The sequence below is a fragment of the Coptis chinensis genome, chromosome 9 (genome assembly GCF_015680905.1).
Source record: "Coptis chinensis isolate HL-2020 chromosome 9, ASM1568090v1, whole genome shotgun sequence".
NCBI classification, from domain to species: domain Eukaryota; kingdom Viridiplantae; phylum Streptophyta; class Magnoliopsida; order Ranunculales; family Ranunculaceae; genus Coptis; species Coptis chinensis.
Genome location: NC_141464.1, coordinates 51,568,168 through 51,640,256, shown reverse-complemented (window position 1 = coordinate 51,640,256; position 72,089 = coordinate 51,568,168). Strand labels below are relative to the sequence as shown.

Below are 72,089 nucleotides of genomic sequence, written 5' to 3'. Positions count from 1 at the left end.
ATATTGCTTAAAAGACCAAAAATAACACTAAAATGAAGGTATAAATACACTAGCTGGGAGATGGGCTTTTATGGTTGTACTTGAGGGCTTTATTTTATGGGCCTATCGGTGAGACTAATAAATTATTTCAAGCTGTTGGCAAAAATGCCAGAAACCGAAATTTAAAACCGAACCGAACTGAAATTTTGGTTTTATTTTCAATCGGTTTTAGAGAGCTGACGGTTCGGTTTCGGTTCCTATTTTATAGAACCGAGTACTTTGATTCGGGCCAAGTTTTTCCCTTAAACCGGACCGAACCGAACCGTGGACAGCCCTAACAATATCTGAACGCCATTAAGAGAAAAAAGAAATGGATGCTGAGCTTAATGGTGATAGAACATGTGTTATCTCTTCACTACCATTCTATAGAATCTTTGTAGCATCTTCTATATCTCCTATGAATAGATTCTCACGCACTAAGTACATACTTTGGAGAGAAAATTGAGCTACCACCTCAAAGATTGGTTTTTTTTTTTTTTTCTCTTTGGTTTTTCAGTTTATCGTTCTGTTTTGCGAGTTATAAAGAGAGGAAAGAGTCACGTGCGAAACACGTGGAGGGAGTTGAAGGTGGACGATGTGTTATTGGGTAGGAAAAGGAAGAAATAGGGATCAGGTTTTTGAGTATGGGTATAATAGTGATAGTGAAGTGTGATTTTGGTGTGGTGCATACAAATAAAGATAGGTCGATGATGGATTGATATATGATGGTATTTGGTTGGATAATCCGATAATGTTATGTTAGTGATTCCTTTGCTTTGGTGACAAGGAATCTTTTTATCAAATAACCTGTTCTATCCAGAAAAAAAAAATCAATTATACATATATATTTAAATAATTAATTAATTAAATAAATAAATAAAACCGCCTAGCGCCTAGCCCGTCTAGGCGCCGCCTAGAAGGCCTAGGCGCTAGGCCCTCCTCTACCGTCCGACTACCGCCTAGCATTTTTTAGAACATTGGTTGCAATATTCATGCTTGCATATGGATTCCTGTTTTTTGGTGTTTGCAATTCGTGTCCACGATAATTTTCTAAAGGTAGTCAATATAAATAAATTTGTTGTAATGTCTTGTCATTTAATACTCTTTATACTTTAGAGTATCAATACTTATTAATTACTAGGTATAATCTGTGCCTATGGCACGGTTGGTTATGAAGTGCTTATTATATTGAATGGAGTTGATTATTATGTTATAATTAAAGACATATATATACACCTTGTGATCCAATGTGCAAAGGAAGCTTTTAGCTAATTAAGTGTGTGAGAAATTAGTCACAAAGCAAAATACCGCATTATTGAAGGTGCATGTCTCTCAATTTAGAACATATTCAATCAAATAAGTGTAGGAAAAATAAGAGATAAGTTGAACCAAAAAATTAAATTTCATTTAAGTGACCTACCTAGGTAGTCAAGATAATATGAAGTGACTACCAGGACATCCTTAATAAAGCTCTCATTGGAAAAAACATAAGCCTCAAATTAATAAAGCGTCCCGCTTCAGATAAGATAATGGGTTAAAAATCTAAGCTTCTAGTACGAATAATAGAACCTATAATTATTTGACATCTAAGTTTCCTTTGAGTTGTCGTACTGGAATAATCACTGACAACCAGAATTTATTTACTAAAAGCTCTCAATGGAAATAAGCTATTCCAAAAAGCAAAAAAAAAAAAAAAAAGGTCCAAATATGATAATGGATTGAACAGAATGTAATATTCTACTATGAATAATAGAACCTATATTTCTTTGAACGTCTGTGTAAGAAATTATTTTTTGATGCCCGACTTTAAATCCTCAATTTTTTTCTGCAAACTGATAACTTCTTCCTGGACAATTTTGAAACATAGATTCATTGGACTGATGTTTCGTTTTGCAATTCTAAGCTTTTGTCTTTTTTCTACTAGTTCTTCATAGTTGTACATAATCTTCTACTTCAAACATATACACATGACGCAAGAAGTCAATTGCTCCTCTAGCAGCTGAGTTTTCCAATGTTTCTTGGATTGTCAATGGTGTCCCTTCAAATTTGTATATCGGTGGTTTGTATTCCAAATTTTCCACGTCTATTATCGGAAGGTTTAGAATAACAATTGTTGTATGTGTATTTCCTATCTTCCAGTATATTGGCATATATTGCGGGGTCTTCAATTTCGAACTTCTTGATAAAGGATTGTAGCACCTCTTTGAATGAGACTGGTATTATATCATCATATACAAATGACTGCAAAAAGTCATAATCTAAATGTTGTCAATTAAACAAAGAAATTGGTTGAAAAAGAAATAATAACTCAAAATTAAAAGTTTTACCTCTCTATAGGCCTGATTCTCACATTCGTCGTCAACGTTGTTGACCTAAAATTAAAAAATGAAATTGTCAATCAACTGCAGTAATTTTAAAATAATAATAAGTAATCTTAAAAAGGTCAAACTATTACCTCATTCTTAGAGCTATGAATATGTATCTCTAGTTCATCTGTTGTCTTCCCCATATGATTGCAACTTTTTTTCGTGTATTCATTTCCGCCTTCAGCAACAGACCTGCAATCCTAAAAGAATTTTTTTGTTATTACAAATCAAATGAAATTCGAGTAGATAATACATTTTTTTTTCGAAGAAAAAACATTATTAATTCTTGCCTTCGTTTGTTGTTCGTGGAGTTGAATGTTTTTTTTTTCTAGTATATCAATTCTTTCCTTTTGAATTTTGACTAATTCCTGCTTTTCCTTCAGCTCGGAGCAGTTGAAATCAATCACTTCAAAGGCATTACTATGATGAATGAAATTGATAGCTAGCTATGCGTGTTGTGGAGTTTTCCGAGTGCTCAAGGATTGGTGATGGACACCCTCTAAATACTATTGTTTCAGTCTTGCCTTCAATAGCGGTTACACCCAATTCTTCATCACTTATTCGAGATAGTAGCTTTGTAGACTCTATTTTCAAACGTGTTGTTGTATAAAGGTGGTTAATACATCGCAACTTTTTTCATTAGGAATTTAAGAATGGGCTTTAGTGGGGACTTCAATTCCTCTAGGATACACCATTTTCTTGCGAATGTTGATAGTGTACGTTATTGAAATATTACATTGTACTTGAAATTTGACACATTAATTGAATATGCAAATTCTACAGTACGCATGTTGTACCGGTTCTCTCTCATCTGGGCCCTCCATCAGGCAGGGGATTTGTGTGTATTGCATGGCAGAGTCTTTATTCAAGGCTCTAGATGCCAGCGCAGCCATACAACAGGCACACTCTAGAACTGCTAAATTGAATATATGGTTACAGTTAGGATTAACAATTTTTTGTAAAACAATATTTGTACCAAAATTATGGAAAAATTGAAGTGGAAGTGGAGCATAGTAGGAAAATTATAGCCTAGATCTAGTAGAACTAAAACAGAAGCTACATGCATGTTTAGCCAAAAAAAGAGGAGACATACAAAAAAATCTAGAGCTATTTATGGGGAACAACATTTACTACTAATGGTTTATCGGGATCAAATTGTTTTTCGATAAACAATGTTTTTTTCCATGGTGATTATTTTTAACCAATCCTAAGATAAATCAAATCAAGAAATACAATGGCAAAGATAAAAGCAAATTGTATATTGGTTAAAGAGTTATAAATAACTTAAAAGAGATAAGTAACTTACAATTGAGGATGTTAGTGGTAAGTTGGAAGAGATAAAACTAACCTATATTGTTGATGGAGAAGATAATGGCAGGAACGAATATATATAACGACATAAGATAATTGTAACGCATTTTGAAGTTCAAAAGTGGTATGTGAATTTGAATTGGGGGTATTTAGAGAAAGGTATGGGTTTGTAACCGTTTATGTATCTGTATTAATTAATTGTAATGCCTTAGAATTTGCTACTGTTAGCTGATTCAACGAATCTGTATTCAAGTCTTTTCAAAAAGAGATTTATTTGGAGATTAGAATATGCACGTCCAAAAATGCATTGTATGTGCATTTAGTTGGAATGCCTTAGTTTTTGCTAACGTTGGCTGATTACATGGATTTGTGTTTAAGTCATCCAAGCTTAAAAGATAAGATGGTAGCTTACCGTACTCTATTATGACACTACTTTGTCAAGTACAAAGCCACACAACACGTCTTCTACCATATAGGAGTAACGTCTTCTACTTCTACGTATTTAGAAGAAATGTGTCAGATGATAGATATGTGTTTTTGGAACTGGTTAGCTGGAACGGCCAATGTTTGTGATGATGATAGCACAACATTTATTTGCCGTGCCAAACTGATTTATATTTCGCATTTCAAATATGCCTAGGTTTTTAATATTGAAGCAAATTGTAATTCATAATGTGTTATCTTTTTTCGCGGTCTTCCCAATTGTCATCATCTTTATTAAAAGTTTGTAATTGAAATTACAACAAATTGATAAAGTATACTACTTAGTTCTCCAAAGATGTTAAAAAAATGTCAAGAATTGCGGTTGACGTCCTCATCTTCCGATGAGTCATATTGACTATCATATTCCTCATCACTTTTAGCATTCTTGGTCTTTTCAGTTGTAAGACGCTCTTTTAGAACTCTATTTTCTTCAATGAGCTTCTGATAACTTGCCTGAATAGCTTCATGTTCTTCAAGTAGTTTGTCAAAGGCGTATTCTATTCGTCGGTAGCACACATAGTATTTTTTTTTGTCCTCGTAGTTGAAGTCTTCTATTTGGCATCCATAGTACGTCTTCTAGTAAAAAAGTAACTGCTTTCTTTGCAACATCCTGTTCCGACGCTTTTTTGTCTTGTGAACATCTTCCTAAGAATATCTTTTTCTTTTTTATTTTGGAACAATCATGTTCTTCTTTGCAAAATCCAGAGATTGATCACAAATCATGCTAGAAAATATTTTTGCGACAAATAATTGTTTAAGGCTAGGTTTGATTATGTATAAATCCTTTCAACTATTTTAAACATGTTCACCAATAAGTCATATACATTTTTTAACCACACGTTCATCCTATAAGGAACCAATCTAAATTAGAACAAACAAACAGAGAACATGAATTGTGAAATGAACAGTTAGAAAAGATGGATCATGATTTCAACAAATAGATATTAATAATTCCATACGATGGAAAAATAATTGAAGGGAAAACTAATTTAATTAGAAAAGATGGATCATGATTTCAACAAATAGATATTAATAATTCCATACGATGGAAAAATAATTGAAGGGAAAACTAATTTAATCATGTAAAAACACCTTTTTGAATACTTGCGATAAGATTTCGGAAAGTGTCACTGCACACCCCGAATTTCGATAAATTAGATAACATAATTAATATCTAACTCCTCGATATCTGAGGTGTGACAACAACCTCAAAATCTCAACCTATCGCATACACCATAATGTAGCACAACACCAAAGTATATAATAATAATAATTAATACTCAAAACATATCTATCATCATTATGAAAACTCGCAAATAAGGTTAAGTTACAAACTCCCTCACTTAACAATTCTGAAATAAATAAAAACATCTGTCATTCCCTTACATCTCAAAGGAAAAATGGCATCTTATTAAAACAACTAACATAAATCACGAGCAACAAGCTACCTTCTCAAACGTCAACTAACCCTGACTAAGTTGATCGACTATGTTAACACACCTGATTAGCAAATATGTAAATCAGGTCAGCATTATAAACAATGTTGGTATGAGTAATCTTAGTTATAAAATAACTTAAATATGCATACAATAATAAGGCAGTTAGTTTCTCCACAGAGGCGCCTTAGCGTAAGGTAGTTAGTTTCTCTATGGAGGCACCTTATTAGCTTCTATCTAATAACAAAATAAAACTTATGCTACACTTACCTCTATGCACGCTCTATCATAGAGTGGGTCATCTCTCCAAAAACAATTAGTTTAACCCACTCTCCTGCAAAACAACCTTTAGTTGTAATTAATATCATAAAATAAAACGTAATGTGTGTGTAAGTCTTAAAATAATAACTATGCAAGAAGAAATGATAATTTCAAGAACGTTTAACAAGTGTCCCTAGCAGCGCGTCGTTTCTATGTCTTAGTCCTATCTACCACAATCGCTCCCCTCAATCGAGCCGAACATGCACATCTGCATGCCTCTTTCACAACCACTCCGTGCGTAGTTATCCTAAGCGGGATGTCGCATACCAGATAACCCCCACATGGACGCCAAAATTATGTGAGTAAGCCTTTACTAGGCATAACATATCGCACGTCTTGTTCTGAATTGGTGACGAGATAATCAAAGCCATCATTTGGCTATAAGGACTCCAAGTTCCTTTAAATTTGTGTTATCTTAAAAAGACAACTTTCATATTTATCACAAGAGTTGTGGTAGCTAGGGGCTAGGATTTTGTGTTCTAAAATTTCTATGTGGCATTTTAACTTGTCAACGGAAAGTCCAACTAAGTATATATCCACATTTAAACATGTCTCAAATTTATCCAAAGACATTACCATATTTTTTCATAACAACACAATCATAAATATAACGCCAACCTTAATTACATAACCATTCCACAAAAATGTTGCATAGAGGACACACCTTAAAATCACAATAATATTATATCATTAATAAAGGGGGTCCGAATGGCTAGGAGAATGCAATATAACACAACATGACATTGGTAATTAATCAATATAGCATCCTTTAAATGTACTAAATAATCATAAAAAGTGTTGCAGATCACTATATAACATCTATTACAACAACTTTAATATTTACAGAAATACCATCAAGGTTTAGTAGAGCTACAATACTCTCATTAATGATTACATGCTACAGTACGCACTACAGTACAACACAATACACATTATTAAGAATTACTAGTGCTATAGTAACAGTACACATTCTTAAATATGACTAGTGCTACAATACGCGCTATAGTGCATATTCATAGCATTTAGAAAAGTGAAAAATAGCTACAAGACAAATTCATGACATTTTCATAAAAACAATAATGATTAGAACACATACATACCGATTCATATACCACATTTATTAAAAAGAACAACATGATTGACTTAAAAGCAAAAACAGTTGTATTTCATCTAACAAGCTAGCAGTGCCGGCCCTGACATTTCGTGGCCCAAAGCGATGCACTAAAATGTGGCCCTATATGCAGTAAAAAAAAACAAGACAAAACAAAATACTTATACTAGATAATTGCTAAGCAGTGGGGGAGTAGGCGGAGGGTGGAGAAGAGAGAGGGAGAGATGGGTTTGTGGGTGGGGAGAGAGAGAGAGTTATGGTTTGGTTGAGAGGGAGAAGGAGAGGGAAGGAAGAAGGGAGAGGGATAGGTGAGGACAAACAGATAGAAACCTACCAAACTATGTCCCATGTACCCCCCATTCCTCCCAAAAACATTCGCTCCGCTCACTTAATTATTCAACTTTCATCTGCCAATATAATCCGGGAGGGGGGCAAAAAAAAAAAACCTATAACTTAAAAATCATTATTCTCGCATTTTTAGATGCGAATTCACTAATTACACTTGAATAGTCAGCCTTTTCAACAACAACTTTTTCAATAGATAACATCGCTAATCCATTCAATCTTTCTTATGACATGGTTGAGTGAAGATAAGACTTGATCAACTTTAACTTGGAAAAACTTCTTTCACAGGAAGCAACTGTAACAGGGAATAATATCATATAAGCAGCCCAAGCATTCGGAAAACAATGATCTCTTAATCTCAAATAATTCACCACATCAATCGCCTTCTTTGTCTCCTTTGGCAAAATTTCTCATAAGATTCTTAATTCTGAAAATAAATCTTCTCCATCAATATCAGAAACATCTTCGTACTTTAGAAACACTTCAAGGTGCTTACAAGAAACCTTCAAATTGTTAGCATATACAAAGTTTAACTTTTCCACATTAAATAAAAACCCAAATAATCCTTCATATACTTGGAATTGTTCAAACCTGCTTCTTAATAAGGAAAGAACTTGGTCCAAAATAAATACGAAATACTAGACTCTAAATGATTCCTCAGCTGATAGTGGCGCCTCCTCGACATCATTTTCATCAAACTGCCTCTTTCTAGGAATAATACGCTTCTCACGGAAAATAGGTTCAATTTGCATAGAAGTTGCAACATCTTTAGCTTCAGCCTTGGCCTCCTCAAATCCAGCTTCTCTATACTTTTCAAATGCAGAAATAAGTTCCTTCAGTTGATCTATGGCAACATCAATGTGCATATCTTCAGCTTGCATTGTTTTACTAACAGAGTTCACAACAAATAACAAATGATGCCAGATAACCATACCAACCAAGAACTCAAAATTTTCCATCTCTTGTGTTACTAGGGACTCAGCTTCACTCTTTGTTTTAGGGTCATCATTAGCATCTGCCAAGAAAATTAAAGCATCCCTTATCTTTGGCGCTTGATATCTTATTGCTTTAACACTTGCCACACGACTTTCCCAACGAGTTTAAAACAATGACTTAACATTTAGACCTTTCTTACCTTTATTTTCTTTGTATTGTACATGATCTTTGAAGACCTTCCACCGCTTTGTAGAAGAAGAAAACAACGAATATATGCGTTGTACCACTCCAAAAAAAGAGACAACTTTAGAACAAGAGTTAGCCATATCACATAGAGCAAGGTTGAGACTGTGGCAACCACAAGGCGTGTACATTGCTCTTGGATTTATTTCAAGCAACCTCTTTTGCACACCTTTATGTTTCCCTTTCATGTTAGATCCATTATCATATCCTTGTCCTCTTATATCACCGATTTCTAGCTGAAGAGAGTTCAGTGCATCTTTGAGTGTGTTAAAAAGTCTCAATCCCAAAGTGTCGTCCACCTGACCCTAAAAAGAATTCTTTTACCTTTACCAGACTTGTAGAAACATCAACACACCGTATAACAATTGACATTTGTCTTCATGGCTTATATCTGGGGTGCAATCAAGTATCACAGAAAAATATTTTGCTTCTTGGATCTTCTTTACAATATTGATACTTTTGGTCTCCTCTACTAACAAATGTATTAACTCATTCTGTATCTTGTGACTAAGATAATGGTAATGAATTTCTTTTCTTTGAATACGCCGAATATGTTCTTGCCTTACAGGATCAAATTCGGCAATCATCTGAATTATGCCTAAGAAAATACCATTGTTCTCTTGATAAATATTCTCTTTTGTCCCATGAAATGATAAATTATTTCTAGCAAGAGCTTTCACAATAGAGAATATCCTTAGTAATATGTGACCCCAACGTTCTTTCTCTTTATTGATCTGTTCTTGCACACATTTATCAATCGTTTCATTCTTTTTCAATCTTATCTCTAATTCAATCCAACTGCTCATGCAACTGATGTGCCTACTACTTTTTTCATGACTTTTAAGCTTTTGTAAAAGATTTCTCCAATTTTTAAATCCATTATTCGCCATTTGAATATTATTTCCGTCGTACTTAAACAACGTGCAACAAAAGCAAAATACCCTATCCAAAGCATTAGAATATACAAGCCATCTTCTATCTTTCTTCTCTCCATTTGATAAGTGTCGAACATAATGAGTAGAAGAAAAATGCCTACCAAGATCATCTTTAGGAAAATCGACAGTGTTATCTCTTTTAGGGCCTCCTTTCCACTAATAAATCTCTGTAATTTTGATCCATCTTATCCCAATTTTGCGGGTCATCAATGTTTACCAGCCCAAATAAGTCAACCACATTTGTTTGTTGATTAAGTTCTTCATCAACCAAATCCTCATCATCTTCATCCACCAAATCTTCATTGTTTGCAGCCACCAAATTTTCATTGTCTTCAGCTACCAAGTCTTCATGTGTGTCATTCATCATATGATCTTCATTGTCATTGGCAATTATATGTTCCTCATCTACCAAATCTTCATGTGGTGCATCCACCAAATTTTCATGTTCTTTATTCACTAAATCTTCATCAAAACTATTTTTTTCTTTGCTGCTAGAAAAATACTTATGAATAGCTCCTGTTTGAGATTGAATAAGTTGTTATGTTTTTTGCTTCTAAATATTTAATATCAAAAACCAGGTAGAGTGAGTGAAGTTTTGTACCTTTACGTCTTTACTTCTTGAATAGGCGAACATCGACTGAGTTTATCTTCTTCTTTTTTCTTTTTCTTTTTCTTTTTTAATTTTTTTAATTTTTGGAATTTTGGTTTTGGAACAGGCGAACAGCGACTGAGTTTTTCTTTTATGTTTTTGTAGGTGGCTTTTTGACTTTTGATTGAAAACGTAATAAACTTCCCTTTTGTGGGCTTTTGTGGGTGAGTATAATGTGGCCCTTAAATTTGATACTGACTTGGTGGCCCAAAGCGACGGCTTGGCTCGCTTTGCATCAGGGTCAACACTGCAAGCTAGCACCATATGTTACACCAAAATAAATCAAATCGATTTCTTAATCAGTAATGAAAGTCTCTCCATATCCTTAAATTATAATTAATACCTAATTAAGCTGACAAAAGTCAAATGGTTTTGCATACGAAAATAGCATATATATTAAATTAAAATGTCACCCAAATACAATAGCATATGTTAAATAGAAAAACCAATCCTATAATCATGTTCTCATCCATGCACAACAACAAACAAATAATTTCTTCTATAATATCAAGTTAATATATAATACCACACAAATATAATGGTTACTCACCTCTTGTATCCATAAAAAGAATATGTATAATAGAAATCACGTTACACCATGCAAAAATCCGATCCAAAGCTAGCTAAAGATGCACAAATCCGCTCCTTCTTCTTTCTTTTAGTTAACTTATTTAGTTCTAAGCAAAAACCTTATTTTCTTAAAACCCTAAATTTATGAGAAATCATTCCATTCCAAAGAATTCTTTACCATATTTTATGCTTAACTTTAAGAAAGTTTCCTTTTTACCAAATATCTTTATTCATAAATATATAATATTATTCTCTATTAAAAGTACTCTATTTATTATATACCTTATATTAATATATCTTTTGAAAACTTTCCAAATATTAAAAATCTCTACACAAAATTTAAAATTCAAAACACTAAATTCCTTTAATACAAATTTCAAAAAATATTCTCTTGTTTTCCCTCCTTTCTCCTTCTCTATTAAAAGTCAAACCAAATTTTCTAGCACATTGACCATGCATTACATACACTACTAAAAAAAGGGCTTTTTATGACAGCTTTTAGCTATCATGAAATACATATCATGACACTTTCTGATTGAAAAACTAGTCGTCATTACTGGGGGTGTCATAAAAAGTCAACCAAAACTGTCATTAAAGTTATGACGATTCATAGAAAGGCATCTTAAAAGTCCCTCCCATTATGACATATATTTGTTTTTAAAACGTCATAGTAGGTAAATTTTATTATGACACCTCATATGTAACCGTCATACATTATAATTAGAACCGTCAAGAATACTCATTGACTACTATGAAACCATCATTTTATGGAAGAAAAATACATCAACAAATAGTTTACACTATGGCAGTTCTTCTAAAACCGTCATCTACTTTTATTTTTATTTAAAATATATATATATATATATTATTTATATTTTTATTATATTTTTTTCCTGCCAAAAATACTGCATAATAACCTGTAATTCAATTCCTAACCTGGAAACTTATTTCACCAATAAAACAATTATAAAATTATCAAAAATAAAACTATAACATCCACAATAACTTCAACCCTATGTATTTTCAAACTATTCGAAAATATTTATTCCTTACATCAATTTATCCAACATCATTGAAAAATGCTAGATACATTTATTTGATAGTACATTCAACCAAACTAAAAATCATTTTAATCAACTCCATCATCAACAAATTAAGTATTATCCATCGATCGATCGACGTTGTCAAACCTAAGAAACAAAGTAAAGAAACATTATTAGTAAATTTGTTACCAAAAGCTCAAGCCACTTACCAAAAGTAGGCTATTTTATATATGGCATGAGAGGAACAATGCGATGGAACCTAGTTCTCACAACGGAAGGAAAAATAAATGAAAATACCTACAATGCAAATAGACTATGGTTAAAGATATACACTACTACATTTATATATAGTACATGGTTAAAGATAAGCCTTTCCTCACTTCCATTTACACCAAAAAAATATCGAAGCGTCTAATGTCATCTGTCAAGTGTAGAAACAATGAACAACAGTGTATTTTAAGGACGATGAGCAGCCTAACCAAAAGATTTTCCTGCCAAAGGATCATGACCCAACTCCAATTAAAGTCAACCGTTAAGAACACAAAAACATAAATAAACAAATTAGGCTAAATATGTCAAAGGAGAACACGTACATTAGTAGAAAACTTCATTTGAAAATGAACCACTCACAATATTGTTTTCAGGTCTCTTCCAGTAGAATCCATGCATGTAAGAAGAGAGGTAGTAGATTGCAGGCGGCAAAGATATAAATCATCAATGCATGCTTTCCCATCAACTCTAGAACAATAGTTGGCTGTCTATATCCCCACACATCAACCTATAAGAAGAACACAAAACAAGATTTTAGCTCTAGAGTGTTACAGTTTCAATATACGATACAACTGTCAACTAGTTATTGTACGTCTGTAAGTATATCAAACTATGAAACGAAATGCTAAACAGGATTTATGCAATGCATAACTAAGACACATAAGTTTGCAACGTGGAATTCAAATATCTAACCAGCACATGAATTCCAAGTAAAGAAAAAGTCCAAATTGCAAGACCGGCTGTAACACATGTGTAACTTGACTGTAAAGGGCCTTGTTCATGCATGCATTCTGTCACATTAAGCAGATTGGTTAGTTGAAGACTAGATTTATAGTTGTTCTTGTCGGACCAACAAATTCGAAGTTTTTATTTTTGCATGCAGCACTTCTCTCCACCGATCCACAACCTCCATTCGATTTGAAGATTCTTTTTGGAAACAGTATAATAGTTTACGGTGGATAGGCATTAGTTGACACTGACCTCAGAAAATTCAAATAAAATAGAAATGAAAACAGAATGAGCTTACCAGAAAAGTCTAAAATAAATCCCATGACTACAAGACAGGAGGCGGGGATTATCTAGTGCAATATTTTGTCTTTGTGTTCCTGCATGCAGTGCAGATTTAGATAAGACATCAAACTACAATTCTTTGTCAATGAAGAAATATTTAGTTGCACTAAGATGAATTACCTTGAAATGTACAATAACATGGCCATAATATAATGAAATCATGCAAGTAACAACTGCCATCATCGAAAACGCACAACATGGTAAATCAAATTTACTACACATACAACATAGTGAGAAGGATTCATCACATTTACTTTTTATGCAAACCGTGTTGGCATGAAAATGAAATTAATCCTGAAAATGCAAGAAAACCATAACAAACCTTAAGATTCCTCCGGGTTCAAAAGCGGTGACAACAAGAAGGAGCACCTTGTGGAAGTGGACCATAATCTGGTGACTTGATGCTACATTCTTTGAAAAAGGACAAAAATGGAGGTATAACATCCGACCAAGGAAAAATAGCACGAGTAATCAAATTCTTCCATTCTTTGCAATCGTAACCTTTGTCCTAGAATATATAGCCTTTTTATATAGATGTTGAACTCCTAATAATGTAATACGATCTATCATTCCAACAAATTTGCAAGCGTGTCCAGTGTCTCCCCTTACTCCATATTTCACCTTCGGATGGAAATAAAAATATATACAACTCATTAGCTACTGATTTCGCAGACGAAGGACCGAAGTTATGGAAATCAAGTTTAATATTAATACTAAGAGTGTTGAACCTATAGTGAAGGTCCTTGTTGCAATAGAAGTGCCTTCACTTGGAAGTTTTTTTTTTAGGATAAGTAGATAACTATGAATCCATTTCGTATTTACAAATAAAATTTGAACCTATAAAGACAACATTCAATCGGCATATGACCTTATTACAACTATTGCCTACAATAACGTTCAAGTATTCAATCAAAAGGACACAAGGTAAAAAGCTAGGATATTCATAGCATAATATGTTTCGATTCCACCTCCTATCAAGATCGAAATATTGTCTCAGTTCTTGTGTTGCATTCTCCCACTTTCTCGCACCAAAGATAAGGATCAATGGTGACATTTATTACAATTTGGTTTCCGCAGAAAATGATTATGCAAGTGCAGACTTGAGCTCTTTCGGAGTTCCAACAAGATAACCTTTGCCTCCAAAAGCTTCCATTACAAGATGATATGCCGCACTGTGTACAAAAGAAGTAGGGGCATGATCATCTTTGTAAAGGCGATAATTTCTTCGTGGTTCCTCCGGTCACCTCCATACACACCACCATTGTTAAAAACAATCACGACCACGCATTAACCGATATCGCACTAATGTCTCGACTTCCATGGCGCTTAAATCCAAATCCGAATCGCCTTCAACAAAGAACAACAAGGCGATCGGTGATGCAACTTCAAAGAGCGATGCAATAACCCGGACCAACCCCCATGGTCCCCAAGTTCCGTGATCTAACCTTGTCCTTGGCTCGTTCGCGAACGAGAATAGCTCGCCAACATCCATCGTGGTTTGCACCTTCAAACCAAAATAGGGGCAGGGCTTCACTTGAAAGTTAGTATTCCCAATCGGGGACAAACAAACCATACAATAGAGCCATGTGCACAACAAGAAGCACAAGGACCACCAACCCGAGAAAGAAAAGAGATGAGAAGGAACAAAATGACAAGTGATCGGGACCACAGGCTGAACCATTCAAAGTAACAATAATGAACGGTTTTCTACACATTGCTGCAATAATAAGAAAATAGAAGAAGAGGACTGCAAGATTCTGTCATACACAAATCTAGTATCTAAGACAAGAATCTATGAAATTCAAATCCTAATCTTAAAATGTAAAAATAATGTTTCGTTCAATCCGTATAAACATATGCAATCCCATTTTGAACTGAGACCCCTCGTTGCTGCCCACTCGATTTCGAGAAGAAAGAGCTCGAGAAGAAAGGGCTTTGATCCATTTTGATTCGGTTCCTTAGTGTGGTGAGATCTAATCCACTGAAGAGTACAAAGATCGAGATTTGGGAAGAAGATAGGAAGAGAACTGATCAAAGGTTTTCAAGAAGAAGACGGCGGATTAAGGCTTTCTCTATTTTTTGTTTGGTTTGGTTTTTTACTGATTAAACCAATGGTTTTCTTCAGCTAGGTATGTTTGACGTTTCAATTCGATTAAACACACCAAACATACCCGTATGTCGCCTTGACCACTTTTGACCCTTGACTATAAAATAGAAGACTCCGATTCCTCTATAACTAGGTACAGAGATTGATCTCTGTACCACACACACACATCTCAGAGCACACACACACATCTCAGAGCACACACACAGGTATCAAGGCACACACACATATCTCAGATTCGGATCAACGGTGAGATAACACGGTTACAGAGATGATCTTTGTACCCAATTGTAGAGATCTCGAGTCCAAAATAGAAACACTAATTTTTTAAGGGTCATTGAATAAAATGTTAACCGACAAATTGTATTGACTCGGAACTATGGGAGTTATCGCTTGTGCTAGACTCGTCAAATTAATCCTTGATGCCTTTCTTACTCTCATAAAAAAATATAGAACTATATTAGCTGATGGTTTTTTAGTAGTGACAATTAATTAAACACCGGTTTTGCTAGAAGGAAAAAGTTAAACAATTTTTGACTTAACGTTTGTGAGAAAGAACACATAAATTTGACACCAAACTTGATACATTGGTAAAAAAATGGCATAGATATTTATGATGGCTAGCCTATAACAGTCAACATTAACATCAAGCGTCATAAAGTGAACAGTAAGTATACAACTGCTAGTCACAAACTTGACACATTGATAAAAATCGTCAAAAATATTTATGATTGCTAGCCTATAACCGTCAACATTTGACATCAAGCGTCATAAAAGTAATGGTGAGATAGAAATAATGACGGCTTATACGGAAGCCGTCAAGGTAGAAAAAAAATCGTCATAAAAAGCCCTTTTTTTAGTAGTGATATCTAATCCAAAAATACTAAATATTGTTACATAATAATGTAAAAATAATAATAGGGGTCTTACAGGAAGCTGACACCGGAAATTTGGAGCGAGAGTTTAGCGAGTTGAGAGAGAGAGAGCGATCCAGGTTTTATACTGAGAGTTGAGTGTTGTAGAAGATTGTTAGAGGAGCAACGTAAGGAAAAACTCATGGATGCTTTAATGTTTGCTCTAATGGTAGTTAAAGTTGATTATTTTGGAAGGCCAAATGAAGAGAGGAGTTACGGTATTGAAGAGGTTGTGAAAGTACTCGTTGAGGTTAGTCATTTTATGTTTTGATATTAACTCCTTCCGTTTCTTTTATAGCTTGGAAGTTGGGAATGAAGGAGGAGAGAGGTGAGCAGAGACAGGGCAATTTCGTGTAGAAATTTTGGGTGTTTTGCAGCCCATACCATGTCCATAAATCTGTATTAAATTGGTATATTTGGTATGGAATCCAATATAACATCCAATGTATAAATATGTATTAATATGGCATCCAATGTATAGTTTAAATGTGTCACAATTTAATCCAATTGGCAAATATGGAAGACGACATAAATGTGTATTAAATCAATGATTAAAGCTCAAAAGAGATCAACGCAAATCCCTACGCACATCTAACTCAAACCCCCGGCCACCACCCTTTGTCTATCCATTTTGTTTTGTTATAATAGATTAGTGAGTTGAACAAATGGGTACAAATCATGAGATTTAGCATATGATCACAACTTGTAGGATAAGTGATTTTTTTTTTTATTACTATTACATTTGTTTGTTCTGAACATATTCAAAACTCGGATGCCATTGCATCTGGTGTTGTTCAGGGGCTATTAAGAAACTGTATTGGGTTGATAACCAAGCACAGCAACAAATAGTGGTTAATGATGGTTGGATTAAACTAGTACCTCAAAGGATAATACTTTCTCGATTAGGTTTATTTGGGTGGATTTTTGTTGGCATGTCACTCAGTTTATTTGGCTCAGTATTAAACGAGTCTATTTTGTACAATCTAGGAAGGGTAACATTTTTCATGTAAAATAAGATGATATATCACGAGATTTTGAAAATATCAACTTATAGAGATATTATCACGATAATTTATGAGATATCCACGATATTTATAATTGGAAGTATCAAATATATATCCTTGATATTTTCATGTTGTTTGCTTCAAGCTCTATACATACATGATATAATGCGTCATTTTGTACTATGCTTGGAACTAAGTGCAATCTTTGGCTATATCTCGCATTACAAGCGTTGCAATAAAACAATAAAGTAGAAAAATAACTAATAACAACATGACTTGTTTTTTTTTAATTGTTCGAAATTGATTTTTTATTTTATTTTAATTTCAATTGATATTGCAATTTAAAGAATAAAACTTTTACTAGCATCTCTCTCTCTCAAATGTGGAATATCAAAACCTAGCTAGAGATATTTGTTATTAACGGTGGAAGAAAATATATATTTGAAACGTGTTTAATAAAGTAGAAGAGATGCATGGAGGCTTTAGATAAAAGAAAAAAGCATTTTTATAGTGTGGTCAAGATATTTACAGTTGGTGTATTTTTTCAGTAATAACTGTAAAGCCTTGGAAATGGGTTGGAGATATATATGAGTGGAATGTGATTCCTCCTCGGGGGTTAAAGCTTTCCAGAATAATATTGTGCATTGGAGATTCAAGCATCTGTGGCAAAGGATGAAGGATGCAGCTTCATGGATCAACGTCACTCCAATATGAAGAGAGACTAACTTGGGAGCGGATAGCTGTGCGCGACATGGAGAAAGTATGTGGTGGGACTCCAGACCTTCTTTCATGAAGAATTTAGAGAACCACTATTCTACCTATTTCAGATTTGTCAACTAGAGTCTGGTACTAGGAAAGATACACATTTGTTGTTGTTATCCTTCCTTAGCTACTCTTTGCCAACTGTATTTCCTTTTTATGTAACTCTTATTCTTTTATTCTTAATCAATTACCTTTTAGCAAAAAAAAAAAAATGTAAAAGCCTGAACTCCCTATCACCTCTCTATATTAAAGCGGAGTACATCTGATGTTGACAATCTCTATCCTAGGTAGAACTCTCCCAGAAGAGAGTGAAGCCACGTTGATCTCTTTTTATATATGGTGTTCGAAGGTTTCCTATACAAAACAAACTCGTCTCTGTTGGTGTTATCCCTCACATGAGGAGAGAAACAGAGCTGGAGAGAAACAGAGCTGATTCGGCGTTGGAGATGTCGAGGCGGCGCCAAGGCTCGAGGAGGCGACCCACGCTTCGTGCCTTTGGATCAGCCCAGATTTCAGAGCGACCAGCTCAAATGAAGCGCACCAGCTCATAGCTCCGGTGTTTGGTAGCGACTGCGCTCGATCTCCGATGTTTTGGCGACCAGCAAAGCGCACCAGCCCATGTCTAATTTTTGTGGGCCATTCACAAGATGGCAAGTGAAATTTGGTTTTTTGGAGATAAAAACCAAAATCAAGGTTTTGGAAAACCTAACCAACCAAGTCAGAAAGATTGGAATCCAGACTAAAACAAAGAGAGAGAAACCCAATCTTTAAAGCTATCAAGATTGAGAGATAACCTTCTGAGAGATACAACCTCAGAAAGAGATAAGAGTGATATAGTAAGGTGAGAGACTGAAAGGAGAGATTGTAATCTTCCTTCCCACTTTATAAAGAACTGGCTCTTGTGGAAGTAGGCATCATTGGCCGAACCACGGTAAATCTTTGTGTTGTGGTTTGCCTTTACTGCTTTACATTATTATTTGTTGTTGATAGTTGTTTAGCGAGTTGGGCATGTTAATATAGGCTGTAGTTGATATTTAGATTATGTCCGGAGTTGAATTGTGTTCAAATACAAGTTATCTGTGTAGTGGGGGAATCGATTGGTATTGGTATAATCCCTAACAAGTGGTATCAGAGCCTTGGTTAGAATAGCCTAGGGTGTTATCCGAATCTTGGTCAGAAGGTGTTTGACGAAATTCCTGAGAGAAGATTTGAGGTTAAATAACTTGTAGAGATGGACCATTCCGTGACCACTAGCATGATGAGTCTGAATAGGAAGAACTACACCATCTGGAAAGCCAAGATGGAAGACTTGCTATACTACAAGGACTTGGCACTTCCCATTGAGAATGAGGGAGTAAAACCAGAAAAGACTGATGAGGCTGAGTGGAAAAAGCTTGACAGAAAAGCGATTGGATACATTCGACAGTGAATTGACGACAGTGTCTTTCACCATGTGTCCCAAGAGACTACAACCTTCAGTCTGTGGAAGAAACTCAAAGACCTGTATGAGAGGAAGTCGGGTGGAAACAAAGTGCTAGTCGTTAAGAAGTTTGCAGACACGAAGTACCAAGAAGGTTCTTAAATGTCTGAGCATCTTAATGAAGTACAGAATATCATCAATCAGATGCATTTGATGAAGATCAATTTGGGAGACGAAGTTGAGGCTTTATTCCTATTAGGCTCTCTACTCGAAAGTTGGGAGACATTAGCAGTTTCTCTACATGGAGCAGCCAAGGATGGAATTGTTACCATGGAGATGGCTACCATGTCTTTGTTGAATGAGGAGACTAGAAGGAGTGGAAGAAGCAGCTCCTCTCACTCAGAGATCCTTTTCACAGAGAAACGGGGGAGAGGTCGAAACAGAAAACCATCTTGTTCTAGAGGTGATGACAGAAGTAAATCTAGGGGTGAAGCTAGAACTCCTAAGGCAGAGAGGCAATGTTACTATTGTGCCACCAAAGGCCACTTCAGATATGAGTGCAGAACACTGAAGAGGGATGAGAAGAATAACTGTGTACATGAAGACATGAATAACTCTGATACCATACTTGTTGGGGATTATACCAATACCAATCGATTCCCACACTACACAAATAACTTGTATGAACACACTTCAACTCCGGACAAAATCTAAATATTCACTACAACCTATACTAACATGCCCAACTCGCTAAACAACTATTAACAACAGATAATAATGTAAAGCAGTAAAAGCAAACCACAAAACAAAGATTTACCGTGGTTCGGCCAATGGTGCCTACTTCCACAAGAGCTAGTTCTTTATAAAGTGGGAAGGAAGATTACAATCCCTCCTTTCAGTTTCTCACCTTACTAGATCACTCTTATCTCTTTACAGGGTTGTATCTCTGTAAAGGTTATCTCTCAATCTTGATAGCTTTCAAGATTGGGTTTCTCTCTCTTTGTTTCAGTCTGGATTCCAATCCTTCTGACTTGGTTAGTTAGGTTTTCCAAAACCTTGATTTTCGTTTTTATCTCCAAAAAACCAAATTTTGCGGTTACTGTAGCGAAGCCCACGAAAATTAGACTTTGGCTGGAAGTGCCCCTTTCGAGCGCTGGTCACGCCAAAACTTTGGAGATCGAGAAGGTCGCTCATATCGATGCGGGTCGCGCCCAAACACTGGAGCTATGGATGGGGTGCGCCTATCCGGCTGGTCGGCTCTGAAATCTGGGCTGATCCAAAGGCACGAGCGCAGGTGCGCCTCCTCAGAGCGCAGGCGCGCTCTGACATCTCCAACGCCGAATCAGCTTCGTTTCTCTCCAGCTCTGTTTCTCTCCTCATGTGAGGGATAACACCAACAATCTCCCCCTCCCGAACAGTGAGGGGAATACCTCTATGCAATTTCCAAATCAACAGGAGGAGTCTGCTACCATTCCGGCGGTAGCACAACAAATATCAAACTTACCTTTCGGTAAGACTTTGGTCATCATATCCGACCCGTTCTTGTCGGTATGGATCTTCTCGATACACAAATGCTTGTCTTCGAGTACTTCTCTAATCCAATGATAACGCGACGCGTGTATGTGCTTGGATCTAGAATGAAAACTTGGGATTCTTGCTCAAGTGGATGGCGCCTGACTGTTCACATAGAACTACAAACTATTTCTGCTTTAGCCCTAGTTCGTCGAAGAACCTCTTCATCCATAGCATCTCTTTGCAACACTCAGTGGCTGCAATATACTCGGCTTCTGTAGTGGAGAGGGCAACACACTTTTGCAACTTAGATTGCCAAGAGACTGCTCCCCCTGCAAAAGTAACCAGATAACCGGAGGTGGACTTCATCGAGTCCACATCACTTGCCATGTCTGCATCAGTGTAGCCTTCAAGTAAGGGCTTACTTCCACCAAAGCACAAACATGATTTGGAAGTGCCCTTGAGATATCTCAATATCCACTTAACACCTTCCCAATGTTCTTTACCCAGATTTGACAGAAATCTGCTTACAACCCCAACGGCGAAAGCAATATCCGGTCTAGTACACACCATGGCATACATCAAACTGCCCACTGCGGATGCATAAGGAATCTTTTCCATCTGACTCTGCTCATGTTCACCCTTAGGACACATCTCTTTGGTCATGCGGAACTGGCCACCAAGCGGACAACTGACTGGCTTCGCTTGATCCATGTTGAATCTCTTCAACACCTTCTCAATGTAGCTTTCTTGAGAAAGCCACAACTTCCCACTCTTTCTATCACGAGTGATCTGCATCCTAAGTATCTGCTTTGCTTGCCCCAAATCCTTCATCTCAAAGGACTTACTCAAGTCTTTCTTCAGCTTGGATATCTTGTTGATGTTTGGGCCAACTATCAACATATCATCCACATACAGCAATAGCACTATGAAATCCCCATCTGGAAATCTCTGAACAAACGCACAATGATCGGAAGCAGACTTCTTGTATCCTTGCTTCGCCATAAAAGAGTCAAACTTTATGTACCACTGTCTCGGTGCTTGCTTCAACCCATACAAGCTCTTTATCAGCTTGCATACTAGGTGCTCCTTGCCTTTGACCTCAAACCCCTCTGGCTGGTCCATGTAGACATCTTCTTCAAGGTCTCCATGAAGAAAAGCTGTCTTAACATCTAGCTGCTCAACCTCTAGGTTCATACTTGCGGCCATACCCAATACCACCCGGATAGAAGTCATCTTCACTACAGGAGAGAAAATCTCATCAAAGTCAATCCCTTTTCTTTGATCGAATCCCTTCACAACAAGGTGAGCTTTGTGCCTTGGGTGAGGATTGTTCTCCTCATGCTTGACTTTGTATATCCACTTATTCTTGAGAACTTTTCTCCCTATGGGTTTCTCAACTAACTCATAAGTGTGATTCTTATGCAAAGAATCCATCTCGTCATGCATGGCCTTCAACCACTTTTCTTTGTCTGTACCTTCAAGTGCCTCTTGATAGTACATAGGTTCTCCACCATCTGATAGTAGCACGTACGTATGTGGTGGATACCTGGTTGAAGCTAGTCTCCCTCTGTCAGACCTCCTTGCCCCATCTGCTGGTGTCTCAGGAGGTTGCACTTCTGCTTGCTCTGGTGGTGGTTCATGCATCTCATCTGCATCCTCTATACCAATAGGTTCTATCCCATCATGAGCAATAGGATTCTCATCATGAGCTTCAAACTCATGGTTCTCTGCATTCTCAATGCCTTCTGCACATTCCATAGTAGGAACTTCTGGTTCTGAATCAACAAGATCATTGGTGAAAGCCTGTAGCTTCTCACCCTCCTCAAAGTTTGCTATGGTTTGGTCTTCTAAGAACACAACATCTCGACTTCGGATTACCTTCTTGTTAATCGGATCATAGAGTTTGTAACCAAACTTTTCATCTCCATAACCCAGAAAAATGCACTGCTTGGCTTTGTCATCAAGCTTGGATCTCTCATCCTTCGAATATGCACAAATGCCCGCACCCAAATACCCTCAAGTATCCATAATCAACATCTCTGCCGACCATACTCTCTGCGGATAATCACTATTCGGAGGCTTTCTTCGGGCGACAAGGTTGATCACATGCACTAATACGCAGACGCATTGCTTCTACCCAAGTAGCTTCTAGGTAGCTTAGAGTGAGATAGCATGCATCTCATCCTCTCTACAATGGTGCGGTTCATTCTCTCGCTATTCCATTCATTTGCGGTGTCTTGGGAACGGTGCGCTCATGGCCGAATCCCATGACTCGGCAATACTCTTCAAATGGCCCAATGTACTTACCCCCATTATCCGGCGAATACACTTCAACAACTTCGGTCTCTCTTTTCCACCATGTGGAATTTCTCAAACACGCCAAGTACTTCATCCTTGGTCTTCGGACTATAGGCCCATATCTTTCTTGACGATCATCAATGAATGTCAAGAGTCACGAAGCTCCCGGTGGGACTTCACTCTCATAGGACCACATAAGTCCGTGTGCACTAGTTCAAGGGCGATTGTCCTTTCGTGAGACGGAATTTTTGGAAAGACACCCGTGTTGCTTTCCTACCAAACGGTGAGTACATGTATCTAAATGTGTACCTTTAATGTCCGGCATGGCCTTTTGCTTAGCAAGAACTTCCATCCCTTTTATGCCCATGTGACACGATCTCTTGTGCCACGATCGAGGATGAAGCTTCTTCTCTCGCGATTCGCTTCTACGCTTTACACAAACTAGCCCGTGTTTTGTAAAGAGAGCAAGTTTTCTTTCCCCGGCTACTACAATGGAACCTCCGCTTTCCGTTTCCATACCCGTTACTAAACGAAGTTTACAAAGCCATCGTCATCTAATTTCCCAGCCGAAATTAGGCTTAGCCGTATGTCAGGGACATGTCTTACATCCTTGAGTGTCAAGGTGTAGCCGACATTGGTTTCTACATGAACATCTCCAATGCCTATAATCTTCGAGACTCCACTGTTACCCATCCTTACTTCACCATATTCACCACATCTGTAGGTAGTGAAGAATCCCCTGTGCGGTGTGACGTGATAGGATGCTCCCCAGATCTATCACCCACTCAGATATCGACATGAGGTACTAAGACAAAGACACACCACAATCGACACAATTCCCACTAGGTCGCCGACTAGTGCGGTAGTATCTCGCTGCTGTGTTTCCGTTCCTCTGCACCATGTCTTCATGTACACAGTTATTCTTCTCATCCCTCTTCAGTGTCCTGCAACTCATATCTGAAGTGGCCTTTGGTGGCACAATAGTAACATTGCCTCTCGCCTTAGGAGTTCTAGCTTCACCCTTATATTTACTTCGTCCATCACCTCTAGAAGCGAGATGGTTTTCGTTTCGACCTCTCCCGTTTTTCTCGTGAAAGGATCTACGAGTGAGAGGAGCTGTTTCTTCCACTCCTTCTAGTCTCCTCATTCAACAAAGACATGGTAGCCATCTCCATGGTAACAATTCCATCCTTGGCTGCTCCATGTAGAGAAATTGCTAATGTCTCCCAACTTTCGGGTAGAGAGCCTAATAGAAACAAAGCCTCAACTTCGTCTCCCAAATTGATCTTCATCAAATGCATCTGATTGATGACATTCTGTACTTCATTAAGATGCTCAGACATTGAAGAACCTTCTTAGTACTTCGTGTCTGCAAAATTCTTAACGACTATCACTTTGTTTCCACCCGACTTCCTCTCATACAGGTCTTTGAGTTTCTTCCACAGATTGAAGGCTGTAGTCTCTTGGGACACATGGTGAAAGGCACTGTCGTCAATCCACTGTCGAATGTATCCAATCGCTTACGTCAAGCTTTTTCCACTCAGCCTCATCAGTCTTTTCTGGTTTTACTCCCTCATTCTCAATGGGAAGTGCCAAGTCCTTGCAGTATAGCAAGTCTTCCATCTTGGCTTTCCAGATGGTGTAGTTCTTCCTATTCAGACTCATCATGCGAGTGTTCACGGAATGGTCCATCTCTACAAGTTATTTAACCTCAAATATTCTCTCAGGAATTTTGTCAAACACCTTTTGACCAAGATTCGGATAACACCCTAGGCTATTCCAACCAAGGCTCTGATACCACTTGTTGGGGATTATACCAATACCAATCGATTCCCCCACTACACAGATAACTTGTATTTGAACACAATTCAACTCCGAACATAATCTAAATATCAACTACAGCCTATACTAACATGCCCAACTCGCTAAACAACTATCAACAACAAATAATAATGTAAAGCAGTAAAGGCAAACCACAACACAAAGATTTACCGTGGTTCGGCCAATGATGCCTATTTCCACAAGAGCCAGTTCTTTATAAAGTGGGAAGGAAGATTACAATCTATCCTTTCAGTCTCTCACCTTACTAGATCACTCTTATCTCTTTACAGGGTTGTATCTCTGTAAAGGTTATCTCTCAATCTTGATAGCTTTCAAGATTGGGTTTCTCTCTCTTTGTTTTAGTCTGGATTCCAATCCTTCTGACTTGGTTGGTTAGGTTTTCCAAAACCTTGACTTTGGGTTTTATCTCCAAAAACCAAATTTCGCGGTTACTGTAGCGAAGCCCACGAAATTATACACATGGGTGCCGCCCCTTGAGCTGGTCGCCAAAACACTGGAGACTAAGTGCGGGTCGCGCCCAAACACTGGAGCTATGAGCGCGGGTGCGCCCCATCTGAGAGCGGGTATTAAACGAGTCTATTTTGTACAATCTAGGAAGGGTAACATTTTTCAAGTAAAATAAGATGGTATATCACGAGATTTTGAAAATATCAACTTATAGAGATATTATCACGATAATTTATGAGATATCCACGATATTTATAATTGGAAGTATCAAATATATATCCTTGATATTTTCATGATGTTTGCTTCAAGCTCTATACATACATGATATAATGCGTCATTTTGTACTATGCTTGGAACTAAGTGCAATCTTTGGCTATATCTCGCATTACAAGCGTTGCAATAAAACAATAAAGTAGAAAAATAACTAATAACAACATGACTTGTTTTTTTTTAATTGTTCGAAATTGATTTTTTATTTTATTTTAATTTCAATTGATATTGCAATTTAAAGAATAAAACTTTTACTAGCATCTCTCTCTCTCAAATGTGGAATATCAAAACCTAGCTAGAGATATTTGTTATTAACGGTGGAAGAAAATATATATTTGAAACGTGTTTAATAAAGTAGAAGAGATGCACGGAGGCTTTAGATAAAAGAAAAAAGCATTTTTATAGTGTGGTCAAGATATTTACAGTTGGTGTATTTTTTCAGTAATAACTGTAAAGCCTTGGAAATGGGTTGGAGATATATATGAGTGGAATGTGATTCCTCCTCGGGGGTTAAAGCTTTCCAGAATAATATTGTGCATTGGAGATTCAAGCATCTGTGGCAAAGGATGAAGGATGCAGCTGCATGGATCAACGTCACTCCAATATGAAGAGAGACTAACTTGGGAGCGGATAGCTGTGCGCGACATGGAGAAAGTATGTGGTGGGACTCCAGACCTTCTTTCATGAAGAATTTAGAGAACCACTATTCTACCTATTTCAGATTTGTCAACTAGAGTCTGGTACTAGGAAAGATACACATTTGTTGTTGTTATCCTTCCTTAGCTACTCTTTGCCAACTGTATTTCCTTTTTATGTAACTCTTATTCTTTTATTCTTAATCAATTACCTTTTAGCAAAAAAAAAAAAAATGTAAAAGCCTGAACTCCCTATCACCTCTCTATATTAAAGCGGAGTACATCTGATGTTGACAATCTCTATCCTAGGTAGAACTCTCCCAGAAGAGAGTGAAGCCACGTTGATCTCTTTTTATATATGGTGTTCGAAGGTTTCCTATACAAAACAAACTTGTCTCCTTATCAGTCGAGTCCTTTTTGAATTAAACGTCCGTACGTACTACTTCTATTCTAAAGAGAGTATATCTGAGGTGGACTTGGAAATTCCTATACATGTGGCAATTTCTCAATACTTAGTTCTGCCACGTGTATCACTCACGTTTTTTAGAGAGTTGCACAACTAATAGGGTGGATCACTCACGAACATTTTTGAGAGAGTTGCAGTGTTGCACAACTAATAGGAAACAACTACGTATAATAATCGAATATGTTTTTATTCTCAAAATAGAGCCCAATTGTTTCGAACTACTAATAGGAAACTACTTAGAAGTTAGAACGTATCTTCTATATTAACGACAATTTTTCGTTTGTTTATAAAAGAGATCAAAAGCCCAATTTATCTTCCCGTCCAACTTCCTTTGTCCAGTTAATATTAAAGATCTCAGAAGGGGTATTTTTCGAGATCTCTTAAAATTCCACATCATCACACTACAACAAAAAAGTCTTTATGTCACTGTTAAAAATAGTAACAAAAAGTCTTTTGTGACCATTTTGTTTTCCAAAACGGTGACCAGAATTCCTCTCATATTGAAAAGATAAATTCTAGCATTTCTAATTAAAACAGAAATCCTTCTCCTATGAGAATTCCTTCCCTATTGAAAAAAAAAAATCTAACACTTCTAATTAAAACGGGAATCCCTTTCCTATTAAAAATGGGAATCACACTTCTAAATTAAAACGAGATCCTCCACCAATTAAAAAACGGGTTTTTAAAACTTAATTAAAACAATTTGTTAAGAAATTAAAATGGGTTTTTAAGACTTGATTAAAACAATTTGTTAGGAAATTAAAACGGGTTAGCGACGAAAATCCATCATTAACATTGAGTAAGCTCCCAAAACATCAATCTCAAGATGCTTTTCCATCAAATCTAAGAATGCCTACCATAAAATTTGCATTCAAAAACATCTCTTTCTCAATCCCATCTCACTCCCTGAGAACATCGTACCTCTGTATGCTACTTCCAACCCATCATCTTCCCCTTCCACAGAAACTACCACCACCATGTTGAGTGATTGAGTTGGAGATGGAGAGAATGTCAGCCTCCCCTGAGAATGGAGAAGACGCCTCCTTTTATAAGCTTAGATCCCCCTTTTGCATTGTTTTGATGATTGCTTTTACTCATTTCGTTACGAAGTAATAATTTGTCATTAATGATGCTGTTGACTAGCTTGTAGCGGTTATGTTTTTTAGGTCGTTTGGACGATCTGACCTTAGGTCGTAAGCACGACCTGCTTGTAGTCCGGATACGTGGTCTGCCACAAGTGGTTGAGAGTGGAGGGTACTGACAGTGCCCGAGACCCAATTTATAGCGATTAGCTTCTCATAGTGAGACCAGATCCTGGTTCTCCTTTTTGAATAAGTATAGTATGTTGCTACTAGTAGTGGTGGCTGAGTACATATAACAGTAATTAATCTCGCCCTTGTTACTTTTTTCTTAAAGATTGAATTGTTTCCATGATTTACGATTGAGGTTGATTCTTTTTGGAAAATGGGGTACTGTAAGGTTTAATTTCAATGGATGTTTAGTGCAATCAGAGATAGTGTTGGTTTGTCGTAGTATGTCTAGTTGTTGGTGTTTCTTTGTTGTCGTTGGTTTTTTTAACTTTCCATAGACTCCAACTGTTTTCTGTAATAATGAGGTGTTGTTTAATTTGCATCATATCTCCAGAGAATCTTTTGTTTGAATTGTGATGTAAAACTTGCATATTATGTCTAAAAACCGGTATCTATTTGTTTTTCATATATATGACTTGCTATTACCATCACCATATATAAGCATTCGCTTTTGCATAATGGAATTCTATCATTCTATGAGAAACCTTTAAAATTGAGAGTTGCAATTGTAAGCTGGACATGGTTCTTTTGAAATAGGCCTTCATTTATTTAATTATCTAGATAGCTTGCTTGAAACAAAAGAAAAGAAGGGTGATTTGAAATGATTGTTCATTCCAAGTTTCACTTGGTGTTTAAATGGGGGTGGTGTTATGTTTTTAAGTCAATGACAAACTTGTAATAATTTTTTTTTGGGTCCGCCCAACACAAAATGGAAGATGCCTATAGCGAGTTTGCATAGTAAAGAATTGAAGTTTATTTTCTCATCGAAAAGAGCTGTAAATAATGCGCTCCTTAGTGCATATACTAGAAGGGTTGGTATACTAAAGAAGTACGAATTCAGTGATCAAATTGTTACTTAATTTGTCCTAAACGATATTCAACATTAATATGTACGAATGTCATTATAACACCCCGTGTTTTTATTCTTTTATTTTTCCTAATAATAATAATAATAGATAATAGATAATAGATAAAATAAAATAGGATAAGTGTTAGTGGAAATAGGAGACATGGGTTTATGGGATAAACCCTCTTTCCTATTTCGAGAGTTTGTTTTTAAACAAAAAGGAAACAGAATAGGGTTGGTAAAAAAAAAACACAGCGAGAGTTTTATAGAGAGAGAGAGAAAAAAAGGGGGTGTTTTTACTGACAGTAGAAAAGGAAGATTTTTTTGGTAGCTGGTTGATAGTCGGAGCGCGCTAAAGGTGAGTAGATACTTTCAACGATATAAAATGTTACACTTTGATAAAATTCTAAAACACTGATTTACTGCGGAATCATCGTTTTTGTTGACTGTAAAGGTCGAAAATGTGGTTGTATACGCGTGTGATTGTTAGAACTAAATGGTATAAAACCAAGAAATCCATAAGATTGTTAACGCAAGAACAGATAAACTGTAACCTCGCAAGATTGTTTTTTTTGTTTAACCAGGAATGAAATCGAGTTTCCATTTAATGATATAGTTAATTGTTCTTGCATGGACTCAAAACTTATTGATTGCCGCGAGTGTAAACTGTTTTGATGAAGTGATATCTTTGTTTTCTTTTGCTGTCGATTGAATTGAAGGGTGGTATTTTCCTGGGTTGTTGGTTGTTGTTTGGTGAAGAATAGATGAGTTGTTGTCGTCGGGGAATGATTGGTAGTGGTGGAATCATGGTATGAGTGTTGTGAAGCTCTGAGCAGCCATTAATGGCGTCGATCCCGTTTTTTTTAGTATAAGGAAATCGTGTTTTGAGGGTATCGGTGGATTGGGTTTTTTGTGAGGAGTCAAACCGCGGGTTTTATATTGGAGATAGATGGCCGGTGGTGGCTGCTGTAGTGGTGGAGGCGCCGTGAGGAAGAGGAAGAATAAGAACGTCCTGTTCATTCTTTTTTTGGCTGTTGGGCTTGGATGTTTAATTTTTAGAATTTCATATTTGGATTTTTGTTTTAGACTTTGGGCCTTAGACTTTGGGCTTTTGGGGTTAGAAGAGTTTAGGACTGGTTGACTGCTGTTGACCCTTGGCAGGTCGACTTTGACTTTGATCAGGGTTGACTTTGACTAGGGTTGACTTTGACCAGTTGACCCAATTTGACCTTTTAACTCGGATTATGATTTGGGCTATTAGGATAGGTCTAGGGCTTTTAGCATGCTTGGCTTTAGGCTAAAACCTTTATCTATACGTGTGTACGTGTATTAACTACTATGTGATAATTCCATTTTTTTTATGATATGCAACGCTATGACACTTAGACATCCATATAATTAATAACGCGTAAACCAAAAATACATGAAACAAGGTACTCCTACATTCTCTGAAATGATTTATGCAATAAAGTTCAATAATGTGTAAACAAATTTACCGCACTCTTTTAGAACTCTCCATGCCTCAAGTTTTGGATTTGAGTTTTATGATTGATGATGTCATATGGTAGGTGGGCATTTATTGAATGTGTCATAAATGGCCCGTTAGCGTTATATATGGGTATTCATTGAATGTGCTATGAATGACCCGAGTATTCATTGAATGTGCCATGAATGACCAGATTGTTTGGACTGTGCCCTAGAGAGGAACTAAGGTATTCGCCTTGCTGGTTAGTTGTATTCCTTAAGTGTACGGGAATGTAGAGTTAGGTATTCCTTGAATGTGGCGGGAATGACCTAAGGCACATAGGTTGTGAAATGGGTGTATAAGAAAAGTAATTGATTATTTGATAAGAGATATTGATTTGATTATGCGAGTGTGTTTGGGCTTACTTTTGAATACCTATAGGATATCTACATATGTTATATACAAGTTCTAACTTTCTTTTGCAGGAGGGTAGGACTTAATAATATTTTGTGCAAGGACGCGGTCCTACCCTTATATATAGCAGTGGATATCGGTAAGTTTTAATTCAATTACTTAGTTATTGAAACCAGTTATTATAACGAGTTAATAAGATGGGAGTCTTGCTTGGGAAGAAACTATGCCGATTGAAATGACGGAACTACCTGTCTTCCAAGTTGAGAATGATTATATTATGATCTTTAAAGTGTTAGTTATGATAAGTAAAGACTGGAAATGGTTATATATGGTTAATCTACTCATACTAGCAAATTCCATTTTGCTGACCCATGTTTGCTTTGTTTTGGCAACGTGGGTGTGTCCTTGGGAACATAGGTGGAATGCAGTGGAACCGCGGCGTTTGATTTGGACTTGATCTGGAGCAGTCCGGGAGTTTATTTTTAATAGGCCTGATCTTTTTGGAAGTATGTAATAACGTAGTTTCCTATTCATATAACATGAGAATACGATGTTGAGGACCTATTGTTCTTAGAGTTTTATATGATGATTTTTGAACGGATGATAGTCTTTTAATAAAGTGATGGTTGAGAAATTTTGGAGATATTTTGTTATTAAGTTGATTCTTTATGATGTGGGTTTTAGGGTTTGACATGTGTTGTATCCACCCCGTCATAGCCTGGGTTTTTAGACAATTGAACCGAGTGATGTTTGAGATATTTATATTTCAAATATTCACTTTGTAATTGTTTAGAAATTCAGGCTGTGACAGTCATTATTATATTTTCATGCTTAGTAAGTCTAACAAACATGGGAAGTGAATGGGGAATAGGGCTAGCTACCGGATACTTTTTAAATTTTGGTGAACTTTTTGACTCTTTTGTTTTGGTATACGTCTTGCCTCCACTTCATGTCTTACACCTGTCTAACTCACTATGAGTTGGTTGCGCAAGATGGTGGTTTTTGCTTGAAGTGGATGGTAAATTTTTGCTAGAAAGGATCTTTCCATTAAGATAATGTTCTATATATATATATATATATAGCCCCGCTCTTAGACGGACGTCGTTTACGGACTTAAAATAAATATTGAAATCTCGCGATATATACTCTCAACAAATTTTAGTTCCCGGTCCTAAAAACCCAAAATCTCTCCCTCTCGATCTGTCTCTCTCTATTCTCTCTCCCATTTCTTTCTTCAGAACGCTCCACTCTCCCTCCCAGCACTCAATCCTTCAATCCCAAAATAAATCTCTCACTCGATCTCTCTCTCCCATATCTTTCGTAAGAACACTCCTTCATGGGATTTCTCTTTTGAGCTATTTTTTCTAATTAAAATTCTTGCTACTCAATATTTTGTAGATAGAATTTGGAATATGATTCTTCAATTCTTTCACTTGTATGACTGCCAATATTTATGAAACAAGGCTGCAAATTCGCGTGAAGAAAGAGGAGTCAATCAATTAGGGTATTTGCTTATGGTGCTGCTCGTGAGATCTGTACAGCTCGAAATGGGTTCATTCGGCGTAGCAACAGTTATTGTTGGTTGAAACATGATCAAAGTGTATACTTTTTCTTAAAGGAAGTAATTCACTTTTTCATTGATACCTAGATGGGCAAAACGTATTTGTGACTGGGAGAGTGGGAGAGCGTATTTTTTTTTGCTACCATATGGTTCTTTATTTTATTTGTTTTTTTTTTGAATATACCAAATTGTTACTCAGCCCCCAACTACTGTGGGGAATTTGATAATGCTGGGGCGATGATGAGTGTCGATGAAAGCTTAATGTGCTCTTTTCAAATTCTAAAGCCAGCTGAGAAGAAAACGAAATTCATGATGTCATCTAAAATGGGATGATTGCCAAAGTTGGTACTTCACGTTTCTGAGTGATTTTTGTCGTCTGTGTTTGCGAAAGAATTTGTGGCGATGATGGAAGTCCTGATCTTGCGGGCACACTGTAGTATTTCAAGTGGATTAATTTTATTATAGAGAAGATTGGGGAGCTGTGGATGTGGAGCGGCAAAAGCCAGACTCTATGTTATTTACATTTTTCTTGTGACAGAAACGATATGCTCATCCCATGTATATACATTGCTCTATTTTTTTTTTTTTTTGAATCATGAGTGAAACAAGGATAATTGTGGCTCTAAAAAAATAAAAAAAAAAATTGTTACTCTGGATATTGACACCTCTGTATTAACAAATTAACTTGGTACACTGTTGCAAGGTGCATATATTATTGCATACTAGCTTCTGCACGTTGATGGAATTCAATATGCGAACCAAGCAAAACCATGCATTGGCTTAAGTAACTGGTTGATAATAGATATAAGAAGTCTTCTTCCTAGCTGAAGTGTTGAACAAATCTGCAATTCACTCATCAACAACAGGTCAACAGTTCAGAGACTCGGACTTCTTTGAAACCAGAATTGATTATGAAAACACTCTGGAAATACTCTACTCGGCTTATTCACGACGTTAAAAACCTTTCAACCATTTCGAGGTTGAACATGACTTGTGTTCTGCAAATTCTCTGCTGCCACATCGTCACCCTTTTCACCAATGGCCTCTTCAGACTGATCGTCTGCACCCACTTCCCTCTGCTGGTGTTTTTTGCTCTCCTGAACCTCTCTCCTTGTTCCATGGACAACAACCTAGCGGTGTAGTGCTTGGCCCAGGCAGGAAAGACTAATACAAAGACATCCTCTTTGTTCCCATCCTCTTTAATTCCCAACTTTATGTTTGTTCCAGAAACATTTCAGGGCATTTCTTAAGAACCCCTTGCCTTCATAGTTGTTTTGCACAATAATAAACAGGCAATACTGAGTAATATGATCTACAATCTTCTTTTCTAGCTTTGACACTTGGCAGGCTACATTGTAGAAACCTTATATCAGTTCAATTCATAAGCTAAAAACATAGTAAACAATAATGAATATGGTGAATATGGGCAATAAAACTTCAAACAACAGAGTTCCAAATGCAAAAATTTATATGAATATGAATATTTTAAGTTAACACATGCTGACATGCATTATACTAGTTGAACTGAAATAGAACGCTGACACTGACATGTTCATGCAATTCCAAAGTCCAAACAGTACCCATAATGTCAAAAAAATAGTACCCACAATTGTACTTATTCTCCAAGTCTCACAGTGTAACAGGAGGCTACTCCAAATATAGCACAACTACTTATCTTAAGGTTTATAAAAGAACTCCTACTGAGACTCCTTTCATAGCCTTAAAATTGTCGCAACTCACCTATATTCATCATCCAATTCTTACATAAATGGTGCCTCTTGCATCCTCCTCAATGAGATTATACAACTCTCTACATATAGGAGGACCAACATTCACAAAATTAAAACCATGGGCAATAGAGAGGCCAGCCAGGTGATCGGCAACTCTATTTGACTCCCGAAAAACATGTGAGAAGGTACAACTTAACAACTGTGACGATGTATCTAAAATGTGGTTTAACACATCTTGACAGTTCCATGGCGGCTTGGCTAGCTTGTTAATCATTTGTACTGCTTGTAATGAGTCTGATGCCATATCCACTTGTACACAGCCTAGTTTCAAACATCTACACAAACCAATCTCAATAGCCTTCGGTTCTTGGAAGAGTACTGACCTCTCTCCTCCACTACCAGTGAATGCAGTCAATAACTCACCCTCACTATTTCGGATTGCTCCCCCATGGCCCGTACCATTTCCTACAACAGCCCCATCTGTGTTCAGTTTAACTCTGTCCTGTTCAGGTGGATCCCAAGTGCAATACTGTTGTGTCGCACTTTTAAAATTCACTTGGATCCCGAGAGCCTGAGCTAGCCTTCGGGCATCATCAGAGTCCTCCATTTCCGATACCTTCACCTGTATATATCTTCTCATATTCCTCAGAATGCATTTCAACACCACTGATAGCTGGCCTACTATGATTAGAGAGCCTGCGTGCATTGCGCTCCTTCCAAATCCCATTAACTATTACACATGTGTAACTCTTATAGATTTCCACCACCTGGCTAGACCCTCTGCAAAGTTTCAAAAGAGAAGACCATTCTCTATTTGAGCTTCTGCAATCAGTTACAATAACCAAGACTATCTTAATGCCATTGATCACCTCTCGAGAAAAGGAGCAGTCAAAAAATAGATGATTTGAGAATTCCCGACTTTGCTGACACAGGCAGCATGATGAATGTGTTAGAATCTTTTTGTATACTAACCTGTCTTGAGTAAAGAGACTGTTTGAGAATAATTGCCAGGCAGTAAAGGAATGACTAGGTATAACCAGTCGGCCCCATACCAGGCGTTGCCATCTAACCTTTCTCCCATGTCTTCTCAGAGCGTGGTACGCACTGCTCGTCGTGAATGATTCACTATGATGCGGTATCCACACTACTCGATCTCTCTCTATGTGTCGATTAATTTTGGTACTCAAAATATCTTCTCTGAGGGTACTGCACTGTAAATTACTAACAATGTCATTCCAGCCTCCATTGGTCAATAGCTCCTTCACTGTTGCATTGAGGGGAAGCATGATTTCGGCTACCGCTTGTGGATTATGTAAGAGAGGATCGGACTGCTGTTGCACCAAATGTCATGCCATAAGAGAGTATCTTCACCATTTGAGATAGAATAACAGATTAGCTATCTTGCTTCCTTTCTACACTTCAAGATGTTGCGCCATGACCAAGAAAAATCTCTGGGAATCGGCATAGTCCACAAGAATTTACTCTCCAACTGGTTTTTCCAAACCTAATTGACCCAAACACTATTCTCTTTACTTGCGATCTTGAACAACAACCCATAATGAGCGCCCTTGTTCCATGTTTCCATATTCATCATCCCTAGACCTCCCTCCTCCTTTGTTTTTCATATAGTGCTCAAGCTTGCTTGATGCACACAACATTTGGAATCAGTTCCGCTCCATAGGAAGGTGACACAGATTTTCTCAATTTGTTCCAGAACAGCTAAAGGAAGTATGAATGTTCTGGCCCAATAAATGTTTAGAGAGCTCAAGACCGAGAGGATCAACTGTAGTCTGCATACATGAGATAGTAGTTTAGCTTTCCAGTCCTTGATGCGGTCTGTAACCTTTTCAATCAATGGTAGACAATCTTTGATTCCAAGGCGAGCAGAAATGAGTGGGAGACCGAGATATCTTACTGGAGGTTTCACAAGTTCCAATCCTAGGATCTGGGCTAGTGCTCGTGCATCATCATGAATCATAGCTCCCATCATAATAGTAGTCTTCTGAGGGTTGATGCTGAGTCTAGTAGCTTCACTGAATATCTATAAACAGTCCTTGAGGGCTACTATAGAGGTTACTTCCCCTTTGCAGAAGATGAGAACGTCATCAGCAAAGGCCAAATGCGTCAACAGGTTTCTCTTGCATTTAGAGTGGTATCGCATGAGTCTAGATTCTATGCTTTCCCTGATCATAATTCCCAAAATTTCCATGACTAGCACAAAAAAATACGGGGACATGGGGTCGCCCTGACGCAAACCTCTTCCCCCAGCAAAATACCCTTCCGGAGACCCATTCACCAGGACAGAAGTAAGTTGTACTAATACACATATGAATCCATTGTCGCATCTTCTGAGGGAATTCAAATTTCTCCAACAAAAGGAGGATCGTTTGCCAGCTTACCGTATCATATGCCTTTATGATATCCAATTTAACTGAGCATCTGGGTGTGCCATGACGTCTATCATATCCTCTCAGCACTTCATGAGCCATGAGGATATTATCTTGAATAGATCTACCTGGGATAAAAGCAGACTGATTCTCATGTACTAGTTCAGATATCACCATTTGTATTCTATTGGTGATTACTTTCGATATGCACTTATATATCGTGTTGCACAATGCTATGGGTCGAAATTCTTCCACTCTTGAAGGATTACTCACCTTTGGGATGAGGTGGAGGAAGGTTGCATTGATACCCCTCAACATCTTGAAACATCTTAACACATTTTTAATAACATTTATGACATCATCTCCCACTGTCTCCCAACAATATTTGAAGAAGAAAGGATTAAAACCGTCTGGACCAGGCACTTTATTATTCTCCATGTCAAAGATAGCCTGCCTAATCTTTGTTCCCGTAACCTCTGCATCAAGTACCTCCCTCATGTTCGGCTCGATTACGTTTCGGACTTTCAAATCCATGAAAAACTCTCTCTCTCTCTCTAACTGGCGGCGCATCAGTACCCATCATCTTTCTGAAATACTCAATAATGATTTCTGATACTTCTGCCTGGGCATGAACTGTAACCCCCTGATCATTTGCAATTGCCCAAATACCTTTCTTGGTAGCTTTTTCCTTCAATGAATTGAAGAAAAAGCTGGTGCATCTATCACCATCTATCATCCATTTCTCCTCAGCTTTCTGTCTCATATCCTCCACTTCTGCTCGTGCAAGACTGATATACTTCTACATTGCAACCCTTTCTAGTGCTCCCAACATAGCATCATCAGACTTATTTTGAAACAACACTTGCGCATCCTGCAAATTTTGCCCTAGCAACAATTACTCTCTCATGTAAATTGGAGAAATTCCTTCTTGCCCATGATCTAAGCCTTTCCTTTAGTAACTTGAGTTTCTGCATTAGGATATACATTGGATTATTATATATTTGAGTTGCCCAAACTTCCTCTAGCATAGTCTTAAACTCAGCCTGATAAACCCAAAAGTTGCAGAATCTGAACGGTATTGGTTTTCTGTTAAAATCATTCCATGTAATGAGTATAGGGGAGTGATCAGAAACACCCTATGGCAAAAAATCAGCTAAAGTTTGCAGGTATTGAGATAGCCACAAACTATTAACCAAACATCTATCAATCGGCGACATGATTCTGGCTCACCCGATAGATTTATTCCACCAAGTGTAAAAGATCCCAGTAGATTTGATATCTGAGAGTCCCGCATTTTGTATGCATAGACTAAAATCAGTCGCTTCATTCGGATGCATAGGATCTCCACCTAACCTTTCATTTGCGGACAAAATGTTATTGAAGTCACCTGCTACGCACCATGGCATCTGAATCGATCTGTGGATGCCCAGCAAATCCTTCCACAACACTAGCCTTTCCTGTGGAGCATTACTAGCATATATCACTGTGAGCAAGAACTCTTCTGGTGCTGGAAGATATGTAACTCTACAATGTATATACTAGTCCGAAGTGTCTGTTCGATGAACTCTGACTACAGACGGATCCCAGCATATCCAGATATGTCCAGAGTGACTCCTATCATAGTTATTAGTATGTTCCCATGTAGGGCAACATATGTCTTATGAGGTCATACTTGGCTTGCTTAACTTTCGTTTCTAGCAGACCAAAGATACACAACTTCTTATTTTGTCTCACCTTGTTTATTTCCGCTGCTTTCAACAAATCATTTGCTCCTCTCACATTCCAAATACAAATTGGACCTATCATTTAGAGATTTAAGTTTTTGTTTTTTGAACCCTTGGGGCGTCCCCTGCTCTTCTTTCCTTTGCTTTTCTTACCACTTGACTGATTAGTTGTTTGACCTTTACTCCTCATCATCACACTAGCTTTTGGAGAAGCAGGTGGTTCCGGTACAGACAGGGGGATATTATTCATATCCTTGAAGTAGATGGTTTCCTCCTCCGAAGGCTCCTCATCAAACAAGTCCCCATTTCTGGTTGCATCAAGGAGATTGTTGTATTCGTTCTGCTCAACATCATAATGCATCAGCGGATCTGGATTTATCTGCATTTCATCAGTCTGAGTGTTCTCAAAAGGTACTAAGGTAGCAAACATATTACGCTAGCATACGTCTGATTCACTGTCACTTTCATTTTCCTACCTGTTTGCAAATTCTTTTGGTACTTCTACTGTTGTTGCTAACACTATAGCCATCACTTCGTTCTCTACCCTTTCCATTACTGTATTCATCTCTTCCAATCCCACTGTAGGATCCTCTTAATTTATCATTGTTTCCACTCTTGCATCCACTCTCGTTGCATTGTCTTCACCCATAGTATTCTCTGGACTGTTCAAATATACCCCAGCTGCATTTAAACCTCCATTTCCCAAATTCATGTCATTCATAGTGCCTTCAGTAGCACACTCCACAATTTGAACACCTCTTTCTTCCCGATCTATCTCAGTTTGTGAGGTTGTCACTGGTGCCTCATTGTGCTCTGTGTTCTCTGCCCCTGAATCATTTCTAATGATATTGGTCACACTTGTAATCTCATTTGTGTGCACCTTAGTTTCCACACGAGTATCAACCCTGTGCATATGCCCTATACTGATACAGTCATCAGTCTTGTGTCCAAACCTTTTGCAATAATCACACTTTTTTGGTACCCACCCGTACTCTACAGAGATTTTCCTAACATCTTCACCACCTATATTTATTTCGAATGAGTCTAGCAACTCTGCAATAATTTCAACTAGAACACAAACCCTCGCATACAATAATCTCTTTCTTGATGCTGTGGCTTCATCCATCCTCTGTGGATCTCCTATTCGGTTGGCTAAAAAACCCAACCCTTCTCCAGTCCATAGATCCTTAGGTACATTATATAGATTTAACCAGATTGGTATAGCTTTAACAAAATTCTTTTTCCTCTCAATGTCTTAAGACCATTGAGTAACAATGAAACATTTCCCTGCCATGTAGATCTGGGGATTTTCTAACACTTTCCTCTTATCTTCCTCATTAGAAAATTTAAAATAAATAAGAAGATCAGAATCAGCAACCATCTCATATTCACCCTTTGTTTTATATTTTTTATTCAAGAACTCCTTCACCACCGGATATGGAAGCCTCTGTTCCAGAAAAAAAACCCACAACAAATTCACTCCACACATTGAGACCTTTCCAACTCAAATACATCGGCACTTGGGTAACACCCTCAATCATTTCTAGATCAAACCTTTGGAGAGAGGTATCCGATGTAGAGACATTACCTCCTGGAAGAGAGAGCTCCAGTTTGACGCCTGGACCTATAGCATTCATAATATTATTCTGCATCTGGTTGTTAACCAAGGTTGGATTTCGTCCTTGCTTGCGAGAAGCTGAGAGCGGAGGAAACATCTGAAGATTATCTAACTGAGAATCCATCTATAGAAACTAGTTCAACTACGAAGATAAAGAGGTAAGGCGCTTTCTTCCTACTCTGAACTCACAATGTTAACACTGGAGGATTTTACCAAAGGAGGCAAACACCAAGAAGGAGAAGCAGATATTACCAACAGAGTTACTAAACTTGGAAGTTTGAACCCTAGAAGCCCCCCTACACAGAACTCACACTGTCAACAGTTGAGGATTTTACCTGGAAAGGAAAAGAACTAGAGAACAAGAAGGATAAAGTTAGCTCACCAAAACAAGATTTTACTAAAAGCGGGAAGGAAAAGGAAGCACAGAAAACAGATGCATCCTAAGTTATCTCACTCCTAGTCGAGTCCGAATTTGTTCACCAGCGGCTACTGCTGGTGAAATCCACCAGCGCTAATTGAAGCCCACGTGTATTACTAAACTATCCATTTTTTCTTTTTTCTTTTTTAGAAAAACAATATATATAAAAAACAAAAAAGGAATTAAACTATTTCTCGTACTCTCTGTCTCTCTCTCCCACTTCCCTCCAATTTCTTTCTCTCCCGCTCATCCCCCTTCTTCTCCATTCTTCCCCTGCCTCACGTAAAAACAAAAAGTATGGAAAAATAAAAATAACAAAATACTTATTTTTTTTCTCGTACAAATTTGGACTCCCCTCGTCTCTCGTCTCTCTACTCGTTTTATCTTTTTTCTTGTCATTTTGTTCAATAAAAATGGAACCAGTAATTGGAATGACATTCGACAGTGTTAAACATGCTCATGATTATTATAATAGTTATGCAAGAGCAGTTGGGTTTAGCGTGAGGGTTAAAAGATCAAACAGTAGTCGCTCCGATTCTAAAAAAATATTAAAATGTTGTCTTTGTTGTTCTTGCGAAGGAGTATACAAAAAGATCAAAGCGGAGAGAAAAAAGAGATGAAAGGCGATTTAAGTGTTTGGCTGAGTTTGAAATTAGGTTGAAGAATGAGAAGTATGTTTTGACTAAGTTCACTAGTGAACATAGTCATGATCTTGTTCCTCCATTAGATTCTAATTTATTAAGGTCTCACAGGTTAACAGATGAATCCCAGGAAGGAATGATGAAGAAAATGTATTCGGCGGGACTAAAACCAAGTCAAATTCACTCTTATGCTTGCACAGAAGCGGGAGGAGCCAAATATCTGGACTCCACTCGAATTGACTGTAATAACCGGTTGCAGAAATAGCGAAGAGAGTATCTCAAGAAAGGAGATGCCCAATGTCTTCTTGATTATTTCAGGGGAAAAAAAAGAGAGAATAAATTCTTTTTTTATTCTATTCGGTACAATGAAGACAATGAAATAACTGGAGTTTTCTTTACGTGATCACGAGAAGTCAAGGCGAGACTACGGATTATTTGGTGATGCAATTGGTTTTGACACAACCTTCAAAACAAATAATTATAATCTAGTGTGTGCTCCAATTGTTGGTATTAACAGTCATGGACAAACAGTGTTTTTTGGTTGTGGCTTATTGAGTGATGAAACCACACAATCATTCATTTGGTTATTTAACACGTTCTTGGAAGCCATGGGGGGAAAACAGCCAAAAACTATTTTCACTGATCAAGCTATGGCCATTTCTAATGTAATTGATGATGTATTCTCAGATAGTAGTCATCAACTTTGTCTTTGGCACCTACGTATGAATGCTCTAAAGAATCTGGCGAAAAAGTTTGGTCAGTTCGAAAATTTTTATACGATGTTCAAGAAATGCATATATGAACCAGAGACTGTAAGTGAATTTGAAGAGAATTGGGAAGCCATGCTTAAAGAATTTGGATTGGAAAAAAATAATTGGTTGAGTACTTTGTATAAGTCACGTGAAAAGTGGGCCCAAGTTTATGCACGCACTTTTTTTTGTGCTGGGATGACAACAACTCAAAGAAGCGAGAGCATCAATTCATTGCTGAAGCAATACTTTGGGAGTACTATCATTCTTCGACAGTTTGTTGACCAGTACTCAAAGGCTGTGGACCATTTGCGCGAGAATGAAAGAGTAGCAGAGACCAAGTCTAAGCAAATTGCACCCAACTTAATCTCTACTTGGCGTGTTGAGAGAGAAGCATCAAAAAAATATACAAAAAAGATATTTAGCCTTTTCCAGCAAGAGTATACAAAACTTCTTAATCTTCGTTTATTGCAGGAATTGAGAGACGAGAATACTATTATTTACAAAGTTAAAGAGAGGGGAATGGACAAAAAGGATCGTACACTGACATATGTTCAAGCAAAACAAACAGTGCAATGTTCATGCAAAAAATTTGAATTCCAAGGTACTTTATTTTTCGCTAATATTTTTGTTTTGCTTATCATTTGGATTTATTTTGAAAAACATTTATTGGTTTGAATTCTAAGGTATCCTTTGCTCTCATGCGTTAAAATTGTTCCATGAATTGGAGTTTACAAGTCTGCCTTCACATTATTATTTGAAGAGGTGGTCGAAGGAGTGTATAAATGAAGTTGTCTATGACGCATATGGTGATGCAATTCGTAGTGACTTGGATCCATTGTCAACGACTCGTTACAGTGAGTTGTCACATAATTCACAAAATGTTATTACTATTGGTGCAAAGTCAAATTCATTATGTGCCTATGCAAACTCAAAGTTACTAGAACTCCATAAGGAATTGATAGCCTTAGATGCTTTGGAGAAAGAACGAGCTGTGGGAAATTCAGAAAAAATCACATTAGAAACTTATGATAAATCACCACAAGACTCCTATGATGATGTGTAATTGAGAGCCCCAAAAGTAAAACCAAGTCGAGGCTCGTCAAAAAGAAAGAAGGGTGTTCTGGAAAGGATCACACAAAAGAAGATAGTTCAATCCAAGCAAAAAGGTTTGTACTTGTATTTGTTTCTTTTGAATACATTGGTTTGTCACATGTACACTTACAATTTTTGTATATGTAGGTGCTGGAGATGAAAATGCAACCATGACGGACAAACTATCAAGTAACCCAATTGATATGGGTGATACTTTAAAAGTGAGTGGATGAGCTTCTTCTAAGATTTACAAACAAATTTGTTTATTTTCCTTATTATTTTGAAATAAGATCAAACCTATACATGATTGTGCCTCTTTACTTTGCAACAGTCAGGTCCTTCGGCAAGCGAAAACAGGAACCCGGCCAATTTGGATGCTCATCCTAATACCTACAATGCTACTCAGGTGTGATACCAAAAAATTATATAACCCAAATTAAATGGGGCTGGGATTTCTTCTTGCATTATCATATCACAGTAATTATAATTAGTTTTATTTTCATTCATTGTTGTGTAGGAGTTTTTTACATACCAACCACCACATAACTCAAATCAGGTGCTGCTTATGCAACAAATCATCTATCCACCAACTTATATGACGGGATACCCAATGATGTACGACATTGATGGTGCTCCACAAGTGAATCATCAACAACAAAGTGATGGACCATTCTTTTTAACCAGTGACCAGGATAGGAATCAATCGTTCGTTTCAAGCGAATGCCCTGTACCTATGTTTTACATGCCAAGTTATCCAGGAGGTCCGGTTCGAAGGCTACATTTTCAAGACTCGTCAAGGGCTTAGTAACCTATGTTGCTGTAAATAAGAAAAAAATTCAGCTCTAGAGAAGAACCATTAATAATGTCAAGGCTAGTAGGTTATGTTTGGCCGGTTTGGGATATAATCTATTGTTTTGTAATGCGGTAGTTTTATTGGATGTTATGTTTGGGACATAAAGCTTAATTTGCTCTCTATTTTGAAAGGAGTATTTTGAAAGCTCTCTATTTTATTGGATGTTTTGTTATGGTTGTGAGATAACCTGACAAAGTTTTCAACCAGTGGTATCAAATCAGAATAGAACCGAGTAAGAGCTCGCTCCCTGTCAAGGATTAGTATACTTGTCAAAATAAAACTTGTTAGAATAAAACCTGTAATAAGCTAGGAACAAGTCCTGCATACAGTGCAGGAATGCCTCTTTGTTCCACTATCTTGGTGCAAGTCGTCAATGCACTTAACTTTATAGCCTGAACTTGCATTTGGAGCTGTCTCCTCACAACTTCAAATGGATAAGTGGAAGCTTCAGCACAAGTGCCAACAATAGCCCCATAGAGCAACGTTCTCATGGGACCCAACTCCATTTGTTTAGGTGAGCAAAGTATGGTAGCAGTAATCCCAACAGCAGTTTATATAGTTCTTGAAACTCCATTTGTCTTGATGAGCTCACATAGTTCTTCTTCTCCCCAAGTACTATATATTCCAGCTTAAGTCTCTCAAGCGGAGCAACAATAGTTCTTGAAACCGCTGCAGCTATGGCTCCACACCATAGATGCTTTGTGGTGTTCAATGCACCATGTGATCGAAGTTGAACTCGTATTCGGAAGAAAATAAATTATGTTAGAAGGCAAATAATATATTGTATAACTAACATTCAAATTCTTGTATAACGTAAGGCTGAACATGACGTATTTTGGTAAGAACAATCAAGAAAAAAAGAGCTGCCAAGAGTTGCTGCCATAGTTCAGGTGACTTGTGACTGGATCAACTAGTGCTACCATAGGTATTTGGTGTTTAGATAACTTGACAAAGTTGAACTCGCAATCGGAAAATTATAAATGCAGAAGGCAAATAAAATATGCATGGTATACCTAACAGTCACATGGCTGAAAAAAAGAGCTGCTAAGCTAGGGCTCCTGCTGTAGTTCAGTTCAGAGCACCAAACATAGTATGACTCATCTGGCTCAACTAGTGCTATCATAAGCTATTTGGAGATGGAGGTATTGGCTACAAATAGCTCTAAGCTTGAGCACTAAGAATATTCAAACGGGGACAAATTCAAGAGAGTTAAACTGATTGTGACGAGAACTAACACGACTTGGGGGACGTAGAAGACACAAGAAATTAAACCAAATACATGGAATCAATACTAATTTGCATATGTTTCAACTCTAACGATCTTAGTGGATTCGAACCACCATCTCTTGGGATATAAATGTGCCGCATTTTGATCCAAAGCGCTTTGCCTTTTAAGCTAAAGATCCATTTAAAAATCACTGTTTAAATCACATAACCAATTCCAAAAATTTAATATCACGGTGATTTATCGAAATACATGCATACGGGCTGCCATGAACAAGCTTTTCAAAGAATTTCAGAAGACCAAGCAACAACATTTTTCACTCATTTCTTGGAAATTTAAAACAAACAAGCTTTTAAAATTATGCACTGTTAATAAAAAGAAAATTCAAGGTAGCAGTAGCTTCACCAAAAACTCTATGAGCAGCATTGTTAATAAATATAATAGTAAGAAATCAAACAGCCGCATCATTAAACTACACCAAGTTGTAAACAAATAATTTAAAATCACTCATTGATAATCATATTTTCCTTTTGAATATGAAACCGTTCAATTGGTGTCGCATTATTCTCAGAAACAAGCATCAGAAAAATTCATATCATAAATTCATTACAGGTACACCAAAACCCACCAATTATTAACAATTTCTAAATTCATAGACCCTAACTTACAAATTCAAATTAATTCACACATTTACAAATTAGTTGTACCTGAACTATGAACCAAAGATCAATGAGCAGCAACAAACATCACCAATAAAAAGCAAAAAATAGAGAATGTAGAAAATAACATCTTGGTGACAGAGAGAGATCGAGAGCACCAAATTACTTAATAAGGAGGTTCCTCTTTTGCATAATAGAATTGGGTCCTCTTTGTTGGAGAGAGAAAGAAGTTTGAGGGAAGTGGGAGAGAGACAGAGAGTACGACATTGTTGGGGAGAGAATTGGAGAAGAAATAGTTTTATTATTTTTTTGTTTTTTAGATATATTGTTTCTCTAAAAAAGAAAAAAGAAAACGGATAGTTTAGTAATACACGTGGGCTTCAATTAGCGCTGGTGAACAAATTCGGACTCGACCAGGAGTGAGATAACTTAGGATGCATCTGTTTTCTGTGCTTCTTTTTCCTTCCCGCTGTAGAAGAGAAAACTTTTTCAACAGTCAGGGTATCTGAAAGATCCCGAAAACCTTGTATATATTATATTAGCTATTTTGCTTATCTGGCACCGACGTGTCAAAAAATTCTGTTATTATTTCTCCTTTCCTTTCTTATATATTTTTTTCCCTTCCTACTTTTTCCCTCCCAACAAAACTTTGCTTACACTCCAAATTTACCATTCACTTTTTTTCTTTCATTCAATTTTTGAATTCTCTAATCCAATTAACAAATTTACAGTCTCTCTTTTCAATCCATTTTTTTTTTTTTTTTTTTTTGTTATTTTTGTTATTTTTGTTTTGGTGTTTTGCAGGTGAAAATATATAAAACCCTAATTATTTAGAATGGGTTCAAGTAATCTCTCATCAAAGAAGAAATCTTTATCATCAATTAAGAAAAAAAGGGTTTCCAAGAAATCTTCTCAGGTATAATTTCTTATCCTCTTATTGGATTTGTCAAGTAATTCAGCTGATTTACTGTTGATTCAATAATTTAGTGTTATTGACTGTGCATGTTTTACTTATTATTGGTTCATTGACATATTTGAGCTGATTTCTTAAGGTTTTGGTTTTAATAATTTAGTAATTGGGTTTCTCAAATTTTGCAAAAAAATTGTGTATTTATGATAATTGGTTATATAGGTGAGGAAGAGAAAGAGGAGTAGAAGTAGGAAAAGAGATAAATCAAGGAAACGTCTTCGCCGTGATATTCCTGTTGATGATTTGAGGAATGAGGATTCTGTAATGGTTTTGTCTTCTGATTCAGAAGATGATTGTAGGCACAGGAAAGGTAGGTCTCGTATTCGAGGTGATATAAAGGGGAGTAAGAAGAGGGTGCGGAGAAGTTTCTCAAGTGGTGACGACAGCAGTAAATCACCAGTTCGTAAGAAGAAGAGAGGGTTAAAGCGAAGTGGTGACGACAGCATTGAATCACCAGTTCGTAAGAAGAAGAGAGGGTTAAAGCGAAGTGGTGACAACAGCAGTGAATCACCAGTTCGTAAGAAGAAAAGAGGGTTAAAGCGAACTGATGTGTCGAAGGAGAAGAAAAAATCTCATAGTGAGAAACCTCGTAAGAAAGGCTCCAGGAGAGATGTGAGTGTTGAATCTGGTTCAAGGAGTTGCTCAACTTGTGGGGGAGGGAGTAGCAGTGATGAGAGTGAAGTTGAGAGGTCGAGGGGAAGTTCGAAAGGAAGGGGGAAAGGCAAGAGAAGTTTGGACAAGACAAGTGATGGAAATGACAGGTACAGTTATAGGTCCAGGAGTCTTTCTTCTTCTAGTGTAGGCAGCGAAGGGCATTATTTTCTTGATAGATTCCTGAGTGAGAATAACTCGAGGCGTCTTAAATCAGTTGTTGCTGTTCCAAATGAACTTGAAGAAGGAAGATACCAGAGTACGGCTGAGGACAAGCCGGAGATTATTCAGGCTTATGATGATTGCCCTTCGTGCAAAAGCAATGACAGCTATGATGCTGGGAGAAAGAAAGAGTCTTCCCACCAGGAAGAGGTTGTGAGTGAGAAGAAGAAACAAGTAAACGATGGAAGTGTTGATGATCGTTGGAGAAGTGAAAACTCTCATCAGCCTCATGTTCTAACCGAGAAAAAGAGGCAAATTGACAATGGGAATTCTGAAGATGCTTTGACGTCTAAAACTAAAACTAGTGAACTCACACAAAGCAGCAAAGAAGATGCTGTGGCCCAGTGTGGTCAGATAGATTGTACCGCCAATACGGAGCCAACAAAAGTGGCAACAAAAGATGAGATTTCTAGTGGCATTGTTAGTTCAGAAGTCGCTGATTTGGAGTCAATTCTAAGACAAAAGGCTCTGGAAAATTTTATAAAGTTCCGCGGTAAACGTCAGGCAATTAGTGCTTCAGGTGGTCTGAAAGTTGAGAATGTTGTTGGTGTCAAGCAGTCATCTACTGCCAAGGATGAAACTTTAAAATCTGAGTCCGTCACAGAAGCTGATAGAAGAGTATTTGGAGCAAAAGAAACTGTGAACCCCACTATAAAAAATATCAATACGGCTCCGGTGTTGGGAGATCCTATGACTAATTCACTGAAGCATGGTATCCGAATTCCTGCTGATAATGCAAAACAAGTTGAATCCTCTGTTACCATGTGTGCTGCTCATCCATCACTAGGTCGTGGCACTTTTACTTCTAATGATAGTTCTGTTGATACTAAAGGCCCACATAAGAAAAATATAGATTTTGGTGCTGTTCGTAAATCTAGTAAAGGTAATCTAATATACATTAGAGAATCTTCTGGTAATAATTTAATAAAGCAGGCACCCAAATCACACGACTGTTCCGATGCGAAGTCTGAAGAGCCCAATAAGATTCTAAAGCACAATTCTCCTGAACCTCCTAAAGCTGCACCTGGGAGTAGCATTCCTCGTGAAGTTAGTGTAGCCCCTCAGCTTGCTGCTTCTGAGGTTACGTCTGGACTCACCCCTGCGACTGGAGATCAAAGCTTAACTGAACCAGGAAATGCAGCTAGAGGAGGTTCAGAGTTTGAACAAAAGACGATGTCTGTCATGCGGGGTGGTGAAATGGTGCAGGTGAGTTCTTTATCTAATTTATTTCTTGTTTAATTGCTAGTATCTAGATCCATAAGCTTTAAAATATGGATGCCACAGATAATATTATACCAAGCTTGAGCACTCATATCCGTTTTCATTTATGTGGCAGGTGAGTTACAAAGTTTACATCCCCAAAAAAACCCCAGCTTTGGCAAGGAGGCAACTCAAGCGGTGAACTGTTTCACATGACTTGGACCACTGGGGATGTTTTGAATTTCGTTCGTGGAATTACAGGCAAAAGTTATTCACACTTCGCTGCAGCGGATAAGGACTGGGAATATAAATGTCAAGGCGTCTTACATACCTGAAAGTGTGGTATGGAACAATAGGTTGATGCTTTGCGCATTGCCTTGCCGTCATCAGGTAGAGATCATATTATGTCATAGCTGGCCTGGGAAGTATGCTCCCGTTTCAGTTTTTCTTCTTCTTATAGTTTGTTAGTAGTTTTCTTTGTCATTTTGTATTTCCTTTTGGTAAAAAAAATATGAATAATAGTAGCCATTTTTTTTAATAACGTTCACTGAGATTGTAATATGATAAGAGCAGTTCTTGATATACTGGTGATTTGGTGAAGCTTATTTTTCTATGAAACAAAAGCTTGTATTCTTCATTTCAATTTCTGTACTTTGTTTCAGTTTTGTTTGCGACTACAGTATACTTATAATAGATCAAGATAGTTGAATTATCAGAGGCTGGCTATGTGCTTGTCTAAGCGCAGGAGTTAGACAGGGGTCTAGGCGCCCTTATGTGCTGGTTGGCTCTCTAGGGCATTTGATAGGATTTGATGATTGTCAGGGAAGACTGTTAATACAACAGTACACAATCAGTGGTAGTGTTAGTAGTTTAGCTTGTGCATGCGTGGTTGGTTATTGTACCAAGAGTTTGAATGTAAACTTGGGGGAGAAAGAAGATTGGCGGCAGTTTATGAACTGGAAAATGGGCGGAAGCCCAATTAAACGTTCCAAAATGTAAATACTATATGGGTTTCTGCTAATCTTGACGTTCTCCTTCACGCTTCTACAGGGAAACTTCCTAGAAATAGTGGAACTTTAAAACTTGGATCATGTTTCCAAAAACCAAATAGGTGATTGGGTTGTTCACTTGTTTGAGGGATTTGGTAGGTTTTTCATTGCTTGTAAATTTCTTCCTGAAAAATAGATACATCACAAGAGAATGCTGCTGATCAATTCAGGCGGATCAAACCCTTGAATGAAAAATGCATTTCTAATTGGATCTCGACTGGTCACTTAAAAGGCTTTGCACATGCAACTTCAGAAGGACCAACTTTCAGATATTGGTTGTCCAGTTCAACATGAATGACATTTTTTCTTCAATAAGTTGTACGGAATCGATAATTCATATTCTTTTATACAAATGTAATGGAATATGCACTACAAATCCCAAACTAATAATTCAATCCATTAACTGTTGCATATTTCAGGAACCTGAGAAAAAGAAAAAGAAATAAGTTTGTCAGCAATCAAAATCGATGATATATAATTTGTTTCCTTCACGAATGTGCATTATACAGATTCTTTATAAATTGGTCACAAAACTGGTTCCCATAGTTCACATTCAAGAGACTTTGAACCAGGCCCTTCTTAATACAAATTTCAAGAAAGAGACCAACACCGGATGTCAGTATCCAACGTCTCCAATAAGCACTATAGATGCCATGTTCTCAAAGAAACTCAGAGTTTTAAAAATTCAACGAAGTGAGATATCTTCAGTTGGATCTACTATCAGCTTTCTTTTTACCACTGAGACACACCCAACCATCCATCTCTGACACTGAAACTCCTTCCAAATACTGGGAATAGCGTTCTTCAATTTTCGGAAGCTGCATAAGAAATAGCCAACATATTAAGTTAAATCATGCACCTTGAATTCTGATGCTATTAAATATGGGACTCTTGCCCGATGGATTTCCTGGCGAATCTGTCTGACAGAAACAAAGTTGTACTGTGGGAGTTAAAACATTATCCAAATATACCGAAAATGACTACAAAAACCCAGCACATGGTTTCTATATATATTGATTGTTTCATGCTTATTCATGGTCAATACACAACACAGAAAAGATGTTGGTAAACATCTTTTACGTAGAATCTTAAACGATATGAAATATCAATTGCAAATTGTAAGTGTTCGTATATATGATGAAGAATCTTGTCAAATGTGGAGACATATATGGGATTGTTACATTAAGGTCCCTAGAGTAGTAAGCCATTATTCCCCAAACAAATACCACATGCATAATTAAGGCACATGAGGAACTTTTATTGGCAGCACATGCATTTTTTCCAAAAACAATATATAGATAAACGATACTGCTATTAAGCAGGTCAGCTAGAAGAATACCTGCTCATATAAGATACCAGAGATACCAACAATTCCTCCAGGTTTGGCGTAATCGACGATTTGATCTGCTAAATCTAAGAGAGGATTTAGAAGTATATTTGCTATAACAATGTCATATTTTTTAGCAATGACCGCCACACTTTGTTCTTCATCTCCACATTGACTTTGATCAGTGATACAAGAGATCGTGGTGGGAACAAGGTATACTTGCATCTTTTCTGATCCTATGTTGTTCAGAGCAGCATTTCGCTGTGCAGAGGTTACTGCTTTGGGATCAATGTCAATACCAACCGAAAAGGAGGCACCTAACTGCATTTAATGGAGTTGTTCTGGTAATTCAGAGTACAAGCTATTTGCTTCATATGAAGAAAACCAAGGAAACTGCAAATCGATGCAAGTAAAATAAAATATACTATTGACTAAAAGAATTTAGGCCAGATCACTATGACTAAACTTCCATAAAACTTTGTTTATATCTGCAGTCAAGAGAATACGTGTATTTTCTGAAGAAGCTTATGAGAAAAGTTGTCAACCTACAGTCTCATTAATGTGATGCGAGTAATTTGATTTTTTTATCATTTACAACTGTAAGAACCTTTCAATTGTATTTAATGGATATATACTGTTTATTTTTATATTTTTCGGATAAATAAATATATAATGAAACAGAGTCACATACAGAAGCTGATTACTCGTACATTCCTTCAAAAACAGTGTATAACATAATATGCCTGCATTAATCAGCCATGGACATACTTTAGGGTATCATAGAACATTATGGACGAAGTCTTTTTGGCTTTTAATTTTCAAGTAAACCAAGAGGAGCAAGGCTGATACCATTCAACGAGAGTGAAGGAAAGAGCCTACCTGGAACCCTAGAAGGCAATTGCATGCATTTGCAAAAACCATTTGTAAAATGCGGTTTTAATTAGAAAAAAACAAAAGAAGAAGAAAAGATTACTAAAAGGTATTTGAAATGTTAGAGGTATTTGGCAGTCTAAACAGTTATTAGCGTTTACTTATTTTTCTATTGAGGAACACCTGATTCTGCAATGGGTTTCATGCTAACACAATTGTGCTTAGTATTCCAGTACAAGAGTCATACATACAGCTTACCCATGTAATTAACTATTTATGAAGATACATCCATTGTCAATTTAAATGCTAGAACTCATTATGGCAACATGCTTTAGATGGGGAGGCATGATGGTAGACGTTTCTACACAAATTGAGGCTTAAGCCTTTTGTGCAGAGTTATGTACTTTATGTCAATAAAGTTTTATAGCTGTAAATTTATACTAAGGGTAGAAATTCAGTGAAAGTAAGACTAATCAAAATTTTAGCTACTAAGAATAAAATCCAAACCATATTTCAGAACACTTAAGCCATCAAGAACTCAAAATTGTTTCCCTATAACCAAAAGAAAGCAAGCAAGAAAGTGAAGTAGATCACCCTCTCCCTCCTCCCAATTTCTAAGTGCTAAATTTCTCGACATGTCAAGCACAACAGTGATCTAAAACTAGAAATACATAACTGATGCAGAGCATGAAGTTGTTCCTGCCAAGTCATAGGCGTGTGCCTATGTTCCTTCTACATTTTATGGGCGTGCGCCTCTAGTTCGAGTCCAAGCCCAAGGGTTGTGAGCCCATTAGTTTAGTTATTCTATTTTAGTTGTTGTCCACGTGGCGTGCTACCATTGGTCTATTGTTTTTAGGATTAGTATAAATAAGGGCTTGTGTTTAGGTTTTGAGTTAGTTGTGTTTTGTGTTTATGAATTATTGAGTGAGATTCAATAAAAGAGTGATTTTTAGGTCTTCTTTTAATTGTGTTTCAATTAAAGTGTAGATTCTATTTAACTGAAGCTTCCGCTAGTTACAATCTACATCATTTGGTATCGGAGCACGAATCGTTCCTGAGTAAAATCCAATTTTCCTTTTTCTTCTTATTCGTATTACTGTTCATCGAGACCACTATTAACGCATTACTATTCATCATGTTACTGTTCACCAGAAAATTAATTTTCTTTTAACCTTCAAATCAAGATCCAATTTTATCAAAGTTATAAAGTCATGTCAAAAAATTCAGATTTAAATCAGTTATTTGAGCAAGATTGGGAAGATGGTTGGGGTACAGTGCTTGAGGACGTAGAAGAACCATGGAGTAACTACTCCATTGAAACGCCTACTGGGAAAGAACAGTACAGCATGCCTGCACCACTTGTCCAAGCCGAATCAGACAAATCACAACCCTGTCTACTGAAAACCCACTTCTCCCTAATGGCGACCCCATTATCCCCATCCCAAGAAACAGGTATTGAATCATGGCGGCGACATTCTATCTTTCGAACAAGGTGCATTAGCAAGGGTAAGTTGTGTAGTGTTGTTATAGACGGGGGATCAACAGAGAATTTAGTCTCCCAAGAGATGGTTGATAAATTGAATTTGAAAACTGTCAACCATCCAAAACCGTTCTCCATTCAGTAGTTCCAATGGATGTTTGCCATCTGTTATTGGGACGTCCCTGGCAGTTTGATCACAAGAGTGTGCACGATGGAGAGTTTAACACATATTCCATAGTACACAACGGGCGGAAACTGATTCTGGAACCACTACCACTGCCAGCAGCACAGAAAACAGTGAGTACAACCTTTCTAGCTGAAGCAAAGGAGGTGGGAACATTCTTTGCCATTGCTCCTTCATTAGCAGTTGATCCTCTACAGAGGTACTGTTGGTATTACAACCTATTCTGGCCCAGTATGCTGACATCTGTCGAGAACTAGATGGGGGTGGTCTACCACCATATAGAGATATTCAACATTCCATTGATTTCATTCCCGGAGCTTCCTTACCTAATCTCCCTCATTACAGGATGACCCTCACTGAGCACGCTGAGCTACAACAGCAAGTGACTGAATTGTGCCAGAAGGGTTTATTGCGTGAAAGTAAGTCTCCTTGCGCAGTTCCAGCTTTACTTACGCCGAAGAAAGATGGTTCATGGCGCATGTGTGTAGCCAGTCGAACTATCAACAAAATTACAATCAAGTATCGCTTCCCAATTCCACGATTAGAGGATATGCTTGATTCACTGCAGGGTGCTCGCGTGTTCACCAAGTTCGACCTAAAGAGTGGCTATTACCAGGTGCGAATGCGAGTAGGAGATGAGTGGAAAACGGCATTTAAAACAAAGGATGGATTATATGAGTGGTTGGTTATGCCTTTTGGATTGTCTAATGCTCCCTCCACTTTCATGCGACTAATTACTGATATCCTATGTCCTTATCTGGGTAAGTTTGTTGTTGTCTATTTCAATGATATTCTTATATACAGTAATACAGAGGAAGCTCATTTGCAGCATGTCAAAACCATTTTAGAGGTATTGCGGCAGAATAAATTATATCTCCAGTTAAAGAAATGTTCTTTTATGGTTCCCACGGTTAACTTTCTAGGTTATGTTGTCTCTGGTGATGGAATTCGTGTGGATGACTCTAAGATTCAAGCCATTGTTGATTGGCCCATTCCTTCTTCGGTATCTCACGTTTGTAGCTTCCATGGTCTTGCTAGTTTCTATAGACGCTTCATTAATGGCTTCAGCGCCATCATGGCACCTATCACAGCCTTACTGAAGGACAAAGTGTTTGTCTGGACCAATGAAGCTGAGTCAGCCTTCCGTCTCATAAAGCAGAAGCTGACGTCAGCCCCTGTGTTAGCCCTTCCTGATTTTTCTCAGCTTTTTGAAGTGGCGTGTGACGCATGTAAAGCGGGCATTGGTGCTTCCCTCAGTCAGAATGGACGTCCTGTGGCTTTCTATAGTCAGAAATTGTGTGGACCGTCTAGTAGATATTCTACTTATGATGTGGAATTGTATACTGTTGTACAAGCTATTCGTCATTGGCGCCATTATCTCCTACACCGTGAGTTCGTCCTTAAGTCTGATCATGAGGCGCTCCGGTTTTTTAACAGCCAGGCTAAAGTAACCGACCGCTAAGCTAAATGGTTCGCTTTTCTACAGGGGTACAATTTCTTGCTGAAACACCAACCGGGCACTGCAAATAAGGTAGCTGATGCTTTGAGTCGACGTGAGCATGTCCTGGTCTCTCTTCGCACCACTGTATTCGGGTTTGATGAACTTAAGGGACTGTATGCTTTGGACCCTTTCTTTGATCCGATTTTTCAGTCCTGTATAGATAATGCCGGCATTTCAGGTGAATATATTCTTGAGCACGGTTTCCTCTTTCGTGGGTCTCAACTGTGCATCCCTCAGTCTTCTTTTAGAGAGAAACTCATTGCCGAATTCCATTCTGGTGGCCTAGCTGGTCATGCTGGGGGTTCTACGTACTTTACCAGGGCTTCGAGAGCGGTATTTTTGGCCTTCTATGAGGCGTGATACTAATGCATTTATTCGTAGGTGTTATACTTGTCAGATAGTGAAGGGACAGAAGACTAATGCTGGCCTATACACCCCTCTCCCTATCCCTGAGCGACCCTGGCTTGATGTTTCTATGGATTTTGTTGTTGGTTTACCAAAGACAAGCAAGGGTTTTGATTCGTTCTTTGTAGTAGTCGACAGATTTTCCAAGATGGCTCGTTTTATTCCGTGCAAGAAGACTTCAGATGCTAATCATGTAGCCACAATTTATTTCAAGGAGATTGTACATTTACATGGGGTCCCGCATAGTATTACTTCTGACAGGGATGTTCGTTTTACTAGTCATTTTTGGCAGACTCTTTGGCGCTTTCTAAAGTGTTCTCTTAAGTTCTCTACCGCTTTTCATCCACAAACAGATGGACAAACAGAGGTTGTTAATCGCAGTTTGGGTGACTTATTACGCTGCATAGCTGGAGACGAACCAAAATTGTGGGATTTTGCTCTTTCCCAAGCCGAATTTGCTTTTAACAATTCTGTCAATCGCTCTACTAGTCAGACGCCATTTCAAATAGTCCAAGGCATTTCTCCTAATATGCCAGTGGACTTAGCGCCTATTCCTACGGTTCTTCCTGTTAGTATGGCGGGCGATGATTTTGCCTCTCGTATTAAACTCATTCATGACAATGTCCATCAGTGTTTATCACAGGTATATGCTAAGTATAAGTCCAGTGTTGACTGTCACCGCCGACAAGTCTTATTTCAAGTAGGTGATTTAGTTATGGTCTATCAACGAAAGGAACGCCATGTGGGCAAAGCTACTAAGCTCCAGATGCGGCATTTTGGTCCTTTCCCCATTACTGCATGCTGTGGTGATAATGCCTACACCTTGGATCTGCCTTCAGAACTGCGTATGCATCGCACCTTTAATGTCAGCAAATTATCTCCTTTTGTTGGTGATCATGTCCCTCCTATTCCTCTTCCCATCGACAGCTCCAGTCCAACGCCTATAGCTACTGACCGTATTGAAGCTATATTGGACTCCACCTTCTCTGACTCATCACTGTCGGCTCCTGATCGATTTTTTGTTAAGTGGTATAATTGCCCATTTCTTGATAATTCTTAGATTTCTGGTACACTGTTTCTGCAGATTGATCCGATTTTCTATCAGCACTTCCTGGCTTATCACTCGCGGTCGAGTTCTCTTCAACTTAGGGGGAATGATGCAGAGCATGAAGTTGTTCCTGCCAAGTCATAGGCGTGCGCCTATGTTCCCTCTACATTTTATGGGCGTGCGCCCCTAGTTCGAGTCCAAGCCCAAGGGTTGTGAGCCCACTGGTTTAGTTATTCTATTTTAGTTGTTGTCCACGTGGCGTGTTACTATTGGCCTATTGTTTTTAGGATTAGTATAAATAAGGGCTTGTATTTAGGTTTTGAGTTAGTTGTGTTTTGTGTTTATGAATTATTGAGTGAGACTCAATAAAAGAGTGATTTTTAAGTCTTTTTTTAATTGTGTTTCAATTAAAGTGTAGATTCTATTTAACTGAAGCTTCCACCAGTTACAATCTACATCAATAACACTATATTGCTTTTCGAAAGATAAGTCTAGTTTATTTTATTTCTACAACTCCAACAACAATGTACAGTCCCATATATTAGACTTTGGCTATAAATGATAAATGTAACAAAATACTATATCTACTAGACTACTACCATGACTATGAACATAGCACTCTCACAAGAATCTAAGTCAAGCCCCCAAACCTCTGTTGGCCACTGAAACAGGTAACTGGTTTAGATATACTAACTAGATAATACCCTGTCAAGATACAGATACAACATGTTATCTATCGAATCCAAATATATGATAATCTTATATAAAGTAGATAGGCAGAATTTGATATACGTACTAAGAAAGTCAATAAACTACCTTTACAGCGGCAATCCCCAGAATTCCAGAACCTGTGCCATAATCTAAGAAGATTTCACCTCCCTTTATCAAGCCATGCAGTAATAATAAACACAACTTAGTTGTGGGGTGGTCCCCAGTTCCAAACGCCAATCCTGGATTGAGAATTATATTTCTAGCTTGTTCACCCTGCACCAAAATATACAAGCATATACATGTTTTATCCCGTTGTGCTCCGGAAGTTATAAGAACTATAACTATAAGCATTGGTTTACATGTCACAACAAATATGCAATGAAGTTCGAGTTTGTTGCTGTATAGCATAACAGATCTTTAGTGCATATTATATGGATCAGACGCAACTATCAAAAATTAATATCAGAAGAAAAATTCTCAAAACATGTGAAATGAATTTTTGAGCATTCAGACTCAGACAATTACAATATCATCAGGTTCCCAAAGCATAACTTATTCTCTTTTGAAAATTCCATTGGCTGAGAGCAACAGCTACTGACACGAAGAGACAGAAAAAACATAGAATGTGGTACCATATTGTAAAGAGTTATGAGAAATAAATTTTGTTTCCAGAATGACGACTGTTAAGTGTTAATATGTAAAACATAAAAAATGTGGTACTTGAGATTTGAGAGATACATACTGGAGGTTTTGTCCATTCGGGTACAATCCAAAAATCCTCAGTCAGCTCCACTGGCACAAATGATTCCTGTAACAGAAAGCATGAGTTATGAGGAACCTAAGTACAGGACGTGATCAGGAGAAGGATAGGTAGATAAACATTATGGCAAAGAAGAAGGTAACTGGTTTATCTGAATTGAACAACACTTTCAAACACGGATAACACAACAATTATAGTCTCTACTGTGTAGCATATGGGGAACAAATGACAATCATGTGATTTGTATGCGATATCAATGGATGTTCGTGTAAAACTATTGTATATAGAAACACCACCTTGATTAGAAGAAGCATCATCATAATGCATGTGTACCTGTGTCTTTCTGATCCATTCATCATTATCATCCGCTATGACTTTATAACTAGGTATCTCTGTCAACCCAATGGAATCAGCAGCGTGTGAAATGCATGAACCGACATCCTGACAATCTGTATATATAGAACTAATGCAGATCTGCAGAGTGACAAGATAGACAAAGCTCACACTACAAAGATATGCTTAATTGTGGTTAAAGGCTGATGGACATCAAAGAATCACGTATGGGATCAAAGAGCTACTACGTTCACCAAAAGTAACAATCATAGTACTTCACTATGTGATTCTGGAGGGTGCCAACGTAATTGTATCAGTTAAGAAAAACTTTAAGGGGTCTGTAACCATAGAAGTCCATTAGTCTACTTCTCGACGTTTGAATGTTTTAATTCATTTTGATCAGGATGCTTAAAGCCCACAAATCTTGGTGCATTATAAGAGAATTGTCAAGTGTTCTTCTTAATGACAAAGTGGTGATCAGTGACCATCAGATTAAGCATATGTTCAGACACTACTCTTTTTCAGGTCAAGTTATACAAGGAAATTGGAAAAGGAGCTCAAATACTTACCCGCTTCCATGAGAGTAGAATGAAGTTATTCGAACTCATTATGCCATAAAGCTTTATGTGGCTTGAAATTATTATTATAAAAATCTGTTAATATATGATTTTGATTTTTTTTATTACGCTTACTTTACCATATGCTTAACCCTTCACATACTTTTCGACTTTTACTAAACTTCCTCAAGCAAAGACCATCAAAAGGACCATATAATCAAGTTGGCACAAATGGACAATTCATTTTACCAATTCCTTTCCTTACTTGTTTCAACTCCTTAAACAATGTACTTGGACCTGTCTATTATTTCAGGGCACCACTAATTTCACAATTTCAAAGAGAGAACTAGGAATGTCATAATTAAGGCAAAAAAACACAATAAAAATTCGAGACACGACCTCATCGTTGTTGTCATACTTGTCTGCTTCTTCAATGCTAGCAGAACTTGCCCCAAAGCATAGAAGAGATTCCGAAAGCATATCCTGCTTAACGAGTACAAGTAAACATGATAATACACATAATTAAGCAAATTAAGAAAATAATTTGAACAGGAAGAAAGCTTACAGCGACATTTTTGTGACAAGTAATTTGAACAGACAAGTAAGAAGAAGAAGAAGATGATGATGATGATGTGGCATCATCAGCATTATTGAACAAACTTTGTGAAGAAGTAGAGATGCTTGAAAAGAAACAAGGATTGAGAAGTTTTAAAGAAAATGGTGAGAAACGAGGAGTGGGATGGAGTGGAGAGGAAGTTAAGTGTTTGAAGAAAGTGTTTCGGAGGGAACCTCTCATTTTTGCTTTTTATGTGTTCACGTGATTTTGTGCATCTATAATATCTATCTACTAAAACAGAAAAGAGGTGGAGTACATATTCCACGTAATAAGGTGAGATGTGGCCCACACTAAGAGGGTGAATTAAAAAGTTTTTTTGGAGTGAGTTAAAAATGTTTTCTCACCTCACCCACCCCACACAAAAAGAGTCTAATCTTGGACAAATTTTTTATAGGTTCAATCTTTTATGGGCTTGGAAATATGAGCATGGGCTCAGTTAAAAAAAAAATAGTAATAGTGGGAGTATGCATCCAAAAATCAACCAAAAGTCAACAATTGCTGCTGGGTTTATAAACTGTTGGGCCTCCAAATTTGACATGGTACTACACAATTGGCTTACCCAATTGATGCTATAGGGCTTATGGATAATGGGCAATTGGGTTGGCCTTGTGCCGCAACGAGTTGTTTCGTGCCAAAGGCGCACATATGCCTTGCGCCAAAAAAGCGCAACGAGTTATCGGGGGTAACGCGGTAGGCGCCCGTCGAGATCTTGCAGGCCGTAGGTACGGGCATACCCTAGTATATATATACTATAGAAATTACCCGTCACTTTCTCATGCCTATTTAAATTGCCTTAACTTCTTTTCGATTGCTTACATTTTTCTCATTATAACTTTGGATACAACTAAAAATGGTATCAAACTTTACACATTTTGACAATATGGGGATCAAACTTTTTTTCCTGACAGTTTGGGAATCAAACTGTTTGATTTTTGCAATGTAGGAACTTCCGTTAAATTTCTCTAACACCATTTCTAATTTTTTTTTTTTTTTTTCAACATTGCAACTTAGAAAATTTATATTAATTTTTTTTCAACATTACAAATTAATTTTCATTTATATTAATTTATTAAATGAAAATTAATACAAATTATAAACGGTATTAGAGAAATTTGACGGAAGTTCCTATATTGCAAAAATCAAACAGCTTGGTCCCCAAACTGTCAAGAAAAAAAAAAAATTTTGTCCCCATATTGTCAAAACGTGTAAAGTTTGATACCCTTTTTAGTCATTTTTTCTATTCTAAATAAAATAGTCGCATTATGTGTTCAAAGTGATTTTTAACTTAACTTAATTGATATAATCCTTATAGGAATATTTGTTCAAATCCTTAGTTTCATTCTCTAAGACGGGGACACGGACACAGCATAGACGCACGTCCAATGCGGTCAACTAAACCGAACACGGGTCAAGATGCAGTCAAGCAGGGCCGGCCCTGAGGATAGCCCACATAGGCGGTCGGATGAGGCCCCAAAAATTAGGCCCCCATAGCTGAAAGCAGTTGTGTTTCGGCCCAAAACACTTTAGTACCACGAATCCACGATCTTGTTGAGGGGAATTGGGGAAAGCAGGACGGCGGAGAAAGGATCAACAGTTCCTTTGTATCGGTATAAGCAAAACAACTTAATCGTAAGTTCAGTATTCACTTTTTGGTTTTGTAGGTTCAGCAAAACAAAGTTCAGTATTCACTTTTTAGTTTTGTAGGTTCATTTTGACTTTTGAATTGATTGCTTATATCGTAAGTTCGTAACATTGATGCAGTTATTGGCTTATTGCAGTCTCAAGTCGTGAAGTCGAGAATCAAAGTCGTGAAGTCGAGAAGTCGTGATTAAGTGAACCAGATGCCTCATTCTGTTGTGGAAACACTCTTTTCTTCCAATCGGTTGTTGCTGCCTTGCTTGTGATTTGTGAAACCATCTCCATGTTATTGTTTGATTGTTTGTGAATTTTAATTGTTAGTCTGCCATCATGCCTCCGAATCCTCCGGCTAGAAAGTATCCTTCTGGTTCTGAGAAAAGGAAAAAGAAGCAAAGATTAGACGATGCCGCTCAATCCCAAAAGGGAGATATACTAAATTTTTTTGGTAACAAAGGACAAGTAGAAAGTTCGAGTGAAACAGTGGTTGACGTCGAACAAAGGAATGACGATGATAATAGAGAGCATGAATTGAACGAAGATGTTGAAGCTTTGGTGAATGATGATGTTGAACATTTAGTGAATGAAAATGTTGAACCTTTGGTGAATGATAATGACGAGCCTTTAGTGAATGACGATCTCAATCAAGATACAAATGAGAATACATAACATGTACCTGTCCACTACTTTGATCCAGCAAATTGGGACAATATTGATCAAAATCTTAGAGATTTACTTGTTGAAAAGGGTCCTATAAGAATTAATGATGTTGATTTTCCTAGAAATCACCTTGGCAGACATTTCTCTCCGAAACATTACACTCGAATAATGCCAAATGGATTTAAAAAAGATAGAACTAGGCTTGTATATTATGTTTCTTTGGATAGGGTTTTTTTTTTTGTTTTGTTGTAAGTTGTTCAAGCGACACACGAACACTTCTCAATTGGACAGTGAAGGGTATTGTGACTGGCATAACCTAAGTAGAAGGCTTTCAGAGCATCAATCATCTCTAAAGCATCTTCTTTATTGGAATAGTTGGTATGAACTAAAGAAGAGATTTGACAAGAATGAAACAATTGACAAAAAAATGCAAGAAGAAATCAGCAAAGAGAGGGAACATTGGCGACAAGTGTTACTACGAATACTTGCTTTAGTGAAAGCACTTGCTAAAGGTAATTTAGCTTTTCGTGGGAAGAATAAGAAGATTTATGATGAGAATAATGGGATTTTTTTAAGTTTAATTGAAATGATTGTTGAATTTGATCTAGTACTGAAAGAGCACATTCGGCACATTCAAAGTAAAGAAATCCATTATCATTATCTTAGCTACAAGATTCAAAATGAGTTGATAGAGTTGTTAGCAAGTGAGGTGAAGAAAGCCATTGTCCAAAAAATCAAGGAAGCCAGGTACTTTTCAGTAATACTTGATTGTACACCGGATATTAGTCATGAAGAGCAAATGTCTCTTGTGATTCGATTTGTAGATGTTACATCAAGTTGCACAAAGGTTGAAGAGTTCTTTTTAGGATTTTTGAAGATGGATGACACATCAGGACTGGGGCTCTTTGATACACTCAAAAATGTTTTGAACGCTCTTGACCTTGATATTGGTGATATAAGTGGGCAGGGTTATGACAATGGATCTAATATGAAAGGAAAACACAAAAGTGTTCAAAATAGACTACTTGAAATAAACCCTAGAGCCTTATACACCCTATGTGGCTGTCATAGTCTAAATCTTGCTCTTTGTGATATGGCTAGCTCTTGTTCAAGAGCTATATCTTTTTTTGGAGTGGCTCAACGAATCTATTCATTATTTTCTTCTTCCACAAAGAGGTGGAAAGTGTTTAAATTAAAGATCATGTGAAAGATGTGAAGCCCAAGTTAGGTCTCTTGCTAAAGTCGTTGTCAGCAACACGCTGGGAGAGTCGCGTAGACAGTGTTCGTGCAGTTAGACATCAAGCTCCGAAAATAAGAGATGTGTTGGGTTACTTGGCTGAAAATAGTGATGATCCTAAAACAAAGAGTGAAGCTGAGTCACTAGCGATACATGAAATTGAAAGTTTTGAGTTTTTGCTTGTCATGGTAATTTGGCATTATTTACTTTTTGTTGTTAACTCTGTTAGTAAAAACTTTCAAACTGAAGACATGCAGATTGATGTGGCCATACATAAAATGAAAAGACTTATTTCTATTTTTGAGATGTATAGAGAAACCGGATTTGAAGAAGCCATGACAGAAGCTAAGGATATTGCAACTATGATGGAAATTCAACCAGTTTTTCTTGAAAGGCAGATCATTCGTAGAAAAAAACAGTTCGACGAGAACGTTAGTAAAAAAGTGACACAATCAGCTGAAGAATCATTTCGAGTTAACTACTTCTTATTCATAGTATACCAAGCTCTTTTTTCATTCAAGAGTAGATTTGAGCAGTTCGTAGTGTATGAGAAAATTTTTGGGTTCTTGTTTGATTTAGAGAAGTTAAAGGTTGCAGATATAAATAGCTTAAAGACTTCTTGCATTAATCTTGAAGAGTTTTTGAAACATGACGGTGTTTCTGATATTGACGGGATAAATTTATTTTCAGAGTTAAGAATCATGAGAGAACTTTTACCAGATAACACAAAGAAAGCAATGGACGTGCTAAATCACTTGAAATCACGGGATAACTGTTTTCCAAATGCTTGGGTTGCATACAGAATTTTGTTGACTATACCAGTTACCGTCGCATCTGCAAAAAGAAGTTTTTCAAAGCTGAAGTTGATCAAATCTTACCTTTGATCGAGCATGTCTCAAGAAAGATTAAATGGATTAGCTATGTTATCTATTGAAAATTCTTTAGTAGAAAAACTTGATTATGAAGACTTAATTAGTGATTTCGCAGCTAGAAATGTAAGAAGACTAGCTTTTCAGTAGTGCTTAGTTTTTGTAATTGAATTTTGGTGTGAATTTGTTGATATTAAGCACACATTTGATTTCGTAAGAGTACGAAGGAATTTGGACTTAATTTTTGATCAAATAAGAAAAAAAATGGCTTATGTATTTTTCATCATTTATCGGCAAGAGGCACATTTTAGGATCTTGCCTAGGGCCCCCCAAAACTCAGGGCCGCCCCTGCACTCAAGACGCGGGTTTTGACTAAAAAAAATATATAAATAAATCAAAATAATGTTAAAAACCTCAATTTTTTCGGTTTTTATTTTGGTAAGACTTATGACGTGTTTTTAAAGTTTGATTAGGAAATATTAAACTTAACCTTGTGGCTATTTATCTTGAATAGTTTTGAATTTATGAATGTTGATACATTTAATTTAGTTTTTAATGTTCTATTTGTATAAAATAAAATTATAAATATTAATTAATTTCCGCATCCTTTGCCCCGTCCACATTCTACTTTTTTGAAATATAACCGAGTCACCGCATCTGTGTCCTTGTCCGCGTCAGTGTCCTTATCCGTGTCCGTGCAACATAGGTTTCATCCATTACTTTCATCCATTATAATCTAATGTTGCATCTAGCTCAGCATGGACTACTCGATTTAACACATCCAAAATCTTCATGTCTCATAATGACTTGTGCGTAGAGTTCAAATCACTAATTTGATGAAGGAACTAATTGAATTTTGAGTTTTTCATTTTGTAATTAAGGTTCTTGATTTTTTTTTTTTTTTTTTTTTTTATAGTAGTAGGAACTAGTCTTTGCTTTCTTTCTTAAATCCATGTATTTTTTAGATTTGGTACACGGATAAATATATTATTTTTAGATTATTTGGTGTCCTAAATTTGGTAATAATTCGTTCCCTGATTTTAGGTTAGAGTTTCTTATCGTCTGAAATTTCTATTAAGTACATATATCCCGAGGCACAAAATTTAATCTCAACCATTAAGTAACTTTCTCCATATTATATTTTGACCACTACTAATGTATTTAAATCCTCGAGATCAGTATTTTCTGTTATGTCAGAAAATTCTATTGCCATTGTTCACGATAATATTTTTTGATATTCTAGAAAAATTTGAGTAATGTATATGATTTGTAGGTTCTTAATCTTCTTATTGTCTAGGCATTATGTGCAACTAGCATTAATTAGTGGGTAATGTCACTAATGTGTATTAGGAGTTTATGGTTAGGTGGTTGTTTTTGTAGTTTTTAAGTTCTCACAATACAATTATGATGATGAATACACGAATTGTTGTATTTTAAGATCATGTTTGTTTTGAGTTATTATTTGTTTATTGCAGAGTAGGGTGTCAATGGGTACCCGATTACCTGGAATCGCAATTATGATGATGAATACACGAATTGTTGTGTTTTAAGATTAGGTTTGTTTTGAGTTTGTTTATTGCAGAGTAGGGGTGCCAATGGGTACCCGATTACCCGAAATCGAGTAGGAACAGAAACCGAATGTTCTGGTTCTGGATCTTAAAAAGTTAGACCTATTTAAAATGGGTCATTAAGAACCGAACCGATAAAGAATCAAATAGTAAAAAACCCGTGTGTACCCAATCGAACCGAAATCGGAACCGATTATTATGATTTCAATATATAAAATTTAGTATTATATTACATTTAAGATAATCAAACTCATACATTATAATATAAAATATGTTTTTTATGTGTAAAAGTCTATTAAATATATATAACATGCATAATAGTGAATGCGTGTTGTTAAATGTATATTTTATAACAATACATTAAACAAGTGTATCATAGATGTTAATAATAATGTCAACGTGTATATTATAAATTAACTAATACATTTTATATTTATTAATTTATGCATGTGTATATTTAAATAGGATACACATGCTTGATATATTGTGGTACACACACTTATTATAAACCAATATGTAGTGTTTATGTTAAAAATTAGTGATGAGATATAATTGTAAGACGCATGTAGTACTCACATGTTCGATTTAAAATGCGAGTTAATACACGTATACAAATATATGTATATGCACGTAAAATATATCAAGGTAACAAATATATGTGATTGCACGTGTACACGATCGAGTTAATATAATGAAACAAATATATGTGTATACACGTAAAAAAAAATCAAATTTTTGGAGTTAGATATTTGATTATTTTAATTTCTATATCAAAACTTGAAATTATCACATGAATGGTAAATGTTTTAACGATTATGATTGATATATGTTCATATATTGATGTAATATATGATTGTTGATACATCACTAATTAAACATAAAATATTATCATATAGGAAAAGAAAAAAATAAAAATAAAAACAAGTTTTAGTGTTTAAATGATTGAAATTGTTTAATAATCATAATAAATAATAAAGACCCGAATTAGAACCAAACCCGATAAAAAACCGTGGATTTTGATGGTTTTGGATTGGGTTTTATAATTTTTATACTAAAACCGTTGAGAACAGAACCTGATAGAACCACAAATAATAAAACCCAAACCGACCCGTTGGCACCCCTATTGTAGAGGTCTGGAATTTCCTCGAATTGATTCTATTATCTATTCACATCAAGCTTTTATCACCTCACGTCCCCACTCGACAGCATATGTCTGATGGACAACACATTGCGACCCCAAATCCCCAATATCAATGAATTGATCATTAGAAAGTAGAAACCTGAGACATGACCAGTCCACTTCTAGCTACTAAAAACATGAAATCTCGCATTATGAGTGAGCACTCCATGATTCAGGGCCGATGTTGAAACTAGCTCGGCCAGTTGCTGCCTCAATTTCCTGAAAATATATATGGTTGTCGCGACATATATGCCAAAAAAATGTCATTCTTTCCGTAATGTCTATTATGGGTTTATTATGGCTAATTACCTCAAATCAAGGAATTAAATTTCGTTTTCTCGGGTCATTGTTTCGGTGTGACAATATAGAAATTTTCGAGAAATTTTCACGAAAAGTAAAAGTAAAATTGCGAATACATTAGCAAAAATACTAAATATGGATAGCAACTATACTTTCAAATTTAAATGTCCATATACAAAAAACGACCCAAAATAACTCCCTATCTAAATTAATAATCCTCTCAAATAGGCACACACACACACACACACACACACACACACACACACACACACATATATATATATATATATATATATATATATACTAATTAAAATGGAGGGAGAAAAGAAAGCTTACCTAGGTGAAATTAGATGAGTCTCTCAAATCTTTGGATGGCTCAATTAAATGTTTGAGAAAAATTAGATCATTAATGATTAGTAACGTAGTAAATAAAAATACAAAATAGACTAAACTAGCCTCTATTTTAAATATTTATTGCATTTGCCACTATTTCAAAATTTTCGTGAACAACTATAATTAGTGAACAAAATGGATGAAAATCGAAAAAATATCGAAATTTTCGTGAAAAGTGACATTGTCATCACTTCGAAAACTTGCAAATAGAAAGTGTAGGGTTCGAAATGTTTCTGTATCCACCGAAAACAAAAAAAATTTCGAAGCTTTCGAAAATTTTGTTCCTTGCCACAAGTCTATTATTGTCTTTTCATTTGAGAGAAAAATGTAACACTTTACATTTCTCTTTGATGCGTAGAGTTAGTTCTCATATACTTCATTTCAGCATCCGGGGGGTGTCACCAAACATAGTGCTAATCTGACTGATACTGATCGATTGCCCTCCCAATATATATATATATATATATATATATATATATATATATATATATATCGAATAGGTTCCATTTACCATACTTTTTATACTACACCCTATTACAAGATGAATTAAGTGTTAATAATTTGTGGATATGATCTACTATTTTATTTTTTATTATTATTATTTTTTTTCGATAATCAATGTGATCTACTAACTATAAATAACATCTCCACAAAAATTCATTCCATTTGGAAATCTCTAACCTAGTTAAAAGTTATTGTAAATTTTGATTTTTTTTAACGGTTCGGATTTTTCGATTTTACAATCATTTTTTGACATAGTTAAATATTATTAAAGAGGTGAAATTTTATAGATTATAGGTTAGTTGAACACATCCACAAAAAACTAGGTTATAATTCATGTTGTAGGTAAAGTTGTGAGGCATGATATAAACTATGATATAAAAAGTATGGTAAATAGAACCTGCTCGTGTATTCACTGTGTAGAATGGAAATGGACATACATACCAAGCTTGGATTTGGCCAACCAAATATAATATATAGACCATCATGGAAATTCATACCGGTCCATTTCCTAGGATTTCTTAAGAAATTCGTTGCTCGATCTCTAAGTGTTTTCATCGTGCTAATTAATTAAAGAGATCTCATCTGCTCCCTATAAGGGAGTAATATTCTCATTGAGGAATATTAAGCACGTATTAAGCATAAGCAGAGATCATAATGAACTCATATCATTGACCTCCAAGATCGATTCGTAAGTAGCTCGCTTCATGTAGGTGGTACACTTCAGCTCGCTCCAGAATACCTCAAGTCGAATAGACGACCTCAAGCAGAACGCTTCGAATGATGACACCATCCCTTATCCAGATGTAATCATCACCAGAGCCATACCTGTACTTCCAATCACGGGATATATGAACTACTGCACCCACTCCCAATCATCACGCAATTCCTACCAAAACCAGCCTAACACTCATTCTCAATCTCCACCCTACATATGTACATGTTAGTGCACGGGTCTCGTGGATCTACACCTCCCTATGTCTATAAATACCACCTACATGAACTATGTGAGACCTGATTCTTCTCTCCCCCCAGAATCAAGAGAATATACGTAGGCAGTTCGCTCAATAACGAACTCTGTCTAAACCAATTCCCAAATCCTTTCCCCTCCATCTCCTTATTTGTAAAGGACAAATAAAACACACCTTCACATTGGCGTCGTCTGTGGTCTCGATTTCTTGAGAAACCACCTAACCAATCCCAAAACTACAAAGATAAATTCTCAAGCCCACGAAGCATGGCAAGCCTCGAAGCTCAAATCCAGAGTCTAGCAGGTCAGATAGGTACAATGAATGAGCACATTACCCTGCTCAGGCAGGAGAATGTTGCTTTACGTGCGCAAGTGAACACGCAAAATCCACCAAGTGTTTTAGCAGAGGACATTGATAGGGTTATATACTAAAAACATTACTTTTGTATTAACTCTAATTCTTTATATTTTAAAGGAGAATCATATGGGCAAATGTTATGCATATTATATATGTTATTAGTTATATGCATGTGTCTAATACTTTATGTTGTAGATGATATGGTGTGGTGACACACAGAAGATCATATCATCAGTACCTTATAAAGTATAAGTAAACATTCACAACCTAAATGGATTTGGACAAACCATTGGTACGGTTGTAGTATAATCTCGTATTAGTCTATCTTGATTATAAGATTACACTAGTACACTTTGTGTGTATTGAACAAGACCAAGTGAGGTTGTTTCTCTTTATACTGACTATATAAGAGAACAAACACCTCTGTTATTATAGATGCTTGTCCTCTTAATCCTGATATAATAACGGGCACTTACGTGCATTGTACATTGCTTTAAATCATCAATGAGTGAGATTCATTAGTGAATCAACAAACTCGATGGATTGGGTAATGACATTGTATGTAAGGTGTGTTGTTGATTATATAAGGAATCCGTGACCCGCAGGAAGTCGGGTTGATGATGTCCCCTTGAGGAGCTCATAAGGATTGTCATGTAAACCCTGCAGGTGGATTTAATCCGACATGACAATGAGGTTGAGTGTTACTACTCAAGGACATAAGAAGTTGATTAATGTAGTTGTCAGTAACTTGACTTAATCAACGGACATTTGATATCTTAAACACGGGGAGATCAACGAGTATATAATATGGAGCCTATAAACGTAACACGTAATTTGGGATTAGGGCGGTAGTGCAACAATGGCCTTTAGTGGAATAAGCCATTTGTTGACAGACTTGGGCCGTGTGTTCTGGGCGAACATGGGAAGCCCAAGCCCGTCAGGAGGCCCAACCCTAATTTCTCCTCATGGTCCCTGTTGTAGCCTATAAATAGAAACCCTTCTCTCCTGGCCGAATTCACTATTCATCTGGATTGAAAAGAGATGCAAGAAAAGATAGATCCAAAATTGGTTCTAGCTTGGTGAGAAAGAAGGGGGTTGGTAGATCGTTGCCCACACAACATCCAATCTATTGAAAGGAATACAACAGAAGATCAAGAAGTGGTTGCTGATTTCATAGCTATTGGATTCTCAGAGTTATCTTAGCCGATTCTAAAGGTAAATTTCTAACCAAACCGTGACACCCCTTATTCCGCTGCGCGTGGGTATTTCGCGGTTCGTAGTAAATCATTCGGCAAAACCATAACGGTTCCTACAGACGACATCAACGAGGTTAACCAACAGATTAATGAACTATCACAACGGATCGACCAAAGTGCAATTAAGAAAGATGCCACCCAGATCATTCAGAAAATGCTGAAGACATACCGAGCGTCCCCGTTCACTGCTGAGGTACTTGGTAGAGCTTATCCTCCAGATTTTATCCAACCACGATTTTCGATGTATGATGGCAGCACGTGTCCTGGTCAGCACGTCGCTCGCTATATTCAAAGCCTGGCACTTTACAGTGCACCGGAGTTCGATCATCCTCATTGTCGTTTGTTTCCTACCAGTCTCAAAGACGGCGCGCTTGATTGGTTCTTTTCATCGAGTCAGACTCGATAAAGACCTTTGAGCAACTCACCGATCTGTTTGCTAGTCAGTACGTCCACAATAGACGTAAGAAAGCTGATCTCGATTCACTTTTCCAGCTATCATTTGGCAAAGATGAAACTATTCGCCAATTCCTAGGTCAGTTCAAAGCTGAACTGTTATGCATGGAGAGTGGTATTAAAGAATCCTTTGCCACACTAGCATTCTCCAACGCCTGTCGAGTGCGTAACACAGACCTCTCCAGGTCGCTGATGAAAGAGCGTCCTGAAACGCTGTCAGAGCTATACGCTCGAGTAGACAAATACATTAAGTTACGAGAAGGCCTGAAGCGTCACGGCCTAACAGAAGAACAGGAAGTAGCAACGATCTCCGACGACGCCCTACCTACCAAAAAGCGGTCCCGACCACAGTAACAGAAGTCGGGGAACAGAACAAACAACAACCGAGAATTTACTGTCATCACACGATCTCCCAGTTACATACTGGACAAGATCAAGAGAGCTGCATACTACCGACTTGATGTACGGCAACCAGCAGATCGACTTGACAAACCTTACTGTGCTTTCCACCGAGCAAAATGTCACGAGACTGATGCATGCTGGGGGCTAAAGCATTACCTTCAGGACCTCGTCGAAGTAGGACATATCAAGAACTACACTAACATCGCCGACGGTGATCTTCGCCATAAACTTATGGCTCATATGGTGCGTAGTAGAACTCCACCCCACCATGATCGCCACAATGTTCCAGCTCACTCCCGCAGCAGAGGACGTCCCAGAGACCGTTCTCGGCATAAGCGACGTCAGCACTCGTCAAATCGTGACAATGACAGAACCATTCATATGATCACGTTTCCAGATGATTTAGTAACATCGTCCAGAGAGAAAAGAAGGCGTGTTGGTGCCCTTCAAGAAGTTTACCATTTCTCTTCCTAGGCCGCACCTGCTCCACACAGTTCTTGTCGCAGCTCAGGTGACATCACTTTTACAGAGGCCGACCTCAACAAGGTTTGCCTCCCGCACAATGACGCACTCGTAGTCCATGTCAAAATTAGTGATTGGACAGTCAAGCGAGTTTTGATTGACCCCGGTAGTTCGTGTGATATTTTGTTCTACCATACCATCTAGGAGATGAACTTGTCCAAGTCAATCTTCATAGATCCGATTGCTCCTCTTTACGGGTTCAATGGCTCCAGAGCCGACCCAATTGGTGACATCATACTCCCAGTTTATGTAGGGTCACGAGAAGATAAAGTCAGCTTTAATAAGCGTTTCAGCGTCCTGGACATCAAGTCGTCCTACAACGCCATCCTAGGACGGCGTTGGATTCATAAAATACAAGCTATACCGTCAACATTGCATCAAGTTCTCTGCCTTCCAGGCTTTAGGGGCATGATGGAGCTT

General features: G+C 37.2%; 4 protein-coding genes, 1 long non-coding RNA gene and 1 pseudogene across 5 annotated transcripts; 3 read left to right on the top strand and 3 right to left on the bottom strand.

Moving 5' to 3' along the window:
* Window positions 1-8,029: 8,029 nt before the first annotated feature.
* Window positions 8,030-9,460, bottom strand: LOC147476572 (uncharacterized). The gene is made up of 3 exons (XM_086585770.1): window positions 9,137-9,460; window positions 8,700-8,875; window positions 8,030-8,477 (listed from the first exon to the last, which is right to left on the bottom strand). The coding sequence occupies exons 1-3, from the start codon at window positions 9,458-9,460 to the stop codon at window positions 8,030-8,032; spliced, it is 948 nt and encodes a 315-aa protein (XP_086441896.1).
* Window positions 9,461-41,508: 32,048 nt separating this feature from the next.
* LOC147476571 (protein FAR-RED IMPAIRED RESPONSE 1-like) lies at window positions 41,509-43,156 on the top strand. Its single transcript, XM_086585769.1, has 4 exons — window positions 41,509-42,253; window positions 42,336-42,506; window positions 42,892-42,965; window positions 43,076-43,156. The coding sequence occupies exons 1-4, from the start codon at window positions 41,509-41,511 to the stop codon at window positions 43,154-43,156; spliced, it is 1,071 nt and encodes a 356-aa protein (XP_086441895.1).
* A 66-nt stretch (window positions 43,157-43,222) lies between these two features.
* LOC147476570 (uncharacterized) lies at window positions 43,223-45,811 on the bottom strand. The gene is made up of 2 exons (XR_015208073.1): window positions 43,894-45,811; window positions 43,223-43,561 (listed from the first exon to the last, which is right to left on the bottom strand). It is a non-coding gene; the product is annotated as an uncharacterized LOC147476570 (long non-coding RNA).
* A 310-nt stretch (window positions 45,812-46,121) lies between these two features.
* Window positions 46,122-49,167, top strand: LOC147476569 (transcriptional regulator ATRX-like protein). The gene is made up of 3 exons (XM_086583176.1): window positions 46,122-46,397; window positions 46,614-48,530; window positions 48,661-49,167. Exons 1-3 carry the CDS (start codon window positions 46,317-46,319, stop codon window positions 48,724-48,726), a joined length of 2,064 nt encoding a protein of 687 aa, XP_086439302.1. The 5' UTR covers window positions 46,122-46,316; the 3' UTR covers window positions 48,727-49,167.
* Window positions 49,168-50,020: 853 nt separating this feature from the next.
* On the bottom strand, window positions 50,021-59,595 carry LOC147476568 (ribosomal protein L11 methyltransferase-like protein). The gene is made up of 7 exons (XM_086583932.1): window positions 59,315-59,595; window positions 59,149-59,232; window positions 58,193-58,333; window positions 57,842-57,907; window positions 57,205-57,372; window positions 50,913-51,221; window positions 50,021-50,391 (listed from the first exon to the last, which is right to left on the bottom strand). Exons 1-7 carry the CDS (start codon window positions 59,543-59,545, stop codon window positions 50,278-50,280), a joined length of 1,113 nt encoding a protein of 370 aa, XP_086440058.1. The 5' UTR covers window positions 59,546-59,595; the 3' UTR covers window positions 50,021-50,277.
* Window positions 59,596-62,087: 2,492 nt separating this feature from the next.
* LOC147476567 (uncharacterized) lies at window positions 62,088-65,426 on the top strand (annotated as a pseudogene).
* Window positions 65,427-72,089: the final 6,663 nt, after the last annotated feature.

Bases quoted from the DNA above. Each gene is read 5' to 3' on its own strand.
- LOC147476568 (XM_086583932.1), bottom strand. From the start codon at position 59,545: ATGAGAGGTTCCCTCCGAAACACTTTCTTCAAACACTTAACTTCCTCT. The intron at 57,908-58,192 runs GTACACATGCAT...TTTCTGTTACAG, and splicing joins AATGGATCAGAAAGACACAG to GAATCATTTGTGCCAGTGGA. The intron at 57,373-57,841 runs GTATGTATCTCT...ATTTTGGTGCAG, and splicing joins CCGAATGGACAAAACCTCCA to GGTGAACAAGCTAGAAATAT.
- LOC147476571 (XM_086585769.1), top strand. From the start codon at position 41,509: ATGGGGGGAAAACAGCCAAAAACTATTTTCACTGATCAAGCTATGGCC. The intron at 42,254-42,335 runs GTACTTTATTTT...TTGAATTCTAAG, and splicing joins CAAAAAATTTGAATTCCAAG to GTATCCTTTGCTCTCATGCG. The intron at 42,966-43,075 runs GTGAGTGGATGA...ACTTTGCAACAG, and splicing joins ATATGGGTGATACTTTAAAA to TCAGGTCCTTCGGCAAGCGA.
- LOC147476569 (XM_086583176.1), top strand. From the start codon at position 46,317: ATGGGTTCAAGTAATCTCTCATCAAAGAAGAAATCTTTATCATCAATT. The intron at 46,398-46,613 runs GTATAATTTCTT...TTGGTTATATAG, and splicing joins TTTCCAAGAAATCTTCTCAG to GTGAGGAAGAGAAAGAGGAG. The intron at 48,531-48,660 runs GTGAGTTCTTTA...TTTATGTGGCAG, and splicing joins GGGGTGGTGAAATGGTGCAG to GTGAGTTACAAAGTTTACAT.
- LOC147476572 (XM_086585770.1), bottom strand. From the start codon at position 9,460: ATGGCGAATAATGGATTTAAAAATTGGAGAAATCTTTTACAAAAGCTT. The intron at 8,876-9,136 runs GTAAGGCAAGAA...AATTCTTTTTAG, and splicing joins TGATTGCCGAATTTGATCCT to GGTCAGGTGGACGACACTTT. The intron at 8,478-8,699 runs GTACACGCCTTG...TCGTTGGGAAAG, and splicing joins GAAATAAATCCAAGAGCAAT to TCGTGTGGCAAGTGTTAAAG.